This window comes from Diadema antillarum, unplaced genomic scaffold (genome assembly GCF_040938485.1).
Source record: "Diadema antillarum isolate AM-2024a unplaced genomic scaffold, OU_Dant_1.0 scf00000109, whole genome shotgun sequence".
Taxonomy (NCBI): Eukaryota; Metazoa; Echinodermata; class Echinoidea; order Diadematoida; family Diadematidae; genus Diadema; species Diadema antillarum.
In genome coordinates this window covers 882,130-954,218 of record NW_027270998.1, presented here as the reverse complement: position 1 = coordinate 954,218, position 72,089 = coordinate 882,130, and the positions used below count along the sequence as shown (strand labels likewise).

Sequence of the window (72,089 nt, the reverse complement as noted above, 5' to 3'; positions counted from 1 at the left end):
ACCAAAAATTAGTATAGATATTATAATTGTCACGTAATATATATTTTGTGATATATATATATATATATATATATATATATATATACGTGTATATAAGTGATTTATTTCCTCTCGCAAACAGAAGATCATCCGGGCATGCCTTTCTCAGAAAGAGGAGAAGACAGAAGATTCCATGTCTTTCAAAGACACTTGTAAGCTACTCTGGGGAGTTTTCAAAAATGTAAGAATCTGTCGTATTCTTGTCATTGACAATGCTTTGTTTGCAATGTTTTTTTTTTTCGTGAACTCAACACGAAAGTTTGCCAGTTGTGTTGTTACAATGTGATAAGAATATTAGTAGTAATAATGATACATCAAATTCTAAGTTGCCAATTCCATCTACTAGTTAAATGCTCTATAACAAATATTGTAAGCCAAGTTAAAGAAATGCTTCTTGAGATTATTTTAACTGCTTCAGTAGAATCACTATTCTTGATCAGTAATTGAGGGAGTGAGTTCTGTAGAGTAGATCCAGCGTGAGCAAACGTTCCCCCCCCCCAACCAACTTTGTATGCTCCCTAGGGATAACAAGGAGGCCAGAGTTCTGAGAACGTAAGAGTCTAGACGGAATGTATTGGTTTACCAGGCCAATGTTACACTGAGGAACAGTGAAATAAGGACAAAAAAAAATCTTGAAAATAAAGTGCCTGTCTATAGGCAACCAATGAAGTTATTTCGGAACTAGTGTAGTGTGACTGTGTTTGTTGGAGAGGGTCACTACACGAGCAGCTGCATTCTGTAATTCTGTGCATTTGATGACCCCGCTGGTATCCTGCCTCAAGTCAAAATCATCTACGAGATTGTGAAGCAGCTTATAAACGAAATCTTATCGTATACAAAGAAAAAAAGTCGTTAAAGATAAAAGACCTTTGGGGAATTTGGAAATGAACGAACATTTTAAAGTTTTCTTCTCAACCCTGCTCAAAGTTTATCTAATGATTGTGTTATTGTAACGCGTACATGATAAAATATTCAATTTGCGATTTTCATGCATCATCAAGTCAAAGGGCATCCAGGTATGAACTGCACATAATAGACTGCCAGGGCTATGATAACTTTTTTCTGACATCTGCGTGACACACAAACATGTTAATCATGAGAAGGTTCCGGTTGAAAAAATAAACGAAAAAATGAATGCCGTTTCTTATAACCAATATCACCACTTTTTATAGAATATTCTGCCAATGTGTAAAATGTGTTTAAACAGTGTCTTGCAAGTGTGAATGATAAGAATTCAGTTCTCAAACATCTTTTCTTGTCTTTCGACTCGTATTGATAAATCCATGGCTGCTGAAGCATTGCTGCATGCTATCACGAACGCTTAACAACATAATCCCATTAGAAATTCTTTATTTCTGTTTTCTCATCAAAATATAATTATATATTTTTTTTAATTAACCCGCCCGACACAAAACATACCAATATCATAATCTGAATGGTGCGCAATCATTGAAATCGCGCTTGCACCTATTCTAATACCTATGAGGGCATTTAAACACACACACACATACACACACACACACTCTCATTCACTTTCAACCTCTCTCACATGCACATAATTCACAACGCAGATAAAGTGGCACGCCTTGGCCGTATGGTACACCTTCTTCGTCACCCTTTCGGTCTTCCCCGTAATCTTGTCGGAAATCCCTTCGGTAGCTGCCGAACCGTCCGAGTTTGTCCGAGATTACTTCGTGCCTCTTGTTTGCTTCTTCACTTTCAATTTATGCGACTGTGTGGGCAGTCTCCCGCCGAAATGGTTCACATGGGTAAGCATAGTAGCCAACATTTTTTTCTATTGTCGTTCTAGCAAAATCATTATACTGTATGTTGTGATTTTCGTAGTTTGAGGGACAATGCCTTGGGATAGATTCATTGAGATTGATTTTTAGCGGGGATACAATCTTATCTCAAAAGTATTTTTGACTAAGATATTTATCAACGTGGTTCGGCCCGTTCGGGGAGTCGGTTGGTATGTTAGTCTTTTCAGATAGAAGGGTCATTTTTTAAACAAATTTCAAACTATTTTCTTTGACCTTACAAGGAGAGATTGTTTCTCCATCTGTGGATGGAAATACTCATAGTTGCAAGGACAAAAGTGCTATGATAACGTAGCGCAAAAAACAAACAAACAAACAAACAAACTATCAAATTAACTCGATATTTAAATCATGGTCGAGGTGACCGTTTCACTAAACTTGTCAGAGCGATCGATTCAACTGCCTGCATGTACGACACGAGATTAATTGGCTTGAAATACTTCAGGGAGAGAGAATTCAAACTTCAATTGAGGGTTTATGACATCACCTCCGGACCGCAATACTGATTAAGAGTGAACATTCTTAATACTGATTAAGAGTGAACATGCTGTATTGCCCAATGCTGTTTAATGAATATTTTGGTATAATTGTCTTACGGTCTTACAGAGAAGTCAATTTTGCATACTACCATTTGTGGCCTTGCGTGGGGTGTTCATACCCTTGTTCGTCTTCTGCAACTTCCGACCTGACTCGAGGAAAACTCCGGTACTCATCCACAACGATGGTCTATACATCTTTCTGGTTATTATTTTTTCCTTGTCCAATGGCTACCTGAAGACTGTGCTCATGATGGACGGACCGAAGTAAGATCAAAATATCATCATGATTTAAAGAAAAAATTGACTTTTGTACTCATTGTGAAGAAGTTATGAAATATTTTAAGGTTATTTGCATTGTTTGAAGGTCATTCCCATTGAATCATCTTTTTTGTTTCTTTTTTTTTGTCGGGAATTTTTGAAGAAGAAAGATATAACTGTCGAGAAATCATTTAGAAATTAAAACGCTTCTTTCAGTGAAACAGTCTGAACACACATGGGTAAGTTTCTTAACTGTAAGGAGAAAAATGTATCAACATGAAAGGAAAAAACATACGACACCTTCATAATGCGTTTTCTTTTCTTTCTGTTCCTGTAATATGCAATTGAAGTGTTTCGTTTGCTTGATTTCATCTTATCCATTAAATTCAAATTGAAGACAATAAATATGAATCGGAATGAAGGTTCACTGCGAGATGTTTTAAGCAAGAGATCAGATGCAGACGAAACTTCCATTCTTATTTTCCTGTATTCTATTTACTTCAGCCGTTACTTTCAGTGAACTGAAACAAAACTGGACAAATAAATGACATCAAATAGATAATGTAATCAAATCATAAAGACAGGATGACAAATGCTAGCTAATATTCAAGGAACTCATGTATTTACAATTCATACATTTAAGCTGTCACTTATAAGCAGAAAGGGAACGGACAGGATTACTGTGCAGAAATTTGGTTTGATTGTGTTTGTAATATTGTGTAAGTGCGTGAATCCAATAAACTCATTGGTAAGAACAAATTTTGCAGAAGGGTTTCATGCAACATGACATCCAAACAGTCTGCTTTATTTCGGATAAGATGGAGACCTGAAGTCTTTCGTGGATTTCTCTTTTTTTTTTAACTTAGTTTCAATATGTAAACAGTAATACTGACATTCAAGGTGAATATCTGAAGTTTTTAGAGGACTTTCTTTTTCTGGTACTCACCCTTTACGATACCTTTATCATTACTGTTTTCCAATTACAGGGATTCTTCGAGGCCAGACAAGGCAGCTTCAATGATGATCTTCTTTTTAATTTTTGGAATTCTCTGCGGGATTGCTTTTTCCAACGTTCTTCTATTAGTCTAGACCTGAAATTAATTGCAAATCACCCGTTTTAGATTTTAAAGGGATATCATAATTTTGGTTGAGACCTAACTTTAGGTTTCGAACATATTTGGGTGAGATAAATTATGATTTTATGATATGGTTGTTTAACTGCATGGTTCCTTATTTTGTCCGTCTCCTTATATTGTGTGGATACCCTAACTGTCAGTACATTAAAAACAAAAGCTCGCAACTCTTACCTGTCCTATACCTGTCTTACCAGCTCACAAATCTTACCTGCCAGAGGATACCCTCTGTACTGTTTCTGTGTGTACCCATGTGCAAAATGCTGATGGTATACTATACACCGAATCTTTCGTGTATTAGGATTTTCTTTGTATTTTCCCTTGTCTTTTGGGTGATACATTGAAGTATGCACAATCATGTGCCGTTTGATTCAGGCAATGTTATGTCATTAGCAGAGCTACCAAGTCTCACGCATTCTGCGTGAGACTCAAGCATTTAGGGTCTGTCTCACGATCTCACGCATGGCACCCATTTTTCTCACGCATTGGGTGAAGTCTGCAACTTGGGTGAAGAATAAGGAGCATAGCTCAAAGGATTAAAGTGATAGTAATAATTGAAGGCATATTTCCCTTTTGTCTTTCAAAATAAGTAAATAATAGTCACTTAAGTATGCACCAGATCACATCATTAAGAACTAATAATTAAGAAAAGCTCATTACCATGGAAGGGGGGACACCCCCCCCCCCCTCGTTCGCGCACGCATGCCGAGACGCCGAGTCATGAAAATCTCACTCATAAAAATTTCTTGAACTTGGCATCTCTGCATTAGACTGTGCTCGCATATATAGGTTTTGCATGTCACGTTCATACGTAATTAATCTAACTACCTATTCATTCATCTATTCATATATTTTATATACAACTAGTATGAGTGTTGGATGTGGAAATATGACGTTACCTATAAGTCACTTCGGGGTTAGATCATGTGCATATGGGTACATAACCTTTCTTCTTTCTCAGTTGATTAGGCACAACGTAACAATTTATGAAATTCATCAGTCATGTTCAAACAAAGCCTGAAGTTGCGTAGACCAGAATGATCCATAAGTTAACACTTTGGACGGCATCGATTTCATTATTTGGCATTGAATGTATTAACAATCTTTTTCTATTGATATTGCCAAAACCCGCTTTTGATGTCAGGTGGATGTGGGTGGATTAAAGCCAATTTCATGAACGCTCTTGTCATATTATGTTATAAAAGTCCACAGCATAGAAAACATGGACACAGAAGGCAGTATACATGGGTAACAGTCCGTTACTCTGACAGTTCATTCAAAATTGACCCGAAATGAAATAAGGTTCGTTATGCCGAAGGTTCGTAATTCTGGAAACGAAATGAGGTTCGTAATTCCGAAGGTTCGTAATTCCGGAAACGAAATGAGGTTCGTATACCTGAATTCTCGAGGTTCGATTATAGTAAACATCTTTTCATATTTGGATTAACGATTTTTATTTCAATTTTGTATAAGCGAATCTGTTGAATAGCAAACCTTCGTAAAAACGCCACAAATGTTCGGATTAACAAGCATCTAGATATAAGGAACTTTGTGTGTTTCGAAATAACGAACCTCGGGAATGATGAACATAACCGTGTACATATGATTCCCAGTATACACTGTTACGGTCGAGGTTATGTTAAAATAGTTTCAACTTTTATGCGTTCTTTAATGAAAAGAGTGCATGCTCATTTCAATAAGAAAACTTGCCCGATGTTTGCCAGTGGAAACGTGAAAATGAATAAAAATATGGATTATGCTTTCATGAACTGAGGTAAATATTGTGTGATACTCCGTTTTCAAACCTTCAAGGAAAAGCTTAACAAATTTCTATGGATTCGTAAGATTAACGTATGTAAGTATAGAGCGCAATGATCTACCCTTACTGCTAGATTGATTATTTCAAAGAAAATAATGCTCAAACTCATTCGACCTTCTTTTATTTCAAGAAAGCATGCTCATTTTTGTTTTAAACAAAATCTGTATTAGAACGCTCAGTTAAAAGAAATTTCGCACAGCGGGACCCACATGAAGACTTGTACATATATAGGAACTCGTTTAAATGAAAAACTATGTATCCCATTGGATGTGGAATAGACAAGAAGCCTTGAATCTGCCTCATTCATACATGCCTTTTGTATTTTACATTGCCTTTGATTAAGGTAAAGGTAAATTAAATGTGATGGTACCAAAAAGTATTACAATGTGAGGACAAAAATGATTTGAATTCCCCCATCCTTGAAGGGGTTTAAGGCACTGTAGTGTCGGGTTCCGTAAACCTGCGTTCGCTCTCCCGAAATCTCGTTAACTTTGTCATGAGAAAATATTGGGAAATATGTTTTATATTTACTACAGAGATGATTATGTCAAGCGAAGATGCATACAAGACTATTGGCTGAAATCCTTTAAGGTCATATGACAATAAGTGTCGTTAAAAATGTTCTTCGCCGGGTAAAAGTTCAATAGGGAATGTCCTGTTCACGGTATTGCCACATGGTAGGAAGGACAGCTGTATAAAAGACAGTGATTTAAACGAGATATAAGCTCAAGGTCAGAGATCACTGATTTGGCTGATGAATCATTTCACAGTCATAATCAAGCGATGAAAGTCCATTCACTTCTGATTACTTTAAAGGGAGAAAAAATATAACAGGAGATATTTCTTTCGTGCAAAATAATGTCAATCCTCAAAAACCAAAGATTGAGAGCAACGAATTTCCATGTATTTATAGCATTTAAATGAACGGCCAGTCGATACAGGGGAAACATAGTGCTTGTATGAAAAGGCGGAGTAATCCTAGTTTGCTGCCTTTAATGCTACAGTTTAAATTGACTCTTATGACAAGGTATAAGAGGTTGTGAAAGGTTGCTGCTTACGATTTTAGTTTCAAGTTTGTTGTGGAGGTGGTGCTTGATATTTTGCCGTGTATCTCGTAATATTGAATAAACGGTTTCTTACTTTAAACTATGAGTTAAAGCTCTCATTACCTTTGTGTCAAAAGGGTTTCGAAGTGATGACTTGGTTAAAAGTAGGAAAACGTGTATGTCGAGCTAGACAAGGTTAGTAATAACAGATTTTCCATGATGTTTCAAGTCACTTCGTTAATGTGTGGAACAAATGACATGTATGTGTGTATGTACGTATAATATATATATATATATATATATATATATATATATATATATATAGACTGTGAGAAGGGGTATCGACCATTTACAGTACCAAACAGTGACAAATTGTACTTTTTCCAAGTTATTGTGAAGGAACAACGCGTGTCTCACTGCATGGATGAGATCTGTCAATGAAAGTTGCCAAATTGGCCTGCCTGTACTAATGCAGGTTTGTGTTTAGGATTTGTGTTTAGGGTTTGTGTTGAGGTTTTCCCCTAACATTTTGTTGTCCATAACCTTTAACATGGCCTTTTGTCCAATAACTTGGTCACTCCCACAGCAGCCAACCCACACAATCTTTCTCTGTTCATATTCAACACAAAGCTCCGAGTGACAAACCATGTCTTGAATATGAAGAGAGTACAATGAATAATGGTTTCGCCTTAATAAGAAGGACCAAGTTATCGACAACATGGCCATGTTGAATTAAGGTTATATGAACCACAAAATATTAGGAGAAACCCTAAAACACGAATCTGCAATTGTCCAGGCTGGCCTGATGATTAAACCACTTTCATTGAAAGATCTCATCTACGCAGTCAGACATGCATTGTTCCTTCACAATAACACGCAACCTTTGGAAAAAGTGCAGTTTGGCATTGTTGTCTTTGAAGTTCATGTGCTCAGTCATACATGACGTTTGTCAACATAATTAGGCATTAATGGAAAGAAGAAGAGTTCCTCTTTCTTTACAACCAACATTGTGCTCTCGATAGCCGACATTTATAGAATGGTAGCCCTCCAAAGTTGGATTACCTTTTTTTTTATACGCACTGTAGTAGCTCGAATATGCCAGGTCGCACGTGAAATGAATAATCTCGACAGCAAAGTATAATCATTCGATTATTATGTAGGTCGCCGAATACACCATTTGACCAATTCATAGAAAATTTGGACACACGCCTAATTAAGATTTCTAATGAAAACAAGCAAATTTATTTTGTGGGTGATTATAACCTAAATGTTTCTTCTTGATACTAAACAAATCTTATAGATATGATTATTCATTTAATGTATTCATATGGATTTTGTTCTCACGTGAACACATCTTTTTGCCCTCCTCACAACCCCCATATGTCGCTTCCCTCTTCATTTCTCCTCTTTCTAGGCTCTTCTGCCAAACAACGATCCGGATAAGGACTACATACACATGGTGTCACCGCAAATCTTTCTCCCCCAAACCTATCAGAGTTAACGTGAACTCCGGTATTCAACTTTGATTGATTAAATATTCTTATAACATTAACAGCAATGATACTTTTGGAGGGTTAATGTGTTCAGAATATTCACATTCATATTTTTATCATTCATAAGATTGACATAAATCTCGCTCTAAACCACCCAGTGTTTTAATGTATCGCAAAGAAATTCAGAGGAACATAAAACTGTTAAAACAAAATTTAAGTTTGGAAGATTGGAGTGAAGTGATGTATTGTTCAGTGAGAAAATGTGAAAATTGTTTATGAAAAAAAAATTAAATCATAATCTACGTGAGCCATTTTCTACTCGCCCCACCCCGCGAGAATCTAGTATGTATGACATGATTTGTAAAGACAAGTAAACCATAATAAACAATACGATATGTTTTCTCAGAGGCCGTCATCAAAATCAAACTTCCACTTAAGATTGCGGTCTCCTGCATTTTGTTCCTGATAATTTGATTGAATAATCAACGATTTTCCAATCGTTATGGTTCACGTATATGAGCATTAATTTGCACATACTGTATTTTACGATTGGTATACGTGTTTACATAGGATTATATGATTATTTCTTTTTGTCCAATGTATGATTAATTTTGGAAAGCTGGTACGTGGTTAATAGTAGAGAAACCAATTCAAGTCAAATGAAAATGTATTACATTTATGTTCGATTTGATTATTGCTCTATATTTAGGGTTAAAAATGTATGTAATGAGGGTCGACATTATACTTATGTATTATAGAGTCGATAGCACATTCAGCGTTTTCATAACAATGAGTGATACACCATAAACTTGTTCTGTAGCATGTTCTTTGTATCCCTTGGTACACGTACTGGAAGGTACTTTGGATTAAGCTTTGTTACGTCGCAGCCGAACAGTAGTCTATGATTGCCTTTAGCAGGCGTATGTCATACTCTGGCTGCAAGTCAATAGATGACATGATGCTAATGATATGCTGGTATGCTATCGCCAAACTGGCATTGTGAAATTCACCTCCGAACGGGAACCCCCAACAAAAGGCATCATCGCTTAGTATGGTCGGGAACGGGGGAATCCCCAATGAAAAGGCATCATTGTCTGATGCGGTCATAGCAACATGAATATACACATACTGAAGTGGGTTATGCTAGGAGATGGGTAGGTAGATAGGGATGAATGCAATTTGATGAGCGAGGAGTGAGAGAAAAAGGCGTTTTCCACGGCAGTTTCGAAGGAGCTTAGATGTGGCAATAAGGGTTAAGATATCGCCTTGTTCAGCATAATATATCACGACCGCATTACAAGACCAGAAAATCCATCTGAATGTTACGAATAAAGCGAGAAGAGTGTTAAAGCATAAAGAACCCCTTAAGCCAATCCACCAACAATTTTCACGGAACAAATTAGTGGTTTGCGTGCCCCACGCATGCCTTTGTTGATTTCAGTAAATACAAAAATGACAAACAAACAAACAAACAAACAAACCAACCTTATGAAAACGTTGAAATTGAATTCCTTATCAGACGAAATTATTCAAGTTTTCCTGAGTAAAATACCAATATAACAGAAAACTGTCTGTGATGTACAGTGTCATAATAGCCCCTCCCCTCCCCCTTTTTAGCACTTCTCCGCCGCTTATTTCACAGTTGGTTGATGACAGGTGTCTATGTGAGCGACGCTTTGTGTACATGCAGTCGACACTGCGTAGATGGGACGATACATACCCGAGGTCTTTTTTTCTAGAAGGCATTATTAGCTGATTCGGTGTCATATTCGACTTCCTCGTGAAACAACGCAATAAGTAGTAAGTGGTCCCACTTTGCTTCTACATCATTTCCCTCTGCTGTAAGTTAAGACAACGTTTGAGAACTGATGTTTACGAACCGTTTATTTGTGTTATTGTAATAATAAAAGTGCGTTGTAGTTAATGCATGGAAAATGGAGTAATATTGATCAGCGTTGATCAGCGGTGGAAATGAAGCATCTTTGTATGACAAGTGCGCAGCGTATTAGGGGCACTATAGTCGTACAACAACGCCAGATACGCAACCCATGACCAGATCGTACCTATTCGTCTCATTTTGGAATTAAACTTGCCACACAATAGGCCATAGTAGACTACACTGCTATTATTCCGTTCATGGAGGGTTAGAACAGGATCAAATTAATAATAAACTGCACTTCAATCAAATTGCAGTGCTTTTAAGTCCATGGCGGAGGGGAGTTAAAACCATCGAGTGTAGCTTGTTCCTTTCAATGAACATTTTATTTTAACTTATGTGATAGAACCAGGGAGTGCTCTGCTTAAGCTCGGCACATCAGAGGGAAGAGCTAGGCCAGCAGAAAATTTTGCAGATATAACCAATGATTAGATGCCCATAGGGCGAAATGTCCTTTATTCTTAGTTTATATTGAGTTTTTCAACAAGATGTTATATTCTTCTTTTTTTTAATAACAAAGAGGTCAAGAATTTGAGAGGATTATGTAATAACATTTAATTACTAACTATATTCATTGACTCTCACGGGATATTTTACATAATATATAGGAATACAGGCGAAAGATAGTATTCCATTAGTCAAGACGTATACAGCTTTTGCATTTTGTTTCCTTTATTTAGTTCGAGCTTTCGGCCCTATTATAGGCCTTCATCAGGATCCACAAAGACACAAAATAATATACAGTGTGCAATTCACAGTGATATCATAGTAACAGGAGTTATATAACAATATTCATTACAATCATACATAACAGGCAGTACATTTATACGCATATATTGCGTTTTTGCACAAGCAAGTTCTTTTGTTCTCAGTTTAAAACCATGTGCAATGGAATTTGTTTAGTTGTGTTATGAATGGGGAGTTTGACAGCTTATTTTGATATCAAGCGAGGGTTGTGGCGGGGTGACCCACTGTCAACATATTTGTTTTTGATGGTAACTGAAATTTCAGCGCAGACTGTGAAAAAGGATGATGTAATTAGAGGAATTCAGATTGATAGTTTTGAAGTTCGGCAGGTGTTATAATATGCTGGTGATATGACTTTATTTGTTAGACATAACTCGTCAATTATTAGAATACAGTACATTTTTACGGATTTTATGAATTAAATGTTCTTATGGTATATATTAAAAAAAAATGTAATGAGGATTGGGAAGGAAAAGGGGGGGGGGGGCTGGAAGGTTACCCATGGGAAATATGCTTGCTGAAAACGACTTTTAAGAGTGTATTTTTCATTGGATTTTAGGATCAGAGAAGAATTGATGTACACAGATATACTGAGCAAAATTAAGAGATTTTTAGGATGGTGGAGACAGAGATTTTACTGCCATGGGAAAAGTTCATTTTTGCTTTAAGACATAATGCTTTGTCTAAGTTGAATTATGTTTCTTCGTTGTGTGAGGTTCCAAAGTGGATAGTGGCAGAGATTAATGACATTTGTTTCGAATTTGTATGGAATGGTAAAGATCAAATTTAAAGGGTTATGATGTTATCAGGATTGTAGTGAGGGTGGCTTCAGAAAGTTTTTATTATTGGTTAAGACCCAAAGATGAAATTAAAGAAAAAAAATCAATTAGAGTTTTTTGATTAACATAGGGCTTAATTTTGCGGAGGCATGCATATGTTTTGGATACTTTTTTCCAAAAATGTGATATACGTGACTAAACCAACTTAAATGAGAGTCTAAAATTATCCCTAAATATTTCATTGTTGCAACTGTTTCCAGACTCTCTTTGTCACAAGTGATGTTAGGTTGTTTATTTCTTTCTTTATTTCTTATCCCACACAACATGACCTTTGTTTTAGCAACATTGATAAACATATCATTGGCATACATCCAGTTAACAATGAGATTAAAATGGTTTTGTAACGAAGCCTCAATTTCTTGTAGTGACTTTCTCCTGTTGAACATTACTGTGTCATCAGCACACAATGATTGCTTGGTGGATGAGGAAAATTGGACATGACAAATATCATTGATAAACATTGTGAACAACAAAGGCCCTAAGGTAGACCCTTGGGGGCACATCTGACTATCTTGCGGTCTATTGAAACACACTATTTTCACTCTATTATACACTCAGCAAAAAAAAAGAAAGTAAACACTTTTTCCAGTTAATATTTTTCATAGAAGATTTTGATAAAGATTAAAGTGTCATACACCATATCGAAGCTTATTTAATTGGCTATCAACCTGATAATTTTATACAAAGGGAAATTTTACGCATGAGTGAACACATTCGTTTTTGTCCTCCAAGGCAGAAAAGTAAAAATTGCAGAATTGGACATATTGAAATTCATTTGCAAATGCCCTCCAAGATACCAATGATAACAAAAGACCAATTTAACGCAATTAGAGACGTGAATGTAACAGCAGAAATAAGTTTCCGTTCCCTTGTTTCTCTTTATATTCAAAACAAAAACATAGTGGGGACACTGAAGGTGGAACATAAGCATTTTCCATCAATTCAATCTTTAAATGACATAGGGAGTAAGCCGTAAAGGTGATAAAATGGACAGAATTTCTTCATTTTACCTTTTAATTAAGGAATTTAAGAATGCACGAGACAAATTCAAGAACCAAATATTATTTCCAATTTTCTCAAATTGGAATAACGTTTCAAATTTAACTTTCTTTGTTGCCATAATTTTTCTCTTATGTCTTTTGACTGCCGATTTGACAGAAGATTCTTAATTTTCCTCCATTATTTTTTGCCTTTCTTTATCCTTGGATGGTTGCAGAGACATTATTGAGATCATAGGATGATTCTTTCAAATTAATTTGCATTTCTATTGTGTCGAATTTGTCTTTTTTGTTCTTATTATCACATGGAAGAGCAAATACGCTTGAATAACAACTTGTCCATTTTGCAATTTTTACTTTTGTGCCTTGGAAGAGAAAAACGAATGTGTTCACTCATGCGTAAAGTCAACATTTTCATTGACCTACTAGGTTGATAGCTAATTAAATTACCTTTAACATGGTATATAAAACACCATTTTTAACCAGATAGTCTATGAAAAATATAAACTTGAAAAAGTGTTTACTTTCTTTTTTTGCTGAGTGTATATGAGTGAAACCACAAGTACTGTTCCTTGTGATGTGAGTATCACGATTAGGATTATAGGGTTATGTTTGAGGGTATAGAATTTATGTTTGGCTTAGCGTGCAGATATTTCATGGGAGCAATGAAATTGTCACAGGAGAAAATGTCATGGAACCAACACACATACATGAAATTAAACCCGCCTTTGTTCTTGTATTCGCACATGCGTGACGACTTTTTTTTTTTTTTTTAAATCGCAGGCAGCAGCTCGTTCAGGGCAAGTGGGGTTACGAGTACAGGCAAAAGGCTATGCAGATGGATTTGGGCAATTGCTTTGAGCATATATATATATATATATTTTTTTTTTACTTCACAGGCTTTTGTGCTTGGGCTTGGAACAGTTGCTATAGCGAGCGGTTGACGCTTTTTATGCATGCGGCCTATTATATGTTTTATATGTATTATCTGTACGTTACATTGACATCAGAAATGAAGGAGGTATCGGCGTGGATGTGGGTATGTGTGTGTGTGTGTGTGTGTGTGTGTGTATGTGCGCTTTTGGTTTTTGGCGAATCGGGGTGGGTTGGTAAGACTGGCATTTGATTTCAAGTGGAGGATCCTTCGTAAGAATTATTTGGTGTGATTAACTATCTAAGACAATGATAAATAAAGATTTGTTTTGGTGTGTGTGTGTGTGTGTGTGTGTTGATTGGGGGGGGGGGTGTGATGGTTTATTGCCACTTGGTCTATTACCAGATGGTCTACTTCCCAGTTTGTCTAACACCACTACGGCTAAACTCATTTGGTCTTCTATCAATTTCGTCCAATGCCCAATTGGTCTAATCCTCACTTGGTCTAATACCCAGTTTGGCTAATTATCATTTCATGTAATGACTAGACTGTCTGATTGTCATTTCGTCTACGTGGATTTCCCACTTCGTCTAATCATTATTATCATTTAGTCTATTGTCGATTCGTCAAACTTACATTTAGTCTACTAGTATTTATCATTTGGTCTATGAACATTTTTGCTAATTACCACTTGGTCTACTGCCCGATTGGGTCTATGTTTCACTAGGTCTAATAGGCAGTTAGTCTACTCCCATTTCGTATAATTTCCAGTTAGTCCACCAGCCAATTCGTCAAAATTAGCATTTCGTCTAAACACCGTTTCGGCTAATCACCTTTTAGTCTAATTTTCATTTGGTCTAATTTCCAATAGAGATTATTTATACTTTTGTTTCGTCGACAACATGCAAATAATACATAGAATTTATATTACCGACCTGGCTGTCGTTGAAGTGCCTTTCTTGTGTGGTACATTTACCGAATAAATTGTGATTGATCTGTCTATTTCTGCATGTTCTATTGTGTGTATTTACTGCCTGAGATCTGGCTCATACATTAGACTGTACCGTGCCCACGTGCCCGGTTTGTTGAAAGTTTTAGTGTAATTTTTTTTTTTTTTAAGGCATTCGTTCTCCGGACATCAAAGTTGAGTACTCGCGTTTCATAAAATCAATAGATATTCCTATACATGGTAGCTATAGACGTCACCTTGTGTATTTTTTTTCACTCTATCTCTCTGTTTGGCTGTTACAGTTGCACGTGCTATGACAAGGGTAGAAAGTGTGGTTACCTGTACGCAAGGAGGTAGGACCTCCTTGGTGTAATGTTCACTCCAGGAGGTGGCATGCACATTCCTCCCTGGTTCACTTAATTATCATAGACATGCAGATACAAAGTCTCATCAGGGAGGTGGAAAGAAAGTCTCTCTTCAACCTCTTCGGTGGATGTATACCTCTTACATGTATTCCAAAGTTGTACAGCAATCAATGGCAATCATGCAAAGGAAAATAGGCTATGAAAATACATAAAACTTATAAGCAGCTAGCTGCTAAATTCGGCGTAATTATGTTCCCTGTGACATGCACTCCGCAGGTTGATCTCAAGAAGATCCATATTGGAAAAACGCAACCGCGCAAATTCTGAAATCCACCGGGTAAACATTACCACAGGCCTAACCAACGTGAACATTGGACGAAATGTACATTAGACTAAATGGTATTTAGACCAATTCGGGCATTAGGCTAGGTCATTAGACCAACTGGTTAGTAGACTAATTGATAAGTAGCCCATCTGGTTATAAGGCTAATCGATAAATTGCCAAAGTGGATATAGCCTATAAGTGGGTGTAGCCCAAGTGCGAATAGACGATATGGTGATTAGACTAATGGATATTACAATTGGAATAATGGAAATTAGACGAACCGAATATTAGACAGACAGGTGATGAGACTATGTGATATATAGACCAAATGGATATATAGAAAGCATAAGCTACGTCTGGGTTAGTCATGTACTATGTAGTAGGCCTATACTAATGTCTCCACCACCTTGGAGTTCAAAAGTTAGCACAACATTTCTTGCATCTCTCTCTCTCTCTCTGTATATATATATATATATATATATATATATATATATATATGACCTATATATCATAATCATATATCTATATCTATAGTGTAATATATATATATATATATATATATATATATATATATATATATATATAGTCACAATAGAAGAATGCATTAAATGCCAATTGCCTTGATCTTAATTTCCGAATTTTCGGGGGACTCCCCCTTCGTCAGGGATGACAGTGCGAATTAATTTCCAGTGTGATATTAACAGTGAGGTGTTAATATCCTACTTGCACGCGCAATCTCAGTGTAACCAAAACAAAAACAAAAACAAAAACAAAAACACTGAAGGGCTTTTTACACTTGTGTTTCTTAACCCCGGACTTTCTCTGACCCAGGACTATCGTTAGTCCCGTACCAATTTTTTCAGCTTTTTACACTCGCCAATTAGTCCCGTACTATCTCTTGTCCGGGGCTAAGGAGAAAACTGACCTTTTTACACTCGTATTTCTTAGCCCCGGACTTTCCAAACCACATGAATATTCATAATTACGCTGTGTACTGTACACGTACACGCACGCACCGGCAGCACTTGATTACCTCGTTTCTGATTGGTCAGTGAGGGTCGGACTTCGTCTCCGTCGCTTAGCCCAGGATTATTTTTTCGTTCTGTTTACACTCACTTGCTTGGCATCGCAATTGGATGTAAACTACAAATGTAATAGAGAGAGGGAGAGTTATAGAGAAATCTCGAATGCCGTATACTAGTTGATGGATATCGATTACGCGACATGTTCATAGTTCCATGGTTTGATTGACTCTATGAGCCAGATCATTCTTCGTGTTCCTTGGAGGCAACCGGCTTCATCAAAATGGCAGAACATATTTCAGTAGAAGAAGAAGAAGAAGAGAACAACGATGCTAACACCTCGGGGACAGCTATGATTGATACCACTCAGGATTCGTCTAGGATGACGACAACCAACCCAGAGAAGAAGGAAATGTAAGGAAACTTGATATGAAACAACCCCTTGGTTGTACTTATACATGCTTTACAATGTTAAGGTTTCTGACGAGGGAGTAATATGACTTAAAGGTCTCACGTGAACATAATATTAGTGATAGGAGGCCTATTATTCATAGTTTCATATTATGAGTCAGTCTACTTATCGAAATGAGAACATTAGTATTTCCAAAGTTGCAGTTTGCTCTGAAAATGTTTGTTTCTATTCATTTTTATTTGTATATTCGATTTTATTTTCTTCAAGATATGAGTTTCATACATGAATCAAATTTATTTTCAGCAATATTACAGAAAACGTCAATATACAATTCGAGTACGAATAGTGTAATCTTGGTGGCACAAACAGCAACGATGAACAGATGTGCATGATTTAGTAGTGTACTTGATATTATGCAATGATGTTTTTGTGTAAAATTCAGTTTCATTATATTATCTCAGATAGAAGGCCGAGGTGAAATGAAATTGGACAATGATTTTGACGTGCGTATTATATACTAGACCAAAGAAAAGCGATATTTGTTTTTATATATGCACAAAATAATGTATAAGCTCATTGGATGAACACTTCCGTTGTCACGCCACAAAGTTATCTTTAAATGACATTTATTGATGGAAAGCTTTCTTCTGGAATTTTAGGAGAAAAGCATTGTAACACATCCTTGAATTTTGTTATCTTATTGGAGCTTAGTATAAAGTGTTGTGTATACCCGGGGGTTTGATAGCTTTCCATGTCTTAATTCTTAAAATGCACGTTTATTGCTCTCAAGTCATTCGTAACACTGTAGTGTTTATCATATTCATGGAGATATGGAACGATTCGTGCCTTTTGTTCATTTTTATACCATATATATTTCAAAGATTCACCATTTACGTTGCGTCTGTGCGCATTGGATGAATGTGTTTGTGTGATATTTGTTTAATAATGATTCTGTTCTTGTCCCGTCATTTTGTTTACAGACTTTGTGTGACATGTATTTTCGCTCTGTTTGGCATCGGTGCTCTCTTTCCTTGGAACAGTTTCATTACAGCTGCACCGGTATGTTGTGGTTTAACTGAAAGTCCTACATAATATATTTTGACGTAGCACTTTCATAATTATGTATGTTATGCTATACATTACCTATACATATCTATTTCATGTGGTTTTTTTTTTTGCAATTTCAGATGGAAATGTCATTAATATCAATTATTTAGTGATACTAATTGAAAAAAAATAACAGTGGTGATGATGATGATATACATACACGGACACAATTATATATTTATAGGCTGAACAGATGTAATTATAGGCTGAACAGATGTAAGTATACACTGTATGCATAAAGACAATCATTGCATATATCCATTATTAATCACTAAATCCGTTATCAAATATTATGTATTGTGGTAAATACACACACACACACACACACACACACACACACACACATATGTGTTCTGTGGACCCCTATGGAAACCAGCTCTGCTGATCAGGGTGTTCCACCCCATGAAGGGGAAATAAATTCAATTCAATTCAATATATATATATATATATATATATATATATATATAATGTATATATTTTCATTTCAAGGCGAAATGTATCAAATACATAATCAAAGTTTACTAAATTAAATAACAGCAAGGACAGTGGTAGACGTTTATCCTGATATCGACTGTCGTTTATATTGAAGATGATAGTGATAAATGCCAGAGTTCTTAATTATGAATTTCTTCATATTGCATAGAAAATCAGTTGGAGTAAAAATAAATCAAATCAGTCGATTAATTCAGCGTACAAATGTATAAATACAATTATATATCTTGTCAATTCAAGACGAAATGTTCATCATAAACATGATAGTCCACTAATGATAACAGCAAGGACAATGGTAGACATGACCCTGAGATCGACTGTCGTTTATGTTGACGATGATTGTGGTAAATGCCGGAGTTCTTAATTACAAGTTTCTTCACACTGCACAGACAAATCGTCGGAGTCATTGTGTAAAGATAAATCAAATCAGTTGATTGATTCAGCGTTTTATAGTCGATTTTTGGGCGAACGCAATATCTTATAAATGTAACTGAAGTCACAATGTGAGAGAACATTGACTAAACCTTTCTATTCATTTTTTCTTTAATTTGTTTTTCTTGGCTTGTGAGAGACATCTGGGACACACGAAAAAGTGGGCCAACATTATATATTATCCCACCATATGAAACCACGAATATGTAATTTATGTAACGTCTGATATGTTATCATAGGAGAACGTGTTTTAACCACCCTGACAGCTCCTAATTGAGTATACCATTCTCTTTATACCAAAAATAAACATCTTCGAATGTTAGATTAATTCTCATTGCGAGCCCATGTATATTAATTTGATTAAAGATAACAAATTAAATTTGATAATTTTAATTTGTACAGTACTTCAAGGACTACTAGAAAATCCTTTTTGAGCTGCAGTCTCCTTGTCACTCAGATAGGCTTACTTTCTATCTCATGACACTGTAAATGAGGCGAAGATGCATCATTTCATGTATCTGAAATGATTTATTTCGTACATGAATTCCTCGAATATTATATATATGTAATATATATATATATATATATATATATATATATACATATATATATATATATATATATATATATATATATATACATATAAGTATTGGAACAAGTTCACTCGGTTGACAGCAGGTTCATCCGTATTTATCGCTACCCGGAGTTTCATGCAACCTCCGTGAGGCGCAATCATCAGGCAATATGGAGGTTGCATGAAACTCCGAGTAGCGATAAATACGGATGAACCTGCTGTCAACCGAGTGAACTTGTTCCAATACTTCTGCCTAAAGCTCTTCCTTTGAGGATATCGAGCACTCTTCATAGAAGGATAGAATCACCAAGTGTATATATATATATATATATATATATATGACTATATTATATATAATATAATATAGTCATCAAAATATTAAAGTTCTGCGTCGGTGTGTAATAAATATATATGAAGAGTAAAGACAGTCGTATTAACACCGCAGGAGCCAAAAAAATTGAACTGACGTTTCGGCCAAAGTCTGAACATAAACAATTTGATGCAAGAAACTAAGGAGACGCATAAGTTGCCAAGATACAAATAATGCGTCCAGCCAGCCTTTTGTAATTATCATGTGTATCTTGGCAATTTATGCGTCTTCTTAGTTTATTACATCAAATTGTTTATGTTCAAACTTACTTTGATAAAGGTCTTTGACCGAAACGTCAGTCCAATTTTTTGGCTCCTGCGGTGTTTATACGACTGTCTTTACTCTTGATATATATATATATATATATATATATATATATATATAGAATATATATATATATATATATATATATATATATATATATATAGTTGAATATGATAAGTGCATAAATGCATAGATAAATATGGATATATACGAATGAATTATTCATATATACGTGTATATGTATATACAGTATATGTATGTATACAATGTGTGTGTTTGTGTGTGTGAGGGTGTGTGTGTGTAACATGTGTATGTCTTGGATATAAACATGCACAACTTAATGATGTAACAACATAATTCTGATTGTCAGTGCCGTGTAAATTATTAATTTCAACATACATTGTGTTATCATTCAATGAAAGGCATTCAAAGATGGCAACACTGATCAGCGCACTAGTCATGAGCGCGAGCTTTCTCCTCACTGTGATTCTAGCGATGGTTGACTCTTCGCAATGTGAGTATTATCTTAAAAGACAGCGTCATTTCACTATAATGTTGACTGTCATTTTTGAATGAAGTGATACAAACCGACCAGCCGCAATTTCTGCAATAAATGAGTACTTTGATCATCACAGCTAGCTATGCCTCCCACATGCGTCGAGTCATCTTCTCTCAATGACTTGCGCACAGTTTCTATATCTTCAACTCTTTAACTCAAGGACTATTTATGACCACTGAACTTCATAAGTTACCACGTGGTTCCTTTGTTGTAAAATGACCATTTTAGTAACGTATCTTCTGCCCTCCACTATATACTACTGATTATATACGCAAGTGCCTCTCAACGATGGAAAGCTGTCGGTGGTATCATCTAGAAATGGCATAACGGATTTAATTAGAAACAATGAAAGTAAAAGCGAGGCGATATAATTCAACGATGATAATATTAACGCCTCACAATCTATTCTCTGATTGGGTTGTATGCATCTAGGAGCAAGCATTTGGTACAGAGTGTAGAGATAACAATTATTTTTAATGTTATATTCAGTTTTAATTTTACCTTATCTTGATTATGGTGTCATTGCTTGGGGGAACACTCATCCACCTTAACCTGACAGACTGTCCCATCTCCAGAAAAAAAGCCCTTCGAATAATTTGGCATGTATCTTGGAGAGCTCACACTGATGTTTTATTTTTCGAAAACATCTTTTAAAGATAACCGACCTTTATTATTTTAATCTTGGCTAATTTATGTACAAACTCAGAAATGATTTATTGCCGTCCGTTTTCACCAGCATGTTTGCGAGAAACCGTTCCTTCAAGAAATAACCGATTCTGCCTTTAACCGTTACTATAGGACTATCTTTACACAATCTATATATTTAAATTTGCTGGACCTAAATATTAGAATAACCTCTGTGACAGTGTAAAGAGGTCCCGTAGTTGAAGTTCTTTTAAGAATAATTTGAAGAAAAAAAATCCTGAACATTAACAAGAATTTATCTGAATCTCATCATGAAAATTAATGTTATGTATATCAACATTATGAAATTGTAATATTGTGCTGATCCTTTAATGGTTGCAAAGAACTGGAATATTCAACTTTATTTTCTGCTAAAACCAAACAATCACTGCTGAGCGGCTCCAACCATCCACCACCTCTTGTTATACAATAGTCTTCTTCTCTTTTTGTCTTTTACCTTCACACTACGTAATAAGTTTCTCACACACACAACACACACACACACTCTCTCTCTCTCTTTCCTCTCTCTTCCTGCATGACAGCGACTTAGTGTAGGGATTGTCCAGGATGTTTGTTTCGTGTTTGCTAGGTTAGTAACTGTTATAGGTCTCCATATCTTTGCTCCTTTTGTTTTGCCACTTTTTATATCAGTCTATCAATCATATAATTAATATTTGTTGCATTACGTGTGGGAGAATGCACCCTACAAGCACTGCTCTTTATCATTCCTTCCCATTTCCAGCATTTCCGTATACTTACAATACTTTGTAAACTTATCCTGAGCTTTATTATGTATTATGATGAAATTTATGTATTCAATTTCCGTAAAATATTAATATGTTTCTGTTAGAAATGAAAACAAAAAATGAATGAAAATGAAAAACTAAAAAAAAAAAAGCCTTTCCCCGTACAGACCATCATTGCAAGGTTATCAATACTCTAAATCTTTTGATGCGGTGGTTATAAGCATAAAAGTGTAAATTAAGATTTCATTCTAAAGACAGGAAATTAAGGGACGATTTGTGTGCAAGCCGGTGGGAAATTTTGAAAGACTGTGATAACAGTTACTGTTATGTGGTGTTGAACCAATTAAATCATTTTTCTCGAATTTCACTGGGAAATTTCAAGAACTGTCTTAGCTTTTGTCTTTAATTCGACTTTATTCTTTGGTAGCATTCAATAGAATAGCCTATTGTTTTACACGCTTCCATTTCAAACCTCTCAGATACATGATACTTCCCTCTTACCCGAGACCTTTTAACGTAGAATGTTTATATGTGTAAATGTAGGGGGAAAAGTTTTGATCAGCTTTTCAGATTTCAGTATTGAAACCTTCGTCATGACTTGTTAAAGGTAAGCGCAAAGTAAGAACTTAAGTCAAAATCCATAACAATATAGACATATGATATTAATGACACGTGATCTTTTCCCAATTCGTCATTGTATTGTAAATCACCTACCGTTTTAAATAGCACAACTATGTCCTACATTGTGATTTCTCACAGGGCCAGAAAAATTCTTCGGGATTACCATGTTCACTATATTGCTCTTCAGTGGTAAGAACCTCCTTGTTTTGACATGGATATATATAATTAGATATATATCAGGGCTCAACACTAACTGTTTTTGTCTGCATGGTTGCCGTTCGTTTCAAATTGTCACAAGTTAAAGGAAGCATAACAATCCACTTTGAATCTTAGTTTCCTGAACGGAAATGGAAATATCATTCAAGAACCTGAAAGGGGCATTCCAGACAATTTATATAGAATTTCACATCAAGTAGAGGCATGCATAATTGATAGTGCCATGTTCATATGTATTTGTGAAATTAATTGTGGTCCTTGAGCAGATACACCAACAGTCTTTTTAAACCATTCTTCATGTTCCAGTACACTTAACAAGGCTAATGACATTAGAGGCTCACACATTCCAGTCTTGAATCAGTGTAATTCCATGATCACCCAATTGTACATTGTTAGGTGAAGCTGTTATATGTCATCATCTATGTTCATTTTGATTTATTATGAATTTTGAAAACATTCTTACTGCTCATTCCAGTCACTATGAATTCTTAAACGCTGTATCTGATTTGTTATGTGGTTTATGAGAAATCGAAAACAGTGATAACTATTTCTAAAATGTTTAGATCTGTTTCGTATACAGTTTCCTCCGCTGTGTTCCAATCTGGAATCCTGGCGATGGCTGGTCGGCTTCAAGACGACCTTCAGGGCCCTTCTATTCAAAGTTATTTCGTGGGACAGGTAAATGAACAGTCTTGGATTAGTGCTATCTTTATCTTCTAGATCATGACAATAAAATGCACATGGTTTGACGGTTACTATGAATCTTTGCCTCTAAAATGTTATTTCATGTAGTTTTCTAAGACAATATGGCACATATTTCCAATATTAATTGTACTTTACAAGTAAGATGGGAAGAGATTGGCAATGCTAGAACACCATGTGATTTTTTATTTTGTATTATTTCAAATTTCCATTTTTTCCATCTATCACTTTCCATAGGGGGCTGGGGGAACCGTTGTAGCTATTGCATCCCTGTTGTCTCTGAAAGCAGGTAAGTGTATCGAGGTTTAAGGATCTGACCCTTGTATTCAAATGTTTTCCTGGAAATGCCCCTTCATACCTCAGCGAACTCATCAAGCCATATCGTCCCGGTCGTAATCTGCGTTCAAAATCAAGGAATCTCTTCTATGAAATAAGTGTCAAATTTCAGACATTTGGCGCCATCATTATCAACCCCCCCCCCCCCAGCATAAGATGTATCACAGATTTTGATAAAATTCAAATCTGTGTTAAAGACTCATCTTTTTGATAATTGTTATAGTTATATGTGAAATGTTTGGATGATTTTGTTTCCATGCATACACGCATAGAGACTATTCATTGATATCTTAAAAGGGATGGTACAGTTTTGGTTTAGATGGGTGGCAAGTTTTTAACTTGTATATATATATATATATATATATATATATATATATATATATGTGTGTGTGTGTGTGTGTGTTTGTTTGTTTGTTTGTGAGATAATGAAACTTTTTATAAAATATGTAAGAACACGTATTTCTTAGAAGAATTTACAGTTTATTTGATGAAAATTGGTATTGAAATGACTGAAATATCCGAAAAAGCAATCCTAATAAAATGTGACAAGCTAAGAATTTTGTTAGGATCTTTTTGTTTTACCTTGTTTGTGGATATGTCAGTCATTTCAAAAACATTTACTTTCCCTCAGACTTATATGCTCTTTGAAATTTCGTAGGGGGATTTCTAAATATCTCGCAAAACGTTAAAAGCTGAATCCTCATCTCAACCAATACCATACCATCCCTTTAATGAAATTAAATGTTTTTTTTTTCTTCCTTATAGGTCATGGAAGTTTGCGTGAAGCAGCTATTGGTCTCTTCGTGTGTGCATTGATCGTTCTTATTTGCTGCGTTCTTTCTTTCTGGTGGCTGGTCAACACAGTATGTTACGTAGCACTTACAAATTCACTCTTATAAAAGAATGAAGTCAAAGAGATGTTTGACTAAAAAAATGTGTCTTTTGTATCAAAATCTTTATTTCTTTTACCACCATGTGTTAATTAATAGATTTCTAAATACAAGTGTTCAAAAAAAATCATAAGAATCATGTGTGTGTGTGTGTGTGTTTGTGTGTCTTTTTGATTCAGAATTATAAGAAACATCTTCTGTACAAGTCCATATTTCCAGAATCTATAACTGGTCATCAGACATAAAAGACTAAAGAAAAAACAAACAAACGATGGTCTCCTCCTGTTTTAACACGTCTACAGACTTTCGTGTAGATGTAGAAAAATTAATATTGAGTTCCTCCGTTTTGGAAAGTATCATTAATCTTGATTTTAAATTGAAAAACAATCAAACAAACTAAGTCGGAGATTAATCCTAACGTCAAGTTGATCATCGCTTTTTCATACGTGATATTTTCTGTTTTCCATTAAAAGTACGTTTATGAAAAAAAAAACGTGATCAGATTTAGGTTGCGTATGATTAAAAAAGATCAACGATAACCCGATAATGCATAAAAAGATCGCAAAAATATTCTTATTGAGGTAGTAACTTTTACCTCACCTTGTCCATGAATGCACAACACATTATTATAAGGAAAATGAACCATGCGACAGAATATAGGCCATTTCTTCACACATAAATTCCTGGCTGATTTTTGCTGGCAAGTCGCTCATTCATCTTTGTAATGAAGAAAGGTTAGATGACACTTGTTACATACTTATTAAATCCGAATAAAACTATATAGTTTGAAATTTAAAAAAGTTTTCAAGTTTGAGTGAAAAACTGAAACTTGAACCTGCAGTTTATGCTTTATCTTCTAAATACATGCTGTCACTTAAAAAGTCAACCATAATTCAGCACTTCATTAGATTTTAACATTACTGCAACCAATCCAAACTTCCTGTTTTTTTTTTTCAATTGGAAAAACTGATAACGTATAGTACTATTAGTAACTTAAAAATACAGCTCCCAAACTACAGAAATAAGGTTTCGTGACATTCATGGACTGCTAGTTTCTTGTTTACTCTACTAATCTAGTGCTAGTTGTTCTAAAGAAGTAGTATGCCTTAAATTGATTCTTTGTATAATCGTGGTACAAGAATTAAAATGAAAAAATTTCGTCATTTGTCAGAACTGTATCCCCCCCTTGCATGGCCCCTGCTCTTTGTATACTACAGTATATATATATATACCACACGATGTGTATGCGTTAAAATTAGCGTTCTCTCTCTCTCTCTCTCTCTCTTTCAAAATAGTGCTGTACAATCAATAACTAGCAGCTGAACAGTAAAGAAATTAAAGTTGCTAAAGAAAATGCATTTTTAGTTAATAAGTAAAAGGTTATTTATTTGATACCGCAAACAGAAGGTGATCCGGGAATGCCTTTCTCAGAACGAGCAGATGTCAGAAGAATCCATGTCTTTCAAACAAACTTGGAATCTGCTTGAGAACGTTTTAAAAGAAGTGAGAGTCTTTCGTTTCTTTTTGTTATTGACGATAATTTGTTTGTGATGTTCATTTATTCGTTATCCGCACACGGAAGTCCGTCACCTATTTCTGTTTTCTTGTGTTATTTTACATCCGATGATCACTTTGGTATCCTGTTCTCGGGGCAGAACGATCTGCGACAATGGGGAACAGCTTATACATGAAACGGCTCATCCAGAAAAAAGAAAAAAGTTGTAAAAGACGAATAACCTTTGGCGTTTTATTCTGTTGGGGTTTGGGAATAAACGAAAAAAAAAAATTTCTCAACCTCGTTCAAATTTTATTAAATTGTTTGATTTAGAAAACTATAAGATGAATCATCCAACGTGTTATTTACGTACATCATCATGTCAAAGGGTATATAGATGGGAACTGCACATAACATATTACTGAAATATTACAGAAATGAATATGGTCAAAAAGACGTGACGTTATTATTGTATTGATATTCATAAAATGTATACGTGTGTGTGTGTGTGTGTGAGTGTATGTGTGCGTTATCCCATAGGTAGATCGTCAGTGTTACGATAAAATTTTACAGACATATGAGTAACACACAAAGATGTTAACCATGAGAACGTTCTGAAGAAAAAAAAAGTATTTAAGAAATATACATTTTTGTGACGTTCACCGAATAATAATTGTTTTATTGTGCTAATACTGCGTTCAAGGAGCATTTTACAAGTATGAAGGATAGCAATTCCCTCCTTAGATATCTGTAATTGTCATTGGACTCACGTTGATAAATCCATAGCTCCTGAAAGCATTGCTGCATGCAATCACGAACTTTTAGTAACTTACTAAAGAATTCTTTGCTTACGTCCCATATGCTCCTCTCGGTTTTCTCACCAAAATAACATTATATTAACAACCATCAACCCGCCTAAAACAAAGCATACAATGTGATAATCTAAATAATACGCTATCAAACAAATCGCGCCTACACATACCCTAAAGTATTTTAAAACACACACACACACACACACACACACACAAAACACACATATTCATTCACTCATTCACTCTCTCACATGCACCTCACCTACAACACAGATAAAATGGCATGCCTTGGCCGTATGGTTCACCTTCTTCGTCACCCTTTCGGTCTTCCCCGTAATCTTGTCGGAAATCCCTTCGGTAGCTGACGAACCGTCCGAGTTTGTCCGAGATTACTTCGTGCCCCTTGTGTGTTTCTTCACTTTCAATTTATGCGACTGTGTTGGCAGTCTCCTGCCGAAATGGATCACATGGGTGAGCACATTTCTAATTCCTTTACGTATAGGCGCTGTGGAAGAGATTTGCTACATTTACAACATTGTTGATGTTGAAATGTATGTTGATACTTGGTGCAGCAGTGATCTGGTATTAGAAATCTTATTTCTTACTTATCAAAACAGCAGAAGCTTCTGACTGATTGCATTTCACAAGATGATATCCTGGCAGATCCAGAAGAAAAGATGTGTCTTCCTGCACTAGTTTCACGTGCTTTAAATTGATCTATTGATATGATTGATTTTATTTCATTCTTCGTTTCCTTTGCATTCAAAAACATAATAAGAATAATAATAATGAACAGGAGTAATTTATAGGGCCTACATCTGAGTGACAAACCCTCTATTTGTTCAATGTGCACCATGCCCCCTCCCCGTATCTCCAATCTGTGGTATCAGCTCCTTAACCGAAAATGAAATAAGGTCGTTAATCCGAAAACTGAATGAGGTTCGTTATGATTCCGAAGGTTTGTAAATCCAAAAATGTAGTTTTGTTACATTTGATAATGGGATTTTTCTGTAATTGTTATTTATCAAAAAAATAAGTATTTCCCCTCCCTATCCTCCGAATGGCACAATTCCCTTCTTCCACAACCATCATCAGGATGAGCCATGCATGACGTAAAAACTGTTATTATAAGAGGTCACTTAAAGGATTAACTAACCTTAGTTTGATTAACGAACCTTCAGTATAACGCAGGGCCGGCGCAGTGTTTTCAAAAGTGTGGGGGCCCACTTCCGGGTTTCATGAGCTAACAAGCAAAAAAAAAAAAAAAAAAAAAAAGGAAAGGTCCTCAGCTCATTCTCTCCCCTCCCATTTCCGGGTGTTATAAAAAAAAGGTCTTCAGAGAAAACACATAACCTTACCGCCGCCATACTTCAAGATCTCTACGGCTATCTATTTCTATTTTAGTGCCACTTACGTACTTCCGGGTTGAAAAAAGTGTGGGGGCCCAAAGTGATGACACCTTATGTATTCCTTTGTATGGTGCACAAAAAGTGTTGGGGCCCGAGCCCCCACGGCCCCCACGGCTGCGCCGGCCCTGTAACGAACCTTATTTCAGTTTCAAATTAATGAATCTTCGGAAAAACGAACCCTATTTCTTTTTCCAATTAAGCATCTTGAAGAAAGAACCCTGTTTTATTTTGGTTTAATAAATCTCTAAGTATTGGAAGTTTGTGTGTTTGAGAATGAAGAACCTTAGGATTAAGAACCTTATTTCATTTTCGAAAATAACGAAACTTATTATGTCTTCGGATAAACGAAATTTATATCAGTTTCGGATTAACGAACCTTCGGGAAAAAAAAGAACCCTATTTCATTTTCGTTTTAACGAACCCTTAGACTTCCGCAAACTGACTGAAAGGTGTTTATCAAAAACTACCAGAGGGGTCGGTTTCTCTTCTCTTTTTTGAGAAGGGGTGGTCTTTTCGTGTGTAGATGGAAGTCCTCAGATGATTGTTACAACATTAGTCTAAAATGTAATGCAAAAAAAAAAAAATTCATAATAAAAACCGTCAATAACGGTATATCACAATCTGCTTTCATCGTGGAGGCGACAACTTCCCTATAAACTCGCCAGAACAAGCGAAGTTATCAAATCACCTGCTTACGACACAATACCGGCTGTTCATAGTATAGGGAAGGAAGAAAAAAAAAATACTGATTAAGAGTGAGCATGCTGTATTTCCCACTATTGTTTAATGAATATTGTGTTGTAATTGTCTTACGGTCTTACAGAGAAGTCAATATTGCATACTACCATTTGTGGCCTTGCGTGGAGTGTTCATACCTTTGTTCGTCTTCTGCAACTTCCGACCTGACTCGAGGAAAACTTCGGTACTCATCCACAACGATGGTCTATACATCTTTCTGGTTATTGTTTTCTCCTTGTCCAATGGCTTTCTCAAGACTGTGCTCATGATGGACGGACCCAGGTGAGATCAAAATATCATCATAGAAATAGACTGTCTTCATGTTTAAAAAGGTATGCTTTCCTTGAAGGTCATTCACATTGAATCATCGTTATTGTCGTGCAGAACTTTTGAGGGAGAAAGATATAAGCACTGAGGATCATTTAGAAATTAAGAAGTTGCAGACATTTAGATAAGTTTCCTGGGTAGTTAACTGTAAAATTAGAAATATAGCAACATAAAAAGAGATAACATGAGATACCTTCAAAATACTTTCGTTTCTTTTCTTTCTGTTGCAAGAGTTTTGTTTGCTTGATTTTATGTTATCCGTTAAAGTAAAATTGAAGATCATAAACTTGAATTGGAATGAAGAGACACTGCAAGATGTTTCAAGCAGGATGTTGGATAAAGACGAAATTTTCACTCTTACTTTATCTACTGCAACCGTTGCAATTAGTGAACTCACTAAGCCTTTTCTAAAAGTGCAAGGAATAGACGAATGAATGAAATCAATTAGATGGCATAATTACATGATTAAAACAGGGTGACAACTGATAGCTTATTAAAAGTTCTTATAATATCTTGAAATCATTAGAAGTTATCTTAAGCCGTCACATATTTGCGTAAAAAGGAACAACAATGACTATGGAATTCTTGGTTTGAGTCTGTAATTATTTGGGAGCGTGAATTCCATAAACACATCACTAATCAGTAAGAACAAGGATTTTACAGGGGGATTTCTGTTACATGATATTCACGAAATCTGATTCATTTTGGATGAGATATATGCCTGAAAGTATTTGAGTATTTTGATTGATTTAGTTATTTTCAAAGTCATAATAGCGTGTGAAATAGATCTCTGAAGTTTTCAGAGGACTTTTGTTTGTACTCACAGTTTAGAATAATGATACACTGTAATATTTTCCGATTACAGTAAATATGAACCGAGGCCGGACAAGGCAGAGTCAATGATGATCTTCTTTTTGATCTTTGGAATTCTCTGCGGGATTGCTTTCTCCAACGTTCTTCTATTGGTCTAGACCTGAAACTGATGGCGAAACATTGTTGACCCCGATCTGAGTTTTTAACTGAATTATCAGAACGTGTGTTATTTGTGAGATACCTTTATCTTTTTTGAAAACGTGTTTTACAATATTTCTTACTTTTCCTTATAAAGGATCAGTATGTTTTGCATTATCCTTTATTTTTTCTGTGACATCTGCAAAAGTTGGTTCGCAACAGATGACAAGAGAAGCAGCACTGTTAATGATGATTGCAATTGAAAAGTCGTGAATTAAAAGTTTATTATCTGCTTTTTTTAACTGGGTTGTTACATATTTCGCCCGTGTCCTTACATTGTACATATACATTATAGATCTCTGACTGTCATGACATTAAAACAAAAGCTCACAACTCTATTTTTCTGTCGAATGGTAGGGGAGAGTGGGGTAAACTGGACGCGGGAGAAGTGGGACACCTCTCATATCTCAAAAAGTTTTAAACTAATCAACTTTTAAGTCATTCCCTATCAGGCATTTGGCATCAGAGTACAAACACATGGTAACAGCTCTGTAACAACTCTGCTGGAAAGTTTAATTTTCAATTCTTTTTATGACATTTTTTTGAAATTCTTTGCATTTAGTGTGAAGTGCTTTCTGAATTCATGGTACAGCTTAGCAGGCACTTAGCACGCTATAAGTATAGGCAATATGAGTTCCAATAATTTGCATTTAAAGATTTTGCGAAAATTAGATCAATTGTGATGTTAGCCGCCATTTTGAAATTTTGGGGTGCTGGGGTAAACTAGGACATCATCACTGTCCCACTTTTCCCTTTATTCAAAGTTAGTGATAAAAATATCATAGATTTTCTCATTACTTTCTTTAAATTTCAGGCCCTTTAAATGTACTTTTCGCTGATGGACCAAAATGGATATATCACATTCTGCGATGAAACTTTTCAGGTGTAAATACTCACACGACCACACATGAGACCCAGGCACACACGCACTAATACACACACACACACACACACACACACACACACATTATTATATGATATGCTTGTAATATTGTTTAGCCTATAAATAGTTACTGTTTGTCCCACTTTACGCCAACCATTGTCCCACTTCTCCCAGGGGGTAGCCCAATTCTCCCCGTTAAATATCATATGAGACTTGTAGGAATATGAAGTAACAACCCATCATGTGGCCTAGCATCAGTAGTCTTTGGGACCAAGACACGAGTGCCCATTCTAAATATCTAAAAAGTTACAAAAGAAAATTCATCAAATAACAATGTTTGTCTCACTTCTCCCCACTCTCCCCTACTCTTCTGTGGGGACTGTACGATGTGCACTACCTGTGTGAAAAATGCTGATGATAATTATACACTATATCTTTCATGTGATTTTCTTTGTTTGCTTGTTTTTGCGGTGTACTTATGTGCACATCTGTGAAACGTTTGATTTAGGTTATGTTATGTAGTTATTGCCCATGCTTGCGATATCATGTAAATATTCATTTGATCTATCTATACGTTTTCATTCATTAATTTATTCATAAGTTTATTTATAATATTCATGTACAAGGTTATGAAAGGTTATGCATGGACTAACTCCCTCGTAACGTAGTGAATTCGATACACTACTCTTCCCGACTAGGTGAAAAACTGCTTTTACCAAAACCAAGGACAGAATCCCTAAAGAAGTCTTTCAAATATCAAGGTGCGAAGGCGTACAACGCCTTACCTTCTAATATAAAATCTTCTACTACAATTGATGTTTTCAAATCCAAAATAACATTAAATCCGTAAGAGTTGAATTTAAATTTGTTCGTATGTTTGTTTGTTTGTTTGTTATCATCCTTTCAGCCCCAAAGGTAAAATGTTCAAACTATTCAACTACTGTGCAAATCTTCACCTTAACCACTTCATATTTCCTACTAGCTAACAATTATTGTAATTCAACCCTCGTATTTGATTTTCTAATTGCGTTTTTTTCCCCAGATTTATGTCATACTTGTTATTCAAGTTTCAGTCAATTGTTTTCTTGAAGTTATCTTTTGATTTCGATGTGTTTTACTGTTGTTATATATATTTCGTACTTTTTATTCAAATCTCACTCAAATGTCTTTCATTAAGTTATATATAATGTGATATAATCTGTTTTGGTGTTATATTTTCTGAACTTGTTTCTTTTCATCGTAATGTTGCGATTGCATGCCCAGTATTAACTTTCAATTGTTTTATCTATTCTTTGGATTTGCTTTTGAATTTTTGTCATTTACTTATGATTTTAACCTCATGTAAATAAGTATATACATTGTATGCAATCCGTATCAGATAATAATATCTTATTATTTTCGTTTTTCTAACAACTCATGACATCTGAAATTTTGAATCAGCTTTCCAACTTATTCCATATTTCGAAATATTTGTTAAAACTTTTTACAAATTGTACTTGTTTTTATCCATTGAATTATTATTCTTTGATTTCGATACAATCATTATATAACTCACCTTTAGTTTTCCGTAATTGACATATCACTTGCCACGAATTTTACTTTTGTTAAATTGTCATAGATTCATCTAAGTATTTTACACAAGTCCCCAGTTATTTTTTGATTCGTTACTACGTATTTTTTATCTAAATTTATCAAAGTAATTATTCTACAAGAATCTGTTTGTTTTTTCTTTCACTGCATAGATATGTTTGAGGATTTTATTTTCAAACACTCCATTTTTATATCTAAACATATTCTGATTTGGTCATTGTTATATCTAATTGCCTTTAAGATTTTTCTGTCATCGGTTGTTCTTTTTTCTCTCTCCCATTTTACTGTATGTGTTTCCACCTGCATGTCTGTATAATTTGTTTTGTACGTGTCCATAAATATTGTACTCATTGTATGTGGACCCCATGGAAGAACAGCGTTGTCATGTTGGCAACGCTGAATATGGGCAATCCACCCGTTTTTTATTTTTATACGGAAATAAATACCATACCATACCATACCATACCATATAAAACTAGCATGAGTATTGTTCCGGTATGGTAATAATGACATTACCTATAACTTAAAGCCACTGTTTACCATTTGCAGATGGAAAAAAAAGCCTTAATAGTGCTTCAAAATAGGTCTAAAATGTGAGTTGGGATCCAAACTCTACCAACGTAAAAATATTAGTCGTCGGTATAATCAATGTTAAGTATTGTTAAATATACAAAATGTGAACAATAATTTCATTAAAATTGTTTCTAGAATAAGCCGTCTGCAGTTATGGTTTATTGAGAAAATTAGCGATTGTCTCCTTATATTTGTGGCTTTATTGCGAAATTGTTTATCATTGAAAAATTGAGCAAAGAAAATGGGTGGTAGGATGTTTTGTGATGCAACTGAACTATCATGCATCAAAATACAAGTGTGATGTTCGAACATTTTTTTTTAATCAGTGCTCCCAATTATGGTAAACAGCGGCTTTAAGTCATGATACGGCACACGGGTCACTAAAGAATATAATTATGTTGATTACTCTCATATTATCTATTTATATTTTTAATTTATTTTTTAACAAATGGTTGTTAATAGTCTTAGAGGAATACTCAAACAACGTTTCGGTCCAACTTTATATGTAATCCACTGATGTCAAAATACAACATGCATTCGTTACAGGCAAGGACTGTGTTTGCGGTGTTTTCACGTAATTAGATCCAGTTCCATAAACGCTCTTATAGCATTGTTCAGAATCCACAGCATGGAAGACACGGACGCAGAATGGAGTGTACATGTATGATCTCCAGTTATGGTCAAGTTTACAAACAGTAAGATGAAGACTTGTTCATATAATTATATACACCTGTATAAATACAAGATTATTATCCTATTGGATGTAGATGAGACAAAAAGCATTGGATCTGCATCATTCAGGCATGTCTTTAAATCTTATATTTCCTTTTGATAAAGATATGTCATTATATTATAATAACATACAATGGATTGAATTAAAGATTTAAGTTACAAAAAAAGACAATAATTAAATGAGGACATGATTAGTTTGTATTCCTCCGTCAAAGGGTTTCGAAGGCACTGTCACTGTAAGTGTCGTGTTTTAGTATGTTGTTCTCCCGAGATCTCGTTAACTTCACCTAAAGGAAATAATGGGGAATATGATTGATATTTGATATTTACTGCAGGTATGATACATGGGGTGAAGATGCATATACGATTGTAGACTGAAATTCCTTAAGGACAAATGAAACTTACTGTTGCGAAAAGTATTACTCTTCGGGTGAAAGCTCAATTGAAATACTAACTGGCATCAGTGGCAATTGGTAGAAAGGACAGCTAATATCGATAGATAATAATTTAAATAAGATTAAAGTTCAAGGTCAGAGGTCGCTGATTTGCCTGAGAAATAATTTTTTTTTTCACAGCCATAATCAAAGGAATCTTCCCCGTATTCTATTGTATATAAAAAGAGATAAGTTAGAAAAGATCGGTGAAAATTTTGGGATTTAATCAGACACACAAGTAAAGCTATTATGAACTGAAAAAGTTTGAAGAGTGAGACAAATTGGGCAAATCTGTGTGATGTAGATGTTGGGCAGCTCTCCATTCAGTTTGTACACAAAAATTCACCAATTTTCATTTTTCAAAAAAAAAATCATTTAAACCTGTTCTTGGTATATGAAGGAGCAATATATTTTGCGTGTCCTCCTCGCCGGAGGAGGTTTTGTCTATGCGAAATAAGCAAGTTCTGTCTATGCGAAAAACAAAAAAACAAACAAACAATTGGTGACTTTTTTTTTTTTAACAGACGGAATGGAGAACTTCCAAACATCTACATCACGAAGAGTTGCCAATTTGTCTTACTCTCTAATTATTTACAGTTCATAACTCTGTCTGATATTTTTTTCTCCAAATTTTCATTGCTCTAGATATTTCTCATATTTAATGATATGTAAATGAACGGCCAGTCAATGATATACAAGGGAGACATATTTGTTTGCGTGAGAAGGAGTCATCTTAGTTTCCTGCCTCTCATGCTGCAGTTTATATTGTCACTTGTACATGGTTGTGAAAGGTTGCTGATAACAATTTGAGTTTCAAGTTTGTGGTGGAGGTAATTGTCGATATTTTGCTGTGTATCTTATGATATTCAATAGATTATTTCTAACTTTAACAATGAAAATAATTTCATTTTGTTTCGTAAACTAATTTCGAAGTGATGACTGGATTAAAAGGAGAGTGTGTATGTCAAACAAGAAAAATAATAGAGGATTTTCCATTATGTTTCACGTCACGTCTTTAATAGATGGGAAAAAAGATGGTATATATATATATATATATATATATATATATATGTATATATAGGCCTATATATACATATTATATATATACATATAATATCATAATGCATATAAATAAATGTATCTACGAAACATTTATATTTATATATAAATAAAATGTATGTGCGAATGTGTCCGTATACTCATATCGATGCATGTATATTCATATTCGTATACATGTAAACAGATAAAGACAGATAATGATACATTGGCATTTACATAGTCTACATAGTTTTAAAATATGCTTGAATAAATGAGAATATTAAAGGCATTCTACTAATTACCTCCTATTACTATTCGTAGAGTGATTTTTTGGCGAAAATAATGTGTCAAAGAGTTTAAGGGAGAATGACCAGTGTTAGAAAAAAAAAAGAAGAAAAGTATGTCTTAAGGCGAATATATAATCACGGAAAGTGTACATCCAAGTGAAATAAACTTATATCAGCTCATCTTGTTCGCGGTTTTTGTTGGAGGTGTACACTAGATCTCAAACTACGAGTAATGAATTTAAAGAATACCTCCGGATGATTTTCAGACTTTTAAGTTAGTTATACTGAGTACAGAGTTTCAGAATATATTGTGTTTAAGATGAGAAATAAGAATGTTTTCAAAATCTATACCAAATGGCAATGAACAAGGATGATGACATGGCAGCCTCACCATAAGAATGTATGATTTGGGGCTCAATGCATCCTTGAGGATTATGAGATGATTTCTTACTCAAAATGGCTTTCAAAGTGGCCATCAAAATCTGAAATTACTTTATATTGCCTTATATCAAAATTAAAAAAAAGGTTTATTCCTATTTCAAGGGTGCTGCATGAGATAATTTGTTACTCAATTTGTAACTGAATTTACATTTCAGTAGAGCAAATTTGTCTAATCGGCCAAAACTGTATCCAAAATGTCCACCAGAATGGTAATGTACATTGAGGTATCCCAATAATGTATCATATATTTACTGTAAATTGTAAATATGTGTACTGTTAGCACTGGAAAAAAAAATGACTGGCTTTACCCTAGTCCAAGGTGCTATCCACAGACCACAGAAATATTCAAAATGGCGGCCAAAATCTCAAATCTTCATGTTGTATACAGTGTATATATATATATATATATATATACATTTCAGTAGAGCAAATTTGTCAAAGCAGCTATAGTCGTTTCCAAATGTTTACCATAATGGTAACCTACAGCACCCTTGAAATAGGATAAAACCATTAGAAGAACATTGGGCGACCAGAAAACAAGTTTCAGTCTCTGGCAACGAGACTGAAGGTGGTGCGATACTGTTCTTTGAAACAGAAAATCACACACAAACGAGAAGCATCAAAACCCAAATGCACCTTCATCGAAGTGTATTGATACAAGCAACAGTGACATAGAGAGGCGAAGGAAAAAAAATCAAGTGGGCAAATTTTCTTTTCATAGTTTGATACAATTATCATTGTTCTTTTACACTCAATTGCTGTAAAACATATGAACACAACTATATGAACATATCTACGAACAATACAGATAAAAGCCATTTAATTGCAGCCATACTTGTCCATTCTGCTATAGGTATACTTTGAAGCCTTGGATATTCAAAGGAACAACAACAACAAAACTATACAGAGAAGGAATAACAAAGATCAAATAGACTAAAAAAAGTGTATCAAATTGAAGAGGAATAGATCATACCACAGTATCTGGCTGAAGAACACTGTCTTATAGGTTTCAATAGGTACATGACATCTTCAAGAAAAGTTATACTGCTCTCTCCTTACTCTATATAAAATACAGCCCACATTTTTTCTATAAACTCCTTTCTTAAAAAAGTATATTCAAGTGTACACATGTCACATATGCATATACTGGTAACTGAAACTCCTGTTTCATTCTATAAGAGACTGAATATAATACATTTTAATATAATCTTTAAATGACTGTCACAAGAGCCAGTGACTCTCACACGAAAACAAAACAAAAGTCAATGTAGATAAATGGCATCAAAATATATTTACACACAATAGGGTGTGACATTTCAGCTAATAAATTCTGTGTGTAAGATTGCACTACATTTCAGAGGCTAGTGTTCATTTGGTTGACTGCTGAAAGAACATTAATCCAAGACAATTACAATGGTTACTCTACATTAGATGCAATCATTCATAAACCCTGTATCTAAAATCAAACACATTTATAATTTTAACCACTGTTGACAATGGAACAAATTTCAATATCATAAGATGCACAAAAATATATGATATCAACAATTTGAAAGAGAAAAACAGTCCTGAGCATTACAGTGTATATGGATCTCATGCCATTTTATCACAAAAATCATATTCCTATATTGTATATAACATATACCCTACAATCGTACCTATTATATTTATGCCAAATTTTCTCTCTATCATCATCCATTTAGCAGACATTTTGTATACAAATGATACAAAATTACATTTAATCAATGCATTGAGTTTAGAATGGGATATTCAAAATTGGCATCCTGAATCCTTTCTATGGATGACCCAGAAAGACAGAGAGACAGACAGAGACAGAGAGAAACAAAAGGAGACTAAAATCTCTATGGCCATCTGTTCTGTCTACCCCATTCATGGAATGCAGATAGGTTGGTCAAACAGGAATTAAAAGTGACTACATTCTGTAACAGGGCTGCCAAACAAAAAAAGAAAGAAAACAAATAAATCAAATAATCCCAATGCACCATAAACAATCCCACCCCAACAAAAAAAAACAAAACAAAAAATCTGAAGACAAATGACATATTTCACTTCAAGATGTTGAGAAATTGCACATATCAGGCTTGCAAAATTAAATCTCAAAGACATATTCTAATAATTCTGCATGACAATGCCCCCCCCCCCAAAAAAAAAAACAACAAAACAAAACAAAAAACAAAAACAAAAAACCAACTAAATAATTATGATAAAATATACCAGTTGGAAGCTGCATTATCCCATTGAGGATGGGCTGATTTTGCTACAACACTCATTTCCCATAGACACCTGCTCAAGTATACTGAGGACTAGTCTTCAACACTACAGGTTAAGACTGCATGAATTACACTATGACATGGAAAGTTGTAGATTGCTGGAATCAGATGTGTCTCAAAGTCTAGGGGACTGCTTGCATTATATTCTGTTGTGGGAAAGGTTGTGTATAGTATGTGAAGAATCCCCACATTTTACAAAATAGAGGTTTTTTTTAATCTCAAAGTAAGTCATAAAGAGATGAAATCTTCACAAGCAAATTTCTCAAAATGTCACAATGGGAAATGGGTCATATTTTGGTTATCCTGATGACGCCACCTCGCAGAAAATGTGTGTGTGTGTGTGTGTGTGTGTGTGTGTGTGCATCAACTTGCCACCAGTAGACTTTTACTGATGTCAACTGGTAAACAGTGTGATTTCAACTTGTATCAATTGGTTTTCATAAGAACTGCTTATTTTGTTACTGGAAGATTGGAGTTGCTTTCTGGTTTCAACTGGTACCAGTTGAAACCAGTTAAGACCAGTTAAAACCAGTAAAGAACAGTTGAAAATTTTAACTTGTTTCTAGATCTATGGGTTTGTACTGGTTTTTCGACCTGGGTGTGTGTGTGTGTGTGTGTGTGTGTGCGAGTGAGAGAGAGAGAGAGAGAGAGAGAGAGAGATGTTGGACAAGGAATTGGTCAGCCAAGCTTCCATTAGTTTGTTCACTTGTAGTCGTAGTATTTCTTCCTGAATGCAGCCCCCTTGCCCTTCTTGCCGTACATCATGCGAGATTTGCCCTCCGCTGACTGGAATGCGGTGTTATGAAGGTTCAGGCAGAGATTGGTCTGGGCATGCATGAAATCCGAATGCTGTAACAAAAATTAAAGCAGAATGATTTGTAAAGAAATGACTTTATTCGCATATATCATGTCTTATCATTACCTATCCTGACGCATGATAGAATACACTTTTGTTTGTTCTAGCCCATCTGAATTACGGAATTTGCAGAGATTAATGGGCCTGATCCCAAGCAATAACTTGTGGGCAAGGCGAAGACTGCATTTTGCTGGTGAGAAAAGCTCTAAAATGTTGTGACTTTATCAGGGTAAGAATGTCACATAAACAAAGAGTACCGGTACTGTAAACGTGGAAATGTTCGCGGTACATTAATTTTCGCGGATTTCGCGCTACGCTCGGCTAGCGCGAATTCAAAAACGCGCGAATATATCTTCACAATTTTCTACGCACATTTTGAACGGGATGAATTGTGTGCGCTTCATCGATGATACTGCTACGTAGTACAATGTACAGGCATGTTTACGCTACTAGTATGGTTGGGTGTCCATAATACCGGACACCTAACGTTTTTCTATCAATAGAAACGTGAAAAATCTCACAATTGGCCTGAAATTTTACTCACGTGGGGAGAAAATATTCCGGATTCACAAGCGCGCACTGAAAATGCGATCTGAGGTATGCGCTCTTAGATGGCGGCTTCGAACGCGTGGGGTGTCATTTTTTCCGCACTCAGTTGCCCTGCTCATTTCCACCGACCACCTTTACAATACGTATAAAGGGCACTTAAATGCGTTTTTTGCGACAGGCCGCTGTTTTTTTCTAGCCGTCATTTTTTTTCCCAATAATATTTGAATATATTTTGAATCCTTCGACATTACTTTTGAAGGACTGTTTGATGAATTTGACTTGATTTTCATTAGGAAACTTTTCATCGTAATTGAAATAAATTAGATGAGTCGGTTTGTTTTTTTCACATTCATTTCTCGTTTCTGCATCAACTCGTACGGTCGTAGCGGGCGACAAAATGTTTATGTCATGTGTATGTGTAACGTGTGTGCACGATCGTACAAGCGGCGGTGACAATTTTGCGGTCAAAATCGTCAAATTTATTACGGAAGGATACTCTACATCTAACAACGAGTCAGCAAAGGTAGGCCTAGTTATATGTAGTTACACGATAAACCTTATTCGATTTTGCTAAATTTCGGTAATTTAGAGGGAATACTTAGTTGTTTTCACCACATTTTACTCGGTAGCGTAGCCCAGTGAAGAATCGAACACCGTTGCGCGTAGTCCCATGCGTACATTTTCTTTCTGTACGCGCAATGCCATTATAATGCGCGGTCGGTGGTTATGGACCCGGTCGGTGGGTTGAACACCTACCATACTGTGCGAAGAGACGATACCCTAGATTGCTGTGTACTGTAGCATGCATGTGTGCACCGCACGCATCGATGCTACAGTCCCCCGTGACTACGGTACTAGAGTCACAGCTGTACTACGTATTTGAGTGCTTGTACTCGCAGTCGAGCCGCTCGCTACGTCGCTTGTCGTAGCAAGCTATGTAGCAGAGGCTTTGGATGAAAGCAGTTAATGTGTACTACAGTAAAGTAACCTGCTGCGGAGCGCGAATTTAAGAACCCGCGAATACGTTTTCGAGCCGCTCAGCGCGAAAAATTAATCGCGCGAAAATATTGACGTTTACAGTACTCTGATCTCCCTGCTGAATTTCTTGTCAAGCTTCCTTGTAACCAGTTGGGTTTTAAGATCAATGTTCCCTATCAAAGAGGCAACAGCAGTACGATTATCAATGTGATATGTCAGTCTCCCTCCTTGCCATCTTTGTGACAGTTTTTTGGGAGGGAAATAGTTTTATATCATTGTGAGGCCGAGACTTATAGTGAATTCAGAAAAACCATTAACACTGATGTGGTAGCCAGCTTTCGTTCCTTTTCTGTGATAGCTTTTTGGAAGAAAAATGTTATACATGATAGTGAGGACAAGACATCTTATATCTTATATGTCTAAAAATGCGACCCATGACAACACAAGCCTGATAGCAAAGACACTGTCAGACAGGGAGGGTGTTTCATCAAGCTGTTCTTAAGGTTACAAATGACTTAAGAACGACTAGTGATCAGTTCTTGTGCTGAATTATTGAAATTCTGCTAAGTATAGCACATTAGAACTGATCACCAATCGTTCTTAAATCGTTCGTAACTTTAAGAACAGCTTTATGAAACACCCCCCTGGCTAGTTAGATTCTGGTACTTCTATCATTCTTTAATATGGGACTGAAATACCCTTGCACCCACCTCATGCTCCGGTTCCCCATACACATCGTCGAGGGCAGAGGCCTTGTTCAGGAACTGCACCGTAGATTCCACCTGGTGACTTTTGGCCTGTGGTGATGCACTGGTCCGCTGCATCATCTTGGCAGCTGCCCACCTGAACAGGGCGAGAAAAAAAAAAGTCAGAGATTGGCAACACACTGGGACATTGAAGTTAACCACTTCCTTGACATACCTGCATAGTGGCTTTCAATATGTCGCAGGGCGGTATAAGTGAACCAACTTTCACATCATATGTCATGCACTTGCACAGGCATAATGGACATCAAAGGGGAGGTGGGCACATGCAAAACTGGAAAAGTATACCAGTGAAAGCTGAGGATGCACATACCCAATTAAAAATTCTGAATGAAATACAATTAATGAGAGTGTTAGTTTAACCCTAATAAGGGGGGGGGGGGGCGGATTCTGCCCCCCCTTCAGATCTCGCCTATGGAACGCGCGATCGCGCCAAAAATCGGCACACGCGACACCCGCGACGTATTCTATCAAAATGTATGGTTGCTTTCTCTGAAAAATTTTTCTTATATTTGATATTAATTAATTATTGTAATTTATGCATAAAATCACTTTTGGGCTCTAAATCACTTATTAATGCTCCAATTAAGCTAATTTCTTTTTAAAAATGTTTCTTGTATCATTCTTCTGAGACATAGGATAAAAAAAAATCTGTATCGAAATTAATTTCTTATGTATTTTATTGTTTTTTGAATTTCTTATGTATTTCTTTGTTTTTTGACCTTTTGTTTTTGTTTGTTTTTTGGCCAAAATTTGTCACAGACATTTTTCGAAGCATTATTATGCTAAAATAAATTAATTTCGGCCATTCTAAGTGAAGATATGAATTTTTATGTGAATTAATTGAAAAAACACAATTTGCATTGGATTTGTACACAAAATCACGTTTTGGAGCAATTTTGGGGTTGACAAATTTTCTTCAAATGGGCGTCGCGTCAAAACGGTATGCGTGGGCGCAACAATTTGGGTCTCAAAAGTTGCGCGATACTTGAAAGAAAAAAGTCATGAAACATCGCGGCGGGAGCTTATCGTGTTGCAAAGATATTGCGCGAAACGTCGAGGGGGGGCGGATTCCGCCCCCCCCCCCCAGCCTGATTAGGGTTAACCCATTAGTAACTGAACCACCTGAAACCACCTGTCAGATTACTCCCTAAAACGTCCGAAACTGCCCGTCCGATTTGTTACAGTTTTATGCTTTACTATTCTTATTGTTTTCATGTAGAATATATAACTACGTAATTTTAAAGAGGTCAAAGGTCAACAAAAGTACGTCAGAATTAACGCTATGGCACACAAGTCTCTTGGTAAAGACTGAATAGGCTTTCAAATAAACACAACCTATAATAGACAAAAATACACATGCAGAGATCTATTTTGCATGATTTAGAATATTGTCGAAATGAAGGTAATATTGCCGTACCTTCCACGAACAAAAGGCCATTATGTATTGAATCTTCAGTTGCTAAAGGGTTAATAGAAATTTGAGCAAAACCAGATTACTGAAAAGAAAGTTGTGACCCTGTACACGTCAGCAATTTTAATGCACTTCCTTGCAAAACTTCAAAATGCAATTCAGTGTATTCCATTCCTTGCTCCCTGGATAAAATCTCCCTCTGTTGATATTCAACTGCAAGTAATGTAGTTCTAGGACTACACAGGAAAACAAAGAAAACAAACAAACAAACAAGCAAACAAGCAAACAAACCAACAAACAGAACCAAACAGGGAGACAGTAGGAACAAGAGAGTTAACAGGAGATTCCACTGCGACTCACATGTGGCCCCTGGCTTTGGTCTTTTCGCCCTTCTCGCCGAACTTTGCCGCCTGCTGAACGGCAGCCAGTCCTGTCACAGCGGGGTCCAGCTCCTGCAGGGAGACCACAGAAAGGAAGACTGATTGATTAAAATATCATAGAGTCACTGGTTTGACTCCTGAGTGCAGCTTTGGTAGAAAAAAAGAAACCCAAAATCATGTGGAAAAGACAACAACAAAAGTTTGTTTCTTTTTCTACCACCTTCCAGGACAATGTACAGGTGAGACAGCAGAGGTCTATCACTGGAGGAGAAAAGAGAAAATATTGGAAGAATTCAATCCCTCATGGGTCACTCTTGCAAGTTGACTATCCTTCCATTAATTGTTGTTGGTGTTGTTGTTGTTGTTGTTTTTTCTGAGCAAATGGTTTCACGCTGACAATTTACTGTGTTATGTGACTACTTAGCATGCCACTCCCGAAGACAGTTTATCTGTTTGGGGTTTTTTTTTTTTTTTTTTGGGGGGGGGGGATGTCGATTTGAATAAGGTTTGGTGGTTTTATTTTGATTTGGTTATTCATTCAAAGCAGTGCACACAGGATTTTGCACAATTTACCATGTTGAACAGTATGCATCAGACAGAAAATACAAACAAAAGTATCATCAATAAAATGTGTAAGAAAAAAAAAAGCCACCTGATCAAACTTTTCAGTTGAAAAAGATACAAAGAAAATCTGTGAAAGAAATTTTCCTGAGAAAGTTGTCATAGGAGGAACAATGCGTGTCACACAAAATACAATGTATACCCGGGTTCATGCTGCATACATTGTATGTCATTCTTGGCACAACTGGGGAAATATGCATTGATTTCAGCAGTATTTGAATTTTGGGTGTGCAGAGGAAGAACAGACATAAGGCTATGAATGTAAATTGGGACTCATTTTAATCAACCTAGCCTATAATTTCAACATAAATGTCATCGACTAACACAGAATTGACTGTATGTAATTTCCAGCTCAGACTAAAAAGAGAAAAATAGCTCAAGTATTGTAAGATAACAGAATTTTCACCAGTAGTATTCAGTGGCTTTTTTAGGCATTTGGCAGCTCTTCCAACACTTTCATCCCTAACAATAAAAGAGTTACTATAAAGCCATTTGAAGAAAATGAGCTCAAGCTTTTGTAGTTTGTAAAGTCATGTTTACCATTTCCATGGCTTGGCGGTCTGCTGTCGTGTCCCTTTGTTGAGTTATAGTTCTTACGAATCGGCGACCGTCAGTCTTCGTGTACTTGATTTCCACCTTGAAAAAAAAAGAGAAAGCAAGTGTTTGTGTGTTTGTTTTTTAAGTAGCTCTCCGTAACACAGGATTATGCTATGATGGGGATACTTTAAACATGCGTAATACATATATACACACAAAACACAGACAAAAACATTGCATATATTATTATAATCATCATTATCATTTTGTTCGGCATTTCAGACATCGCACATGAACATGGGTAAACACAAAAGACATTTGATTCAGCAGAACAAAAATAAGATAAAATATAACTTAGACACAAAGCAGAGTTTTTAGTTAGTTCAGAGATGATCGCAACAGCTCAGTGAACTTACAACATCCAAACTCTATTTTGAATATCCATAATACTGATATGAGATCTAAAACACAATAACTATCAATGTAATTTGAAACAAGACTCATAACCCCCAGGGATAATGTTTGTAGGTGAGCGCTTTGAGCAAGCATTGCATTGTAATTTAGGCAGAACAATATAACAGCAAGAAAAGCACTTGGAGAGCGCAGACCTTTGCAAAGCAGCTCATTTCCACCCATACACGGATGCTAAAAATTTACCAAAGATAAAGAAACCTTGTGTTTACCTGGTACCTCATCGGCTTCCTGCTGCGTGGCGCCTTGAGCAGAGCACGCGCTTTAGTGCGCATATGCAAACCTCGAATACGCGCAGCTTGAACTCCAAAGTTCATTGACCCTATTTGCCAAAAGATTGAAAATTCACAAAAATTCCTAAATCACTACCAAAATTTAACCATCTGTTCCTTGTGTCACAACCAACTTTTCCTGTCTGTTTCATCCAAATCTGATGACAACTTTTTGAGATGTTTTGCAAACAATTAAACAAACAAATAAACAAACAAACAATTAACAAACAGCAGCAAAAATATAACCTCCCTGGTGGAGGTAACAAGGCAAACAAAACTACCGTCCTAATCATTCTCTTTTTTCACCATGATATCATCAATACATCTTCATTTGTTTGTGTCACGTCACTCTAAACATAGTATGTTTACAAGTTTCTGCAGAATAGTTCAGTAGTTATATCCAGCAGTGCATGGCTGTATAATACACCTTACCTGGAAGGGAAGCTTGTCTTGTGTTCCCTTCTCTCCTGGTTTGAGTTTGAAGCGGAAGGTCAGGTCCGAGGAGCGGCGCACATTGCCCATGTTGACAGTCAGCCGATTGCCATCTTGAACGACCTGGTTTGGAGAAACAGGAAGCCAATTGAAAAGTGGATAATGTGCGGCAATTACACAGGAGTCTGTATGATATTCCTCATATCCTGAATGATGCTTCCAATGGTATCACTTTTCAGATTAAGATTATGATTAAGATTACTATGGACTGCCATTAAATGAAGTTCTTGCGACTGGCAGTTTTCTTTCGTTAGATCAAAATTCTGATATAACTGAATAACTAAACAATAAAAATACATAGAGTGGATGATGCTGCTGCCTGAATTTTTACTTCGGTGTAATCCAAATTTCATTATAATTGTGTTCGTTATAACGGGAGTGCACTGTATGAAAATTTGTTATCTTCAACGATGAAATAAACAGGCCTTCCATGTCTACAGCTTCTGCAGCTAATATCCAAAGTTGGAAACACCTAGACATCATGAATTCACTCACATACGAGGCACTCCTTCAGTATGAAATACCATACACAAAACTACTGTTGTTGGGTACTTTTTTTTTTTTCAATTTGTTCTCAGAGAAATCTGATCATGGTGTCAAGACTCACCCCTTCAGTCATGCTCTCGTCAAACTGGAGGACTGGGTGCAGGATCATGGTCAGCTCCACATTGGTGGCCACCACTGGATCCTGGCCTATCTGTCGGATCTGCCGGGTCAGCTCGTGAGGGTCCAGAAGATTGAGGTTGCCATCGGTGATGGAGACTGCATTGCTGACCGTCTCCATCTGGAGGCTCTGGTTGGTCTGGATGCCGATGATGGAGATGGTCGTCTGCTGCTCCTTGGCACGATTCCCAATCTGGGGGTGAGGAACCAATGGAGAGAGTGGTGAGAGGGTGGGAGAACTGAGAGCAGGGAGGAGGAATGCAATCAAGGACAAGGAGTGAAGACAGGGAAGGGTGGAGACAGGGATGGGTGGGGATAGGGAGGGGGTAGAGGTAGGGAGGGGTGGAGACAGGGAGGGGTGGAGGTAGGGAGGGGTAGAGACAGGAAGGGGTGGAGGCAGGAAGGGGTGGAGGCAGGAAGGGGTGGAGGTAGGGAGGGGTGGAGGTAGGGAGGGGTAGAGACAGGAAGGGGTGGAGGCAGGGAGGGGTGGAGGCAGGAAGGGGTGGAGACAGGAAGGGGTGGAGGCAGGAAGGGGTGGAGGCAGGGAGGGGTGGAGGCAGGGAGGGGTGGAGGTAGGGAGGGGTGGAGGTAGGGAGGGGCAGAGACAGGGGTCGGGCGGAGACAGGGAGGAGTTGAGACAGGGAGGAGTTGAGACAGGGATGGGTGGAGGCAGGGAGGGGCAGAGACAGGGAAGGGGCGGAGACAGGGGAGGGGCGGAGACAGGGAGGGGTGGAGGCAGGGAGGGGATAAAGGCAGGGAGGGGCAGAGACAGCGAGGGGCAGAGACAGGGAAGGGGCAGATGCAGGGTAAGGGCGGATGCAGGAAGAGGTGGAGACAGGGAGGGGTGGAGGCAGGGAGGGGTTTTTCAACTAAACCTTGATCTTCACATTTTAAAAAATCATTTCACCAAGATCACCTTTGACATTTTTTTTATCTTTGCTGATTGAGAGTTAATTGCGACCTTGTCAGGGTAATGTCGTAAGAGGTCACATTAGACAGGACTGTAGGCTGGAGAAGGGACTCACCTGGCGGTAGAACTCAGACGGGTCATTAGCACCTTGCCTGCTGTAGCCGCCCAGTGACCCTACGCCAACGTTGGGCTCTCCGTCTGTGCAGAGGACAATTTCTGAGCCAGGGTCCTTGGCCAGCAGTCCGATGGAGACGCACAGGGCTGGGCCTAGGGCTGTAGAGCCTGCTGTGCGCAGTCCATTTACTTTGGTCCTCAGCTCTCTGTCGAGTGCAACAAACGGCAGAAACACACACTTTAGGAATGAGCATATGATTGCAAAGTAATTTCAGTGCCCATGATACGGTTGGTACAAAGCACAAAATAAACCTAATGCATGCCAACTTAACTTCACGACATGGGTTTTCAGGATATCTCTGTGCAGATGATATTAGCATGTGTTAATAAAAAAAAAATCTAGTTAATGGCAACTGCCATCTGTCACACAGGAGTTCTATGAGTATTTCTTTACACACATACAACTGTACAAGCACATATCATATGACATGGAATTAGTACAGGGTGACTACTAGCATACACTTTGAGAACAGCAATTCATAATGGAATATTGTCTGAGTGCGTTTTTCTACAATTCTTTAAATATGTCAGACTAGAGTGATTAAGAAGCTGTTGCCTGAAAGTTACAGCCTTCATTTACAACCCAGCATGAAGATCACACATGGAAAAGAGCTTATCTTGAAACAAGAGACCCGGGGGTCACGTGCTCACCTGAGTATCGCAATTTCACCTTTCATGCATTCTTGCACACTCTTACCCGAGAACATTGGAAACTTATGCACCCCTGATTCCACTAACCCCACGAACAAACTGTACTAAGTCATAGTATTATCTAAGCCCTATCACTTCAGGTTCTAGAGAAGATTTTTAAAGATTCCTTAATTTTAGGGGGTTTGGGCCCCCTGGGGAACCCCCAGGTGGGCCATGGTGCCCATTTGAACAAATTGAGATCCTATTCCCCTAGGGATGCTACCTGCCAAGTTAGGTGAAAATCGGTCATGGAGTTCTCAAGAAGAAGATGAAAATGTAAAAAGTTTACGCACGACAGACGACAGACGACGGACGCCGGACGAAGAGCGATCGCAATAGCTCACTTGAGCCTTCGGCTCAGGTGAGCTAAAAAGAAGAAGCATCATCAGCATAGGGGGCATTTCACATCTGATCCGTTAGTTGCGTGCGAATGCCTAAGTAGAATACTTTTAGAGTGAACTAGATTCTTTGATTTGTTCATGGCTCCAAGGATGAAATGACAGCTGAGATATTTGGAAATATAAAGCTCAAACTTACTCCACCGAGGCATGGACAGGACGCATGTTGAAGTTTGGAGCCATCCTCTGGCCTTCCCCGATGAGGCGCTCCATCGAATCCAGGTTGTCCGACACCGTCTGGCAAACCTGGGTGCCGTCCCCATGAACTTTGACCTGACTCTCAAAGGTCACGATGCCGACCCGCTTGTTGCATTCCTCATCTGCCTCAAAGAAGTCAAGTTGCCTTCAAAGGGAAAGAAAAAAACAAAACATAGAAAAACATGCATCCTTGCATTACTATATTGATGAGGCAAAGAATGATACTTTACAATCAAGGAGTGATTTTACCCTTTGACTGCACACACAATCATATACTCCAAAATAAGGTATTTTATACAATTAGTGCATGCTTTATCATGAACTCAACAGGATTATAGAATGACAATACTAAATTATTGCGAGTGCTGTTTTGTTTCACCGAGGTGGCAGGCCGAGGTGAAATTGAACTGCATGAAGGATAATTTTTTATTTGGAATTCTATAGTCCAGTGCTGGTACATCAATGCACCATGCGCTATTAAATTGTTGCAGTAAATAAACCCCTTGATCTACATGTATTTTTGTAGGTCTAGGCCCTACTTGATCTAATTCTGATTTAATTTTGATCTAAGATACAAAACTTCCTTATCTTTCAAACAAAAAGAGCTCTGAAACCCAAATGTCAGCTCTTTAGTGCTGGAACACTCCAAACACTAAAAACTTAAAACTGAATTCTGGGAAAGGGATTCCCTGTGCCAAAATTAACTATATAGGGCACGGCTGTGCCCTATATCAAAATATTCACATGATCATGTGATGCAATCCAACCTATCACAATGCATATCATACTCCACCTATTTACTATGAATATAAAGATATATATACGCACACATACAAAAACACCTAAATCATTTGAGTAAACCGGTCATCTTATTGGCTGAAAGATGGACATCATTTCCATCATCACTCCTCTGAGAACTCTATCTTCACCTTCAGTCTCAAGATTTGTGTTATCTCAAGAAGAGCACATCACTTGTGCTATTCTCATGTCTATGCAAATTAGTGCTAGAGATTCAAAGGAACAAAATTGTACACTCGTTTCTCTCTGAACAGCTTATCTTTATTCAGAGTAAGAGAAAATTTCCAGTGGTTTGGCAATATCGCTGTGGCTGGTTACATAAAAGGAGTCGCATCCGTGGCAATGAATTGATAATGGACATATTCGTGACGATACCTGGTGATAGCTTGCTTCATGCAGTCCAGACGAGTTATAGACGCATTCCCTTGGCGCTGTCCTCGAGAGTTCAGCTGCATCCAGGCGGCTAAAAAAATATGGCACAGGACAGATTTGTTCTATTTGTTCATATTTAGGAGCAAGTGGAGTGCTTAAACCACAGCAATGGAAATGTTAATGATATGTAACTCATATAATCACACATTGAATAGAGTGCCACTTAAATATGTTATATCACAGTCTCCAGTATTTGGGTAACAGAAGGCAGTAATGGCAATCAGAAATAGATAAAAGTGCCAACATGCATTTACAATATTTCCACAGTGTATCAGCTTGATGAAAGGATATGGAAAAGTGGGCACTGTAATCCTTTAAATGTGAAAAATGAATTTGATTTGCAGGGGGGGGGGGGGGAATGAGTACTCACAGAAAAAAAAAAAAACAAACAAAATCTAGACAGCCCTGTATAAGATTCTGAAATCCCCATAATTAAATTTTGTACAAGACCAAATGGGTTCTGGCAGCCATCTGGTTTCCATTTCAATTGCCTACAACTGTTACTGGAAAGTTAAAGTTGCCTTCTGGTTTCAACTGGTAGAAGTTGAAACAAGTTAAGACCAGTTAAAATGTTAATTGGATTCTACTGGTTTGTATTTTACCCGGGTCACATTCATGTCTTTAAAAGGGAAGGCTAGTAACTGATCAGTGGGAATCAGTGGAAATGCTGGGAGATGATTGTTCCAATCCTTATGGGATTCTTTCAAGAGTTCATTGTATATCTATTGTTGTGTGAAAATGATTTGCTTCAGAACGGTCTCATATTCAAGTAATGTGCAGATTAATGCTCCGTCACTGACCCTCCCAGCATTTCCACTGATTCCCACTGATCAGTTACTAGCCTTCCCCTTTAAATATGAGCTATTCTTTGATGAAGACTGATAATGATTGACTAAACTTGTAATATAGGTCTTAGGTGTCTGTATCAAAATAAAGTGAACCCATAAAAGTAAGCTGCTTTACTTTGATCTTGCAAAGATACAAACCTAGGAAAAAAAAAAGAAGAAGAAGAAATCCATGAAAACTGTATTAGGTGTAGTTATGAAGGTGAATCATTCCATAAAATACACCTCAAGAGAATACTGGTCAAGCTTCCCTTTTAAATCTATAGAGGGAGATGAGAGGCATTCTATGGTGAAGCTGATGAGCAGACAACGGGTGAAAGGATAAATTTGAAAAAGAGACTAGAAATGACAGAGTACCTTGGAGCTCTGGAAGCTGTGTTGTCTGCGCCATGGATCCGCTCATGTCCACGCAGTAGAGCAGTGTGCCTGCCTTGGATGATTGCTTGCCCTCTTCACTCTTGGTCGCCTCCTCCATTTTCTCGGGAGCTGCCTCCAACAAGTAATCCACACTTGCCTCTTTTGGAATCTGGGAGGGTTTCAAAGGCAAGAATTTGCATATGTTTCTGAAATTATCTGCCTATTTGACTGAGTGACTCTGAGATCTATGGTATACAGGTACTCTAGAGTAAATCAGAAATAATTGCAAGCATGAAACTTGCTTGAATTTTGTAAGGAACTACGATTCATGAAAGTAAAATGCACATCAAAATTTTTTGGGCTACATAATCAAGTACATGTAGTATACTTGGAATTCTTTCATGCTTGGCAATTTGCCAAAGTTTCATGCTGGGGGAAAAAAGGCCATCAGCTCCAAGCTAACAAAATTTTCATGCAAAGAAAGTTTCTGGTTTTACAGTAACTTGCTCAAGGAAGTTTTGGTCACACTGATGTAAGACAAATACAACAAAATGCAATAAATTGACTGCCATCTTTGAGCACTGGCTTAACTTTAACAAGTTGTAGACAATGAGAAGTGCAAAAGAATTACAGATGGCTTACCTCTTCATCCACGATGTCCAGATTTTCATTTGACTGACCACAGAATTCACTGAGGAATAGAGATAAATGAAAAGCAATGAGAAATTTAGAGCAAACAGACAGGGTGTTTCTCAAGGTCTTGAACTTAGTGTACTTAGTGTACCAAAATTGTTATCAAATCGCTCTGGTGTTTCCTAATGACATAAATGTTGTAAACTATATATAAATTCTCATCAAATCAACAGAGAATGTTTTCTAAAGACTTAAACTAGTTAATATACCAAAATTCTGATCACATCCAAATTTTATCATCCGTGACCTAATTTCTTCATGAACTGCACTCCAAAATGTATTACATATAATGTCCAGGAAGAAAGAGAGAGACCACAGAAGTATTGGAGAGCATAGAGACTGAGGAGGAGCAGGGGTAGAGATGAGCAAGATGACAAAGCTGGGAAGGAAGGAAGGAAGGAAGGAAGGAAGGAAGGGAGGAAGGAAGGAAGGAAGGAAGGAAGGAAGGAAGGAAGGAAGGAAGGAAGGAAGGAGGGAAGGAGGGAAGAAATGGAAGAACACAGAAGAAAGAGAACAGAATTCAGAGGAAAGAGAACAGAGCAGAGACAAAGGTGATAAGAAAGAGGCTGCGCTTGAAGAAAATAACAAGAAATTTTCCCACAAAAGCTGTTACATTCTGGAGGCAGTATTTGCTCTTTCAGTACGTACCAAGCCCATGTGCGCTGGTCCCCTTCGGGAGGTTCAAGCCTTGAGATGTGAGACAGGAAAACCTGGCACTTGGAGTTGGAGCAGCGCACGGGGTCACCAGTCATGATGACGGGATCTTTCTGCAGGGAGCCCAGGGAGAGGAGAATGACATTGGCGTCGGCACGGCGATGAGATTTGGGTGCAGATACCGTCTTCTTTGGACGTGCTGATGGCATCGCCATCATCGGTGCTTGTTGAACGTTGAGAGATGCGAAAGAAGCTGTGCAATCACAGATGGGGAAACTTTAGGATGTGTTGTACAGGAAGATGTGATGGTAATATTGTTATGAATATTTTCTTTCTCTTCCATTCCTTTACCCCATTAAGGACAGTTTGATTTTGCTGCAACACGCGTTTCCCATAGACACCTACCCAAGTATACTTGGGATTCATTCTCAACAGGTTAATACTTTCTTGATAGGGGTGGAACAGGAAAAGAACAAGGGACATACAGATGCCAAATAGGGCATAATGTATTCAAGCAGAAAGAGAAAATATCGTCAATGGTACCAGCAAAAGTTTCAACAGCACAAAGAAAACATTGCTTCTTAGCTTTTTTTTTTGTTGTTGAAAAATTGCTCCCAATTTTGCAAGGTAGTTACATCTTCAGGTGTGAGTTTCTTCACTTTGTCTCCCTCTACAAATCAAATTTGTTAAGATCACAATTGCTGATCTGTAAATTAACAAACATGTTGGGGAAAAAAAGGAACCAGCAGGACTCCAACCTGTCATCTACTGCTTTCCGGGAAGCGACACTACCACCAGGCTGTCCCCGGCTGCCAGCAGTGACACGATAAACATGGAACAAATACCCAAGCTCCAAAACTCCGACATTGTTAAGTAGTCCAAGGTGGACAAGGCATATTCAAGGAAAGAAAGATATTATTCAGAGGGATGAATAATATCTTTCTATCATAGTTACATCCTGTAGCATAACAGGGCAATTATCCCAGGTGAACTATGACCCCCCTCCCCGGCTAAATACTGGTTATTGATACGGCAGGGCTCCACACTAACTTTTATTTTTGGTGGCCCAAAGGCAAACATCCGACCTTTTTTGGTGGCCTGATCAGGCCACCAAATTCTTCATTTCTGAAATTTTGGTGGCCCAACGTGCGTTTTTGGTGGCCCTGGGCCCTGGGCCACGGGGCCACCGTTAGTGTCGAGCCCTGGATAAGGTTAGAGTAAGGATTAGGGTTAGGGTTTGGCTTAGGGTTAGGATTAGGAATTGTGTCAGGGAAAGGGGCTGGAGTAATTGCCCAGGGGGTAATTGCCCTAGAGCCATCTGTAGCATATATGTTTGGAGGTTACTGGCTCTGCCATATATTTTGTGAATATAATATTTTGTAAATTGGGACATAACCAGACAATTTCATAAGTGTTGATATGTGAGATCAAGAACCACAATGATGGCATTAGAAAGAAGCTTTATCCCCATTTACAAAAGAAAACTTCAGTGGTTTCCCACCTTTGAGGTAACAAACAGTGTTACGAGAGGCAATGTTTTATGAGTTATTAGTTTAGAAAATATTTGTGAATGAACAAAATTTGTGGAAATCAAAACACTAAAACAAAAAATTGAATATACAGTATTTTTAGCATTTCAGTTGCTGTCTGACAGAAGGACTAAGCATGCAGATGATACTGTGTAGAACTGGAAATTTTTGGTTGCATGAAACTTTCACAAATTTTGCTAGGAGATGAGATTTATTAAAGTAAAATGCATGTGAAAGTTTTTTTTTAAAATCTACACAATGCATTGAATGCCAGTACAGTGTAGTACATCATACGAGCACTAGCACAAGTACACTATACTGGTGACACACATTGTTTTTTGTTTTTAAAGATGCCTACTTAGTAGCACGCTTTCAGTTTTGCTGTGTGTTATTATATGGCCAGCATTGTGTATAAAAAAAGATCCTGTGTATTACTCGTACATGTACTATACTCATAATTTTTTAATGGTTGGCAGTTCGCAAAAGTGTCATGCTGCGAAAAAAGGCTGTCAACTCTAAGTTGCAAAAGTTTCATGCTGTGAATATTTCTGGTTTTACGGTAGTTAAGGCCATGAGTAGCCTATGCATTATGGGTTTTTAACTTGAAGACAATGCATGTACATGTGTGGATTCAAACAAACAAATATACAAACAAACAAATGCACAAAACAAGCAAATAAACAAATACCAATAATGAGTTTGACAGGAAGTTGTCTGATATTAAGCATGAATTTACAGGACATGCAAACGGAATTGTTCCAATATGTTTTAGTTTTTCAAGAAGCAGAGGTGCATTATTGGAAAGGTTAGAATTACATAAAAATGTGCGAAACACTTCATACACGTCTACCACCAAATGATAACCAACTACGCATGCATTTTATGAGCACTGAATGTTTAAAAGAAGAAAAAAGAAAAAGAAAAATTGTGAATGCTGGGTATAATATGAAAGGAATTTAAAGCATTTTCTAGCTGTCAGGCTTGGGTTTTACAGCATACTATAAATGCTAATTTAGTCACTGCTCAACACATGCAAATAAGCCAGTTTGGAGGTACTGTAGCTCATGTGCACATTGGTACAAATGACCTTCCATTTTTTCTCGGTTGGTTTGGCACTTACACTCATTTTCAAAGTGACATGATGCATTTAAGCTTGCCCAACACAGCAATGTATGGAATTTATCACTAATGTTCAAACAAAGAATGAACTTGCGTTGACCAGGTGACCAAAATGGTCTGTAAGCTTTAACCCTTGGAGAAGCAATGATTTCATTAATTTTCACTGAATGTTAATTATCAAACTTTTTCAATAATTATCAAACTTTTTCAATAAATGTCACCATAATACAAGGATTGCTGTCAGGTGGATGTGCTGGGAAGTGCCATTTACAAGGATTACATGAGTAATCACTGTATCCCAAATGCTTACAAATGTATATGTGAACTGAACTTAAAAATCACTTTGCCACAAATGACCTTTTTCTGTTAGTGAGCATAAGTGGAATTCTAATCTAGCTTATTGATCATATCAATACAAGAAAAGGGAGACTATATCATTAGAAAGTATGATTACCTTGTTGATTTCTGGCAGATTTACCTCTCAATCTATTGAGGAAGCCTCCTGCTTTCTCTGCAAACAATTGAGGATGATATTTTGAAAGGATACTTTAAAACAAATATAATGAATACCAATATATGCATACACATAGATATCAAGTACCAGCATGAATTTAAACTGCAGTTCATTTTATCTACATGTGTGTATACCTTGACTGTGCATATTCATGTCTCCATAAAAGCCACTCGACACAAATAATGCTTTGCCAGCCATAGAGATTTCTACCCTTTCTTTGCTTAATTACTCAGTTACTTTCAACTACATGACCAGCATAAATATTTTGTTCCATTTTTGAAGTTGCTCTTCATATTGAGTCCAAAGTGACCAACATTACAATTTACTCGACATGTAAAACTCTAAGTTCCATGCTCTAGTTCTACATGACTGTCCCTGCCTTCACCCAAATCCTGCAATTCTATCAGTTTGACTTTTTTTTTCTGTATACATGTATGTAAAGTCTTTGACTTACTTGTCGGCTTTGGAGGAGCCTGAGCGATATTTGAGGTTGGGGCAGCTGCAGCACCAAGGCTTCTTGGCTTTGGAGAAGCCTGCGGGATACTTGAGGTTGGGGCAGCTGCAGCACCACGGGCAGGCAAAGGTGGAGGGATCAATTTGTCTGCAGGAATTCCTTTCACCTTGATTTGCTTCACATAGGAATCCTCGATTGTCGGGTCGTAGTCGCTCACGAACATGTTCTGGACGAAGCGTGTCGCGATTGAAGATTTGCCCACGCCGCCTGAACCAAGGATGACAATCTGTAGGGAGGAGGGCACGCAGACTCAGTGAAACAGGCACTGATGCGGTTACTAATATTGTATAATTAAAAAATTATTGATTCATCTTCAATTCTGCTTTTAAAGCATGTGGAAATATTGGTGATAATGATGATGGCTCTTTATGACATTTTGAAGCAATGTAGTTTCAGACACGTAGTGCCTGTGTCTATTTCATCAAAAATATCTTCAGGGGGTGGAAAAGAAAAGGAAGAAAAAGGAGGGAAAAATGGGGAGAAGGAAAACGAAGAGGAAAGCAAAAGCAAAAGGGATAGGAAAGTGACAAAATGAAAATAAGGTCCCGTCCTTCCCCTCTCCCCCTCCCCCTTCAAAAAAAAAAAGAACCCTCAAGAGGGGAACAAAACAGGAAGGAGCTGGAGGATATGGAGAACAAGATACAGAAGAATAAAAAGAAGACAAAAGAGTACAAGAAAATGTAGGAGCAGACGAAGAAAAGAGAAATGGAAAAAAGGAAGATGGACATGAAGTAGTAGGAGAGGGAAAAAAGAGCAAATGCAGAAGAAAGAACAAATCCTGGGGGTGGGGGGGGGGGTGGGAAGGGGTGTTTCCCCCAAATGTTCAAAAAACAGAAGGATCGTACATACCTTGTATTTGGAGTCATAGCGAGGGATCTCTCGGACCAGGGCCTCAAAGCTCTCCGGTACATTGCTCCCAGTCAGGGCTGAAGTCTCCATGAAAACCATGCCATGTTTGGTGGCAGCAGCCTGCCCTTCAGCAGCGGTCACCTGTCTCTCACTCTCAAGGTCACTCTTGTTTCCCACGAGGGCCTACGCAATAGAGAATAAGAATGAAAATAATGGTATTGATAGAAAAAATAGTAGTAGTATTAGTAGTAGTAATGATAATACTTTTAATAATAATAATAATAATAATAATAATAATAATAATAATAATAATAATAATAATAATAATAATAATAATAATATTATCATTACTAATATACTACTACTACTACTATCAATACTACTACTACTACTACTACTACTACTACTACTAATAATAATAATAATTATTATTATTATCAGTATTATTATTATATCTATGATCATAATAAAACTGAAAAATTAACAATAATCCTATTACGAATACACAAATGTACACCTACACACCCCGCCCCCCGCACACACACACACACAAGCTAAAAACACAAGGCATTAACACACAGACCAACACACACACATGGACACACACTGGTGCGTAATAGTGTCGTTCTCCTTACAAAAATTACAAAAATTAAAGGTATGCTCACCACCTCACTATGCCAACTGAATATAGTGTGCGCACCAGAGCTGGTCAAAATGGCAAGCATTGCAATTATGAGGAATATAAAATCTCAAATTTTTTGGTGGCCACCATTCTCACTGCACAACTTTGGGCCTTTTAGCAAAAAATTGCACAAATTTGTGCACTTTGGACTGTGACCCAAATCTTGCAACAAAAAAAATGTGTAATTTCTGTTCTCACTGTAATATTTCAAAATTTGAGTTGCAATCAGGGTCAAGACCTGAAAAAAAAAAACATTATTTTTTTTTTAGTATAATTTTTTTTTCATTATTTTTATTCATAAACACAATTTAACAGCACGACTGAATGGCGGAATTAACGGCCGCCATTGGAGCAGTAACAATCAGTCAGGACCAGCTGAAAATCAAACTTCAACTTACAGAGGGAATGTGCTCGACATCCCTGATCCGAAGACCGAGTTCATAGATCTTGATAGCCTCATCCAGAGTCTTCTTATCCGTGATGGAGTATACTATCATCAGACCCTGGGCATTTCTCATGTACTGTTGAGAAGACACAGTGAATCAGTAATGTACAGGAATACCACCAGCAGAACAATCATACATAAACACCAGAGAAGTTCAAATTAACCCCCCCCCCCCAAGTCATATAAAGTATAAGACAAGTCCTCTTTGGAAAGGATTTATCATAATGAACATGTTGATACTTTTATCTAATCATAGCGTGACTTCCTGATATTCATGAAATTTTGTCCACATGCTACATCATTCAGTCAGCTCATGAACACGGGAGAACAGAAATATTAATTCAAAGCATTTCTTACTCTTCAAAGATATGATTACAAAATATTGAGGTAATGCTGTGAAACCGCCCCAATCTTTTCTACCCAACGAAAGAATTAGCTACAAAAAATTGCAAGAATACAATGATATATTTTTTTTCTGGTGGTCTATCCAGGTCACTAAAAGTCTTAAATTCTGGTGGCCCAAAAAAGAAATGTAGTGCCCCAAAATAAACAGAAACATATCAATCCATATTGAATCTTAAATGCCCAATCGGGCCACCAAAGGATAGACATCTTGGAAATTTGGTGGTCCGACATCAATTCTTAGTGGCCCCAGGCTACTGCCAATTTTAGCCCTGCATGGTATTCTCAACTTTCAAAAATTTAGATAAGTGTCTATACCTACAGTAAATATGCAGTATCTACTATTCATTCTTAATTTCTTCTTCTTCTCTTTGTTATTTCTAATCTTTATCATCATCATTATTAGATTTCTTATTGATAATCATTATGACCACTATTATTAGCTTAATTTTTACCTTGAATATGTTATGACTTGAACTACATTTATTAATAAGATCATCAGGCAAGTATACATTATGGAAAAGGATAACCTATCTAATTCAATATCAGGCTCTTTGTTTAAAATGAAAAAGAAAAAGATAAAATGTACATCGTATCCCCTTTTGAAGAATTGACATTGTAAGACTTTAGACCTATTCCTTGATATGCAGGTGCTACACTTTTGTTTAAGTTTTCACAAGCAATAAAGTGGATTCTAATGCATTGCACTGAAAAATATATCTACAGACCTTGTCTATATATATATATATATATATATATATATATACATATATATATATATATATATGAAATGTTCGGCAATCCATAATGGGTTACAGCAATTAGGTGCGAAGACTGGGGATGGCAGAACTAAACTAGAACTTGGTTTCACTTCCCTGTTGCTTCACTAAACCAATCTGTAAACAAAAAATCTCCTCTAACTATAGTATAGCAAACACCACTTCATAAATCCACAAACAAGCTATTGCCAAATGATTCAAAGATAACTAGAAATGTCGCTATGGCGACTGGTATGCCTCCGCCATAATGCATGATTCTCCTAATAGGTCTATAGTACATGTGGACAATGTGTGATTACATTTTCACAAAATTGGCAAAATATTAAAATGACATGTTTGTCACAAATGTATTGAATGTTTACCTTCCTTGACCTATGTTTAATTGAATGAATAGGAGAGCATGTATTTGGGGATTTAAGAACTTTAACTTGACTTTGACCATTTCTTAAGTTTATGCACTGAGTAATTTTCAAGGTATGGAGAAAAAGCGCAATTTCTGTATTGAACAGTAAATTGTTATCATTTTCATCTGGCCTTTGATTTATAAGAGAATCACTGTCAGGCAGAACATACATAAATTCAGCATGTACTAAGTTTCAAGATAACTTGAGCCACTTCCGAGATATGGAGAAAGAATTAAGTTCAGCACTTTCACTTGATCTTTGACCTTTTGACCTTTGACCTTCTTGGCAAAAAAAAAAAAAATCCCAGAGAATCTCTATTGGGTTATACATGCATACATCAAGTTAAAAAAAAGAGAAAAGTCCTGCTGGCATTGCATAAATATAAGGAAAATAGTAAAATTTTGAAGTATTGCCCTTGACCTTTGACCCCTGACCTTTGACCCCATGAACCCTAATTTCCCTAGATAACCACTGCCAGTCAGTAAATGCATATATATACTATGTTCCATGAAGATACCTTGAACAATTTCCAAGATACAGAGAAAAAAGTGAAATTTTAACATTTTACTTGACCTTTTGACCTTTTGACCTCATGACCCCAAACTTTCACCAGAGAATCTTAATTGGGTAGTACATGTATACACTACGTTTCAAGAAAATATCTTCAGGCATTGCATAGATATGGGGGAAATAGTAAAATTTTAAGCATTTGACCTTGACCTTTTGACCTTTGACCTTGAGCATGTGCACCCAAAAGTTGATAGGCACAACTTCACCCCCTAATACACATACATGCCAAGTTTCATTAGGATACCTCAAAAGGTTTTGGTAGTTACCCTGTCCACAAAATTCATTACGGACGGACGGAAGGACGGACGGACGGACGGACGGACGGACGGACAACCCGAAAACATAATGCCTCCGGCACCACTTCGTGGCGGAGGCATAAAAACATGCACTGAACAGTTGGTTATATAGTACATGTATCAATTGAGTACATGTATCAATTGATTCTCAGTAGTGTACACAATGACCCATCCGAGGTCCGGCTCTTATATTTGGATCAAATATTTGTTTTCCGGTATTCAAGTTAAAAGTATCTCTATGCTGCACTGATGTCCTAGTGGGGTATCATCATATGATCTTGTCTGATAAGATTGAAGTCAAAAGTCAAATATTAACTTAAAGCAACAAAGTACTCTGAAGCCTGCACTACATTTGGACGATGCTAATTCAGTAATCAGCTGTTGCCAGACAAAACTGTAAACCAATGTAACAAGTAGAAAAAGAAAGAAAAAAATAGCAGGGCATGACAATGGATCATAAGCTGAAACATACAAACAAATAAAATACAAAGAAGGAAATGCAATGCCCTCTTGAATTACTCATCTTTGATCCCCAAGTGTGTACTGATATATTTAATCAATTTAAAGTCTACAATTGCTTAGATATAAGTAATTTATGAGAAAAGTCTGAACGATAGAACAAAAAGATTTGACAGTCATACATAAGGGCTCCTACCGATAAATGTCATGACGGCCGGCCAGCTTTCAAATTTAAAGATCATTGTCGCTCACCGTCTTGTTTCTCACATATTGATTTAATTTGCTTCACATGCAAATGACAAGAATCCTTACCTGATCCCTCATAGCAGAAAACTCCTCCTGTCCAGCAGTGTCCAAGATGTCCAGTAGGCATGCCTGTCAGAAAACACATCACATCCACCAATTTATTATCAAAAGAGCCTACCACACAGGGAGAATCATCAACTTTCTTACATATGATTATTGAGCTTATTTATTTTGTATAGATTGGTGCGCCAGCCATCTTTTAGCTGATCTATTTCCCTTCTTGCAGTTCTTGTATCATCAAGGAAGTCTAGAGCTACTGTGGTTCTAATTATCAAGGTGGTAATAAAAGTTTGAGTCATCTGGGTGTGTTCTGTGTGCATAAATTTTGCTTTTTAAAAGCACAAAGAAATTGATATTTTTGAAAATGTTTTCCACCTACTGCACATGATATAAGGTCATAAAAATCCAAATGAAATACAACTCTAAAATGTGAATAAAAGGATGACAAGTAGTTTGAATTGCTTTGAATCAAGTTTAGCAGGATCACAAAAATATATCACAGGTATAAAAGGGAAGAAGGAAACACCGATGCACACACTTGAAAAGCATATGACATATATGCAAAAGTCTAGTTTTCATGCATGGCACAGTTGTTCAACAAATCATGTTCTGCCACTTTAAATTAGATTTCAGTGCTCCTTCACTTCTCATTTTCAACAGAAACTGACTGATTCAATATAGATTTTTGTTTTGTTTTGGTTTTAAATTCCATACACTTTTCTTTTCAAAGTAAATTTCCCAGATTCTCTTTTACTCATATTTTTGAGGGTAAAAGCCAAATTATTTACTCAAGCCATCACCTATTCGGAATTTTGCACTCCTTTCGACATGTACTGGACCTTGTAAATACCAAAGCATTGTTCTCAGCAGAGTACTGAAAAAAAATAAGAGCAGTGACAGGTCAAAGGTTGAGCTGTTGTGAGTGGCAACCCAAGAGAACAATGAAGTGCCAACAAAGCTTTTGCCAATATGACAAACTGAATGACCTTGCTTCTTTTGTGAGGACCGATATATAAATTTGGCCATTTCCTCTATTGTATGGAGGTTATTACAATACTTCAAGCCATACTTCTACAGATACGATCCCTGTATTAAAACCCATGGTTTAAAAAGAATGTGCATAAAAAATATATATGGGTGTGCTGGAAATTATGAGTTGAGTTCGTTCAACATATACTGCCTCACACAATGGCAACGGTATCTTGCCTTCTACCAGAAGCACAAGATTTGTGAAGCTAACATTGTGAAGATAGAGTTGCAACAAATAAAACAGGCATCCCTACCTATATTCCAGTAAATCTAACCACTTCAAATTGGCATATCAGTACCAAATCTAATGACTTGTCTCATCTAAGCCACCATTAGTTGTGGTAAAATGACCTTACCTCGCCTTCTTCATCATCTTTGGAGCTGACTTTCATCTTCAGGTTGCCGAGGCCACCAGAGACTTCTTCGTCATCAAACGCTTCCTCCTCTTCATCGCTAGCATCTCGGCAGTAAACGTACTTGCTTCCAAACTCCATGGCGAGTCAGTCAAAGTCTGGAGCATGAAACAAGAAATAATTTGCATACTTAGCCAACAGGGATACGTACTGAAAATTGCAACAAAAGCAGGTTTCCAGAACAGGAGTACTCCTGATACAACTAAATGTATAAACATCTGTTTGTGTACTGCAATGTGTTACTTTAAATGAATTAACATAATGATCCAGTTAAGAACAATTCTAGTAATGGGTATGATAGCAAAGTAGAGTAAAAGGGAAAATAGGTGATGTTACAGAATTCTCACCCCAATTCTCACCCCCTGCAACACAATCCTCATCCCCACTTATATGGTCACTTAGCATTTTCCTATTTCCCTCACTCAAGTTGACCATGACAACAGTGTTAGCTAGGGCAAGGTTAATTGATGCTGTTACTATGGTTGCACAATCTACACTTAATTAACGTATCGCATGTGCCTAGCTGTTTAACACACTGCGACTAGGATAACTGTCACACACACTCAAAATCATATGCCTACACTATCCATTTTTTTTTTCTGAACTTTGCTGAGGTTGCTTGACTAGAAGAGAAGAGATGAGGAAAAAAAACCAGTGGGAGTGTTTAGTGAGGGAGAGTGGATTGAAGAAAATTTAGTCCTTCGCATCTTTAGCTATCATATTCAGAGCCATCTTTTTACAACATGCACTGAAGCGTAAATCCCACCTCTCTACACTGGCCATAATCCGCATTCCTAGGCCAATGCATGTACACACACACACACACACACACACACACACACACACACACACACACACACACACACACACACACACATGCACACACAGAAAGGCTCACACTGCTGTCAATATGTAGAGGACCGCCCAGGGCTGCCAAACCAACGGTAATGCATACAGCTCTGCTATGACTCATGCCCATCGCATTGCACCATTCAGCCGCAACAGCAAGCACAGAATGACAACATGGAAGAGCTCTTTGGGCTAATTGTGTTATGTCAAGTATGCAGTTTGGTCTTTATCTTTCTGCATGTGGGATGCATTTCCTCTCTGCAAGGACAGAAACTGAAGATAGATTCAGCTTCTATATAATACCATCAACATGTGGGCAGAGATTTACAAAAATTAGTGGTTTGAACCTTATCCTCACTGCCAACCACATATTACCAAACACATTCTGGGCAGTTTTCACTATATAGCCAATTCTTGATTTGCCTTTAATCCCCTTTATTTGTCAATAACCACTCTCATCATTATTAAAAGAGCATACATAATTTGTTCTCTGGTGAATTTCTTCCAGTAGTAAACTGCCATGTGGGCTGCATACATACAAAACATGATTTAGCTTTAAAAACAGCATTAAAATGAGGACCCAAGGGGGGGGGGGGGGCTGTCCCCCCCCCCAAAAAAAGCTGGAATTTGGTTCCAGATTTACAATCACCACAGAAAATCACCACATACTCAAATATTATTAATAGTCGGGTCGCTTAGTGAAATTATCGTTACACGTAGTGACACTAGTAGTACGGCAGATAAAAGCACCAAATTTGGAGAGATGACCCCTTAGGTCCTACATTTGTGTGTACTCATTAATAGTTGAGTAGGAGCCCTCTGTAGAATTTTAATTTTTATGGTATAAATGCTGAAATTCATTTTGCAGAAAACTTCATGGGCATGAAACTTTCGCAAATTTCGCGAGGAGCTAATATTCGCGAAAGCAAAATGTGCGCGATTCTAAACAATGCATTTAACGCCAGTGGCAATTCGTGGGAGTTTCATGCTGCAAAAAAGACAAACAAGACGTTGTTGAACGACCATCTCGTGGCAATTTACCCTGCCATGTTTACATATATACCTGGTATGGTTGGACCTATTACTCATCGACCGCCTAATTCTTATTTACTTGATAAGAATATTAACACTGAAATTCACGTAAAAACTTTACCTACGTGATTGAGAAAATCCAGCACTATCAAATGCTGTTGTTCCCTTTTCAATTCGAAGTTTCAGTGCAAAAATATCGCCGTCGAACTTAACTGGCCTCTTTTCAGCTTTTTTAGATCGACGGCTGTTTTTGCATTGACAATGCACACAAACCGAGTTGTATTGAACACCGTGTTGTACAAAGCTTTTTAAAAAATGCATTGGCATTACATCACGATTCGGTTAAAATATTCATTCGAAATTTTGTCCTTGAGTAAAACATTAATGAACAGTGAATTTTCGCATTTTCCCACACATCCTCATCAACGGTCAAAGCCAATACATTTTTATGTGCTCTGCGCGTAGTGCAGTGCGTACTAAGCGTTCTGTGCGCCAAAACTACGCGGTTGGTTTCAAAAAGGGTGGTCGATGTGTAGTGGAGCTACCATACCTCTTAAAGTCTTTATGCTAGCTGCTGAGCCACTCCTGGCAACTCTCACAACTTTGTTAAATGGATCACTGACTGGAAAATGACTAATTGTCCAAATAAATTTTACATCCATCTTAACAGTTCTTCTAATTATACTAAAAACCAAGTGACACAACTAGAAACGTATTATTGCCAATATGTTGACAAACACATCAAAAGTTGACTATAACCTTGTCATCCAAGCACAATACGGTGAGTACCGGTAGTGTATCACCAGGTTGCAATAGTATACTTGACACTAACCCCGGCACGGGGCGCTGTAATAGTGTTGGGGTCGCTGCTGCGGTGAACTTGACACTATTAATTACTGGTAATTCATCATATAGTCCCTGACTGACAGCAGTTATGTCGCGAAATCTAGCAACAAACAAAAAATCTGCATAAAAAGCCTCTGACACAAGGAGAAGCCGAGAAGGGCCAGGGCAGGGGCCCCGCTGAACTCTTAGGAAAAAAAAAAAACAACAACAACAACAGCTAAGATATGAAACACTAAGTAATGTTTAACATAACCAAAGAGTCCATCCCACCAAGGGTTCTGGTCCCACCCTGAGATTCTTTCCTTTGGAAAGATCTTGATCCTTGACCCCCATCGGCTCACAGATCGTACACTATTGACTATAGAACAGGTTGAATTCTAACGTTATACTTCAACATAACATTCTGTCATCATCGAAGCTTCGGATCAGGAGTGGGACAAACCAGGGAGGTGACACCTCCCGGGACGAACCAAAAGCATGAGAAGCAAAATTAAACAGTTTGGCTGTTAAGTACGCACCTTTCGATCTCTGTGTCTCAGAAATCCAGATTGTATTTAGCAGTTCTTCTGGGCAGGACCATGCATCAGGCAACGACCCAGCAATTGTAAAATTGTACACTTTTCTACATGCGCGATGTTTTTATAGACAAATACCAACGACTCGGTCGAGGGTTTCTCTCATCTCACGTACAGTGCAGTGTACAGTACGTATCAATAGCGAAGATCCCCGTTTTCTCGAAATAGAACATTACTTCACTTCTCTCATTGGTTAAAACTGACGTCATGAGAACGATCACTCCGCCCTTCAGCTTTTATTAGTCTGCCCCGAAGACTAGCTTTACACGAAAATCCGGTAAAGTTACTCGGATTTGGAAGCAGATTCATCTCGGAATATTACGAACTGCAAACATGGTAATTATAACTTGAAAGTTAGTGATTTATGATCAAGTGACTTCCATGAAAAGTGAAGTAGGTCTATTTTATGACATTGTACTAAGTAAAATGGGGAACCAAGTAAAATGTAGTACAATGTACACGTAGTAAAACAAAATAGGGACTAAATTGTAGACTAACATAAACAAGTTACCCAGTACACGTGGAGGCGAGTGCGACTAGTCAACAAAAGCTCACCATCGCAGTTAGTACGCGTCACGACGTGAATTTCACAACACACATGGGTTGCTTACTTCACTGCTATAATTACCCTCTTCTCTCTGTGTGAAAATATAGGTCTTTAGCATCTGAAGATTTTTTTTTTTACAGCCGTGTAAAGAAGCAAACACGCAAGTCTGCAAGAATCTTCAGCTAATTGAAGGAGGCTGTAGATTCTTCTACAAACACGTCATCTATCAAATAATAATAATAATAATAAATCATTTATTAAGCACAGAAACTATGTCTATATATTCTACTGCGCTTCAAGAGCTCTTAAATTCCTATGTTGCACAATGCTGCATGGGAAGTACAAGAAGAAATAAGCCCATGCTAAAACAAAAAAAAAAAAAAAAAAAATCACTTTTGATTTAAAACTATCTAAAGTCTGACAGTTCCGAATGTCTAATGGTAATCTATTCCACAACCTAGGGGCTGCACAAGAAAATGATCGGTCACGTAAGGTAACTTTTGTTTTGATTTGGGGTATCTGCAATATCAATCTATCATTTGTACTGCGGAGATTATGGCTATGAGTCTGAGATTTAAAGTTCAATGATTCACTGATATAACTAGGGCCCTTACCATTCAGAGCTTTATAAACCAGCATCAATATCTTGAAATCAATTCTTTGGCGAATGGGCAGCCAGTGCAATTCCTTTAAATAGTATTTCTATGAATATACTCTCTGTATGATTAAAAAAAAAAATAAAAGTATCCACTGTTTTTTTCTCCTTTAATGAATTTGTAGAATAGGAGCTATAACCAAGATCTCCAAATCATAATTCACCATATTCAGTGCACATCATGTGAAAGAAATTCTGATACAGAATAACAAAATATGTGAATGGTTTGAAAGCAGTTTGTGGGGAAATTTAATGTACGTATATTAAACTTTATACATAACAAAATATAAAAAAATAAATTTGCGCCATCATTAATGCCAACAACAAAAGTCAATCTTAGAAAATTGCTTTAGGAAACAGGTGAAATGGACTTTGATACAAACATGTGAAAAAATGAGTGAGCATTTCTAGCAGGTCAAGGATTTACACTTTTCGGATTATGAAGCTGTAATCACAATGAAACTCTGTTAATAAAAACACAAATATTTGAGACAAAATTTTTTACAAGAGTAGACCTACCCATAATATTGTACATCTAGAATTTTCAAATATATAATTTGTGAGATAATTGTTATCAAATGTTGTTGCATATTCAGGTATGTGACTCTACTTTTTTCCCCCTATGATAGCAAACACTTAGCACAATTTGCAATGGTTAGAGGTAATAGAAGGCAGTCAAGGGGAACCCATACATACCCTACACTGGATGATTTCAAGCTCAGTGCTTACACCTAACTAGTGATGGTGTTAGTGCTATCTCATCATACACTTAGCACCAGTGCTAATCTCAAACTGGAAATCATGCAATAATTGTACGAGGGAATCTACAAGCAGAAGGAACATTGCACATGAGTTGTGATCAAATAATCTGATAGTTGATTATATGAACAGGTAAATTAGCCTATGGCCAAGTGACCACTGAATCAACTGAGTAGGGCATGTAATGTCCCTATACCAAATGAGAGATGCAAACTATGTGTAGGGCCTTCATGGGTGTTACTATTTCACTCCTTCTTTTTAACTAATTCCTTGCTGAATTAAAACTGAAAATGTAATATTTAGCCAAAGTTTGGCCAAAGTTTGGTCACCATTAACTTTTGACATCGAGAAATTTTCTCCAAAAATCTAATCAGCACATCGGCAGCTAATGTAGCAAATTCGGTCCTGGTACCAAGAAATCTGCTACCCCCCCCCCCCCCAACCTTTAAATTGTGATTATGCAATCTGAGTGGGATGGATGACCACACAACCTAAATGCACACTTCCTGTCAAAAAGGGGAATTTGCTTACAGACTGGATGATTGGTCAGATGTTGACCTGAAGATAGAGAGATTGGTGGCAAACAACCTGACAGATTGCTGGAAAGACAGCTATTCTTCGTAGAATTCTGTGCACTCTTGCAGTATCTCCGATACCCTTCTGAAAAGATCTCAAAAATATGATCTTGCTGACAATTCAACCTCCGATTGTAGCAGTAAAAAAAAAAATGATTATAATGAATAAAGTTCATCAAAACCATTTTTATCATCTTTGTGTTGCAATGATGCCTTCTTTTGGCCCCCCTGTCTTCTGGTTTCAATAATCTAAAGTGATAATAGGTGAACAGTGTCAGAAACAGGTTAGATTATACCATCTTGAATATGTTCACTATAACAAATTGTGCGGCAAATGGAAAGCACATGCTGAAGGAGATAATCTCATATATGAAAGGATCAGAACTTTGATTTTAATTTTGCAATATTATTGGTATAAAAGTCTAGCCCTCTTTAGTACTATCCCATCTGACTTTTACAGGAACACTCTTTATATGGTTTCGTCTTTTACCCACTTGTAATCACACATTTCGTCCTGCAACTTTCCAAATGATTTCCAAGCATGTTATTTCGGATTTGCTCCGTCGTGGTGTTGTCTAAGTATGGTCAGTAGTAGTATGAGAATTTTCACACATGCCTGTATACTTTTCTTAGCCATTACATGATTCGGACAATAATGAGTGATGTTTATTATTCTGAAGATTTGTTAATCCAAAAATGAAATGAGGTTCATTATTCTGAAGGTTCATTAAAAGCTTATTTTGAAGTTTTGCTGATCCGAAAATGGAAAAAAAGGTTCATTATCCCAAAGGTGCATCAACCCCAAAAATGAAAAAAAAAAGAGAAAAAGGTTGGTTACTCTGAAGGTTTGTTAACTCGAAAATGAAAAGAAAGAGCACTCACATGAGCCTTCAGAACTGCGAACCATTTTGATTTCAGACTAACGAACCTTCAGACTAACAAAGCTTTTTCATTTTGGGATTAAATAACCTTCTAATAATGAAACTTATCTTATTTTCCGATTTACTAACCTTCGTAACATAGAATCTTTATGATAAGGAAGCTTAGAAATAACAAACATTGCACTTCCAGATTAACAAACCTTTATAATGAAAAATTGTAACTGACAATGATAACAATGTATAATAATACAATAGATGTTTCATTGACCAGTATATAATCCACTTATACAGTAAGTGTATATTGAAAGACAGAATGCCAACAGTTGTACCTATGCCAAGTCAGCCTCCGGTGTTCTTTGGACAAGTTTCAGCTTGCTATGATAATCTCACATGTTTTTGAAGGAATGCCCAATGACTTTTTTTTAAAGAAAACATACATGTACATATTTTCTTGGATCTCATTTTCATGTAAAAAAAAAAATGTAATCCAAAGGTAGTAATTCACTATAAATATCAAATGACTGTAGATGTGATATGTTAGTGATATTTCATTTTTAAAACAGGTTTTCGAGCTCACTTCCTTTCAGCATCAATCACAATAAATTTCAATGCTCAATTTAACATGAGCATTTGAATGTTTGAATTAAAAATCTGATCAAAGCTACACAGGAGTAAATGCACACCATTACAGAACGAAACTGGTGTAATTTGTATACATTTATTTCAACATTCATCAGTCAAATGCTTTACTCTCAACATCAATGCAATCATCTTTACAAAAGCACACAAAAATAATAATGATCGAAAAACATGAAATCATGAAAACAAAAGAATTATGTACAATATTTCATTTATACTAAACATTACTGATTTGATATTGTGATTGATGCACAAACAAAAACAAACAAACAAACAAACAAAAGGAATGCACTTGACTGTCGTGCTAATGACACAAATCCTATGCACAAAATATGCAACACTACGGCAGACTAACCCTGCAATACAAACAAACTTGAAGCACACACATACACGGAGGAACAAAATGCTTTAGGATGACTGACATTACGGACTCACAATCCTGAAAACATGAACGTACGATATTTACAATGATTATATTCTCTTTTCTACTTTCTTTCTTTTTCTTCAGATTAATTCTTTCTGATAGACAGATTGCTTGAAATTCGAAAACTGAATCTTGAAGTGAAGGTGCAATGCAGCAACGGCAGGAAAAACATTGTTCTCCAGCAACATGGCAAAAAGGAAACTACATTGTAACAAAATACAGTGCATATGGGGCTATGCAGAGCACTGTTCACTAGTGCAGAAAACAATGCATAATTTAGGACATATTTCCACATCAATAAATCAGATATTGCTTGTTACAGAGAGCCAAATAAAGTGACAAATTCTGGCAAACACTCTTGAAGAATCAAAATCTTATTCAAACTCCTAATAAAAAAGAAAAGAAATAAAACTATGGACGCTTATCCCACTCATGTACACAATGACTCGATACCATGGCAACCATTTCACTGAGTACTTGAATGATTGCTGTAACCATGACAACAGCTGGGCAATGATCATTCAGCTTTGGGCATTTCCACTTTGTTTCCATAGAAGCCGATAATATTGTCACTGTCAGTCACTGCACACATCTTCATGAAACTTTGCACTGTAGTGCTGAAAACAGAATTAATTTGCCAAGTGAAAGGCACACCTCAATATATTACTTTGTTGTGCAAAATGCAATAAGATTAGCATAGAGGCAGGCCTGAATTTGCAAAGGTAGTCAAAAAAGAAATGTTTTTTTTTTTTTTTATTATTCATTTTTTAAATTTAGTCCATGGACTGAAACACTCTTTGGCCAGGCATGCCTTTAAGGGCATGTTCATTATTGGATGTCTCTAAAGCGTATGCAATACGTCATATGTATTTATGCAGTCAAACTTTGTATGATCTAAGAACTAAATTTAAACTACCTTTGCAATTTCAGACCACTATCACCATATGCATCCAGGTCACTCATCCCATACTGGTGGACATGCAATTTGGATAGTTACTTGGTGAAGTTTCTGCTCAGTATTCAGTCATCTTTTTATTTTATTTTTTTAATTTTTTTTTTACAAATCATTTTGCTGTTGAAAAGTTATGATTTTCTAGGCAAATCAATGGTAACAAACAAGAAACATTCTCTTTCTCTCTCTCTCTCTCTCCCCCTCTCTCGGATGCACTGCATCATAGCTAAA

General features: G+C 36.8%; 1 protein-coding gene and 1 long non-coding RNA gene across 2 annotated transcripts; one reads left to right on the top strand and one right to left on the bottom strand.

The window, feature by feature from the left end:
* Nucleotides 1–1,757: 1,757 nt before the first annotated feature.
* Nucleotides 1,758–4,051, top strand: LOC139719381 (uncharacterized). Its single transcript, XR_011710100.1, has 3 exons — nt 1,758–1,808; nt 2,466–2,662; nt 3,643–4,051. It is a non-coding gene; the product is annotated as an uncharacterized lncRNA (long non-coding RNA).
* A 35,319-nt stretch (nt 4,052–39,370) lies between these two features.
* Nucleotides 39,371–66,522, bottom strand: LOC139719353 (circularly permutated Ras protein 1-like). The gene is made up of 19 exons (XM_071630768.1): nt 66,370–66,522; nt 63,068–63,222; nt 61,689–61,751; nt 58,420–58,542; nt 57,340–57,522; nt 56,431–56,716; nt 55,917–55,973; nt 52,809–53,067; nt 52,110–52,158; nt 51,468–51,636; nt 50,209–50,296; nt 48,977–49,180; nt 47,691–47,895; nt 46,610–46,858; nt 45,943–46,065; nt 44,771–44,866; nt 43,590–43,681; nt 41,762–41,894; nt 39,371–39,517 (listed from the first exon to the last, which is right to left on the bottom strand). Exons 2-19 carry the CDS (start codon nt 63,203–63,205, stop codon nt 39,371–39,373), a joined length of 2,664 nt encoding a protein of 887 aa, XP_071486869.1. The 5' UTR covers nt 63,206–63,222; nt 66,370–66,522.
* Between the last annotated feature and the right edge of the window lie 5,567 nt (nt 66,523–72,089).

What these genes read in the sequence shown, in the direction of transcription:
- LOC139719353 (XM_071630768.1), bottom strand. Translation starts at nt 63,205, where the DNA reads ATGGAGTTTGGAAGCAAGTACGTTTACTGCCGAGATGCTAGCGATGAA. An exon ending in TTTCTGCTATGAGGGATCAG is followed by an intron (nt 58,543 to 61,688) that starts GTAAGGATTCTT and finishes TCTTCTCAACAG; the next exon opens with TACATGAGAAATGCCCAGGG. An exon ending in ATGTCGAGCACATTCCCTCT is followed by an intron (nt 57,523 to 58,419) that starts GTAAGTTGAAGT and finishes TCTATTGCGTAG; the next exon opens with GCCCTCGTGGGAAACAAGAG.